Genomic DNA, 72,089 nt, shown 5'->3' on the forward strand with positions numbered 1-72,089 from the left:
ACCAATTACAGTGCTATAAAAGAACAATAAAAGGAAAGGTATTTTTTAAAAGATACTATTTACAATAGCAACAGAGCTTTTGTAATAAAACCAAAAAAAGCTGTGAAAGACCTGTATGAAAAACATTATAAAGTTTATTGAAAGATAAGACCTAAATAAATTGAGAAATATATCATGTTCATTGATAGGAAGACTCATATCATAAAATGGCAATTATCCCTAGACCTATATGTTCTATGACGTTATAAATACAATCTCAGTATGATTTTAATTTTTAATTTTGTTTATTGTATTTTTTGTTTTATTTTAGAGGCAGGAGCTCATTCTGCCACCTAGGCTGGGGTGCAGTGGCATAATCATAGCTCACTGCAGCCTCAAACTCCTGGGCTCAAGTGATCCTCTTGCCTCAGTCTCCTAAGTAGGTAGGACTACAGATATCCACCACCACACTCCGCTAATTTTTTTATTTTTATTTTTTGCAAAGAATGGATCTGATTATGTTGCCCATGCTAGTCTCAAACTTCTGGCCTCAAGGAATCTTCCTGCATCAGCCTCTCAAATTGTTGGAATTACTAGCATGAGCTACCACTATGCCCGGCCTCAATATGCCTATTTTGTGTATGGAATTTAATGAACTGATAAAACTGATAGGAATGCTCAAGGGGCCAAAAATAGCTGATTCTCCCCTAAAAGTATTTTTCAACACATTAACTGATTTTTACTATAGGTAATTATACGAAGAACACTTACAAAGAAATAAAAAAAGGTAATCCAAAGATAAATATGAAACACATGAATACCAGAGAGTAAGGCCCTAGCCTTTCCGTGATAGAAAAAGTAAAATAGAATAGTCAATAAACATACGAAAAAATGCCCAACCTCATTACTAAACAAAAAATCAAAGACATTGCAAAAATACTCCTTTATACCTATGAGATAGGCAAAACCTTTAAATTCTGAAAATACTGTGTAAAAGATCTTGTAGATCAATGAGTCTTATATTCTGATAGTGGGAATATCAATTGGCATGAATTTTAGTGTTTTAAATTAGTGAGAAATTATGGAATCCAAATATTAATGAAGACGAGAACCCAGAGAGGTCATCACAACTGAATATTTGTCAATTTCAAAGAAATATCTGTGAAAGTGAGGTATAGGTTTGGCAACCTGGTCAAGTATGAATATTTTGGGTGTAGATCACAAACATGATTATTTTGTGTGTAGAATTGAATGAACTGATAAAGTTGATATAAAAGCTCAAAGGGCAAGAGATAGCCAATACTTTCCTGAAAATGTACTTTCAACACATTAACTGATTCTGACTGTAGGTTAGTCATTTAACACAAACAAGACACTTTCATCAAGAACCAGTTGAAGCAATGGACAAAATCTAAAATGTGCATAAACTTTGATGCAGATATCCTGGTACTAGTTATTCCTTCTATAGAAATACCTGTATTTGTGTACAAATTCAAACACAATCAGAGATATTTATTGCAACACTGTTTGTGCAAAGGACAGGAAACCATCTCACTCAATGTTCATAGGTAGGAAATTGATTCCATCAATACCACAGGATACCATGTTACCATGAAAAAGAATGAGATCGCTCTAGAAGTATCTTCAATAAATATTAAGTGAAAAAAATAAAGAAATCCAGATTACGTATAGTAAACCATTAATTTTTGTTTTCTATAAGGCCAGACATATACAGAGACAATTTTTGAGTAGATACATAAAGACATTGCTAACAGTGATTGTCTCTGGGGAAAGGAAAGGTAACTTGTGTTGGGAGGGAAACTTATTTTTCATTTTATAGTCTTTAGTATCATTTTAATTTTTTATCGTAAGATTATATTGTTTTCCATAAGAAAAACCCAAAACACAAAACAACATTCTTACATGACTGCAATAAACCATTTTGAAAATAGGAGCTAAAACAACAAAAATATTCACAACAGAGTCAACAACAAAAATAAAACATTGGAGAAAACTAGAAAACATTTATCAGGCGTCAGGTGATAGCTCATGCCTGTAATCCTAGCACTTTGGAAGGCCAAGGCAGTCAGATTGCTTGAGCCCAGGAGTTTGAGACCAGATTGGGCAACATAGTAAAATCCCGTCTCTACTTAAAAAATATTTTAAAACATCTACCCAGGCACGGTGGCACACACTTGTAGTCCCAGCTACTTGGGAAGCTGAGATGAATCACCAGAGCTCAGGAAATTGAAGCTGCAGTGAGCCATGATTGTGCCACTGCACTCCAGCATAGGTGATGAGAGTGAGATACTGTCTCGAAAAAAAAAAAATGTTTATGACATGCTATTATTAATTTTTGAGACTAAGTCTCACTTTGTTGACCAGCCTAGAGTACAATGGCACGATTATAGATCACCACAGCCTCGAACTCCTGGGCTCAAAGAATCCTTGTACCACCATGCCCAGCTAAGTTTTTTCCTTTTTTTTTTTTTTTTTAGAGATGGGGTCTTGCTATGTTGCCCAGGTCTCAAACTCCTAGGTTCAAGACAGCCTTCCATGTTAGCCTCCCAAAGTGCTGGGATTACAGGCGTGAGCCACCACACCCAGCCAACTGTTATTTTAATAAATAAACTAAAAATGTGATTTTCACCTTTGTGCTAGGTGATATTAATATAAACTCCAGTTAGATACAAAGTAGACTGAAAACAATACTGGCAGTTACTAGTCTGATGGTTACTGGAGTTACTGTAGAACAGCACTGTCTGATAGAACAATTGTTATGATGAATATGTTCTGTATCAGAATTTCCCAATACATTGGCCATTAGTAAGTCACATGTGGCTACTGAACACTTAAACTATGACTAGTGAAGCTGAAGTTTAATTTTATTTAAATGTAAATGCCACATATGACTAGTGACTACTATATTGGACTAAGTAGTTCTATAAGAAGTCTTTTTTCTTTTTGTATTTAAACTGATGCTATATTACTATCCATATTCATTTCCTCAGAAATTAAACAATAACTTTGACCAGAAGAGTTGAGTCTGGAACCTCTGCACTCATAAGTAATTAAATAATAAGCTAAGCTTATTTTTCCCTAAAATAAGCAGCTTGGTAATGCCCCCAAGTGGATATAAAATACTAATTATTTATTTTCTTTTCTTAATTTTTAGACACTCACTGCACATCATGTTTCAGCAAAAGTAGCCAAAAATCTCTGCTAAATCTTGCTATTTGCATTAGGCATACAGATAGCGATTTATCTAAACTCCAAAGACAAAATGTCAAATTTTCAGTTTCTCTAAGGTTGTAAACAAATAAACTTTTTCCTCTTTTATGTTAATAGTTTGAATTTAATTTCTTTCTCTGAAACAGATTTGTAGATTACAAGCCAAACCATTTTTTTTTTTTTTTGAAACGGAATCTCGCTCTGTCACCCAGGCTGGAGTGCAGTTGCCAGTTGCATGATCTTGGCTCACTGCAACCTCCGCCTCCAGGTTCAAGAGATTCTCTTACCTCAGCCTCCTGAGTAGCTGGGATTACAAGTGTGCACCACCATGCCTGGCTATATTTTGTATTTGTAGTAGAGACAGGGTTTCACCATGTTGACCAGGCTAGTCTCCAACTCCTGATCTCCCGTGATCCACCCGCCTTGGCCTCTCAAAGTGCTGGGATTGATTACAGGTGTGAGCCACCGTGCCTGGCCAGCCAAAATGTTTAGAGCCAGACAAGTAGGAGCCGTGATCATCAGACCCCACCTGGGAGGGCCCTGTCTGACCTCCTCTAGCTACTGTCTGTGAGACCAGGAATCTACAGGACCAAGGAATGTGCCCACCCGGATGCTCCTACTCCCCTGTCCAGATTGCATTCCAGATTCTTAAGATCTTGAAATGCCTTGTCCAGCCTGTTTCCAGGACCTGCATAACTTTCTTGCCTAGCCAATCATGAAAAAGGTAAAACATGCCCTGGATAGTCTCATCCTTAGGTCCCAGGGATGGCCAAGGGAGGGGCTGTTTCCCTATTTAATTGGTTTGAACTGGTGCTGGCCTGTTTTTTTAAAAGTTCCCCAGGTGAATCAATGTGCAGATAAATGTCTGCTGAACTTCTCCAGGACAAGGAGGGGGTTGCAGCTTTGGAGGCTCTGAGCAGGCAGGACATAGCACTTGAAATACTCTGGATCTCTAACACTATTAAGAAAAATGTATACACAGGTGAAGATGCTGAGTAATTGGTTAAACATCAACATGGATTCTGAGTTACTGGGAAACATTAAGCACTGGTTACTTTTATCTGTACCTCCCGTTACTCAAAGTTTGTAAATCTATAAACACACAGTGATCACCGTTTCATCTCACAGAAATACCTTCTCAGACCAGGCATGCTCTCAAAAAACTCCTTCTGTAGTATAGTTTGATGTCCAGTAGTGTGATGCCTCCCGCTTTGTTCTTTTTGCTTAAAATTGACTTGCCTATGCGGGCTCTCTTTTGGTTCCATATGAAGTTTAAGGTGGTTTTTTCCAGTTCTGTGAAGAAGGTCATTGGTAGCTTGATGGGGATACTACAAGGCTATGGTAATCAGAACAGCATGGTACTGGTACCAAAACAGAGATATAGACCAATGGAACAGAACAGAGGCCTCGGAGGCAACACAACATATCTACAACCATCCGATCTTTGACAAACATGACAAAAACAAGCAATGGGGAAAAGATTCCCTGTTTAATAAATGGTGTTGGGAAAACTGGCTAGCCATGTGCAGAAAGCAGAAACTGGACTCCTTCCTAACACCTTACACTAAAATTAACTCCAGATGGATTAAAGACTTAAACATAAGACCTAACACCATAAGGAGAAAACCTAGGCAAAACCATTCAGGACATAGGCGTAGGCAAGGACTTCATGACCAAAACACCAAAAGCACTGGCAACAAAAGCCAAAATAGACAAATGGGACCTAATCAAACTCCACAGCTTCTGCACGGCAAAAGAAACAGTCAATAGAGTGAATTGGCAACCAACAGAATGGGAAAAAATCTTTGCAGTTTACCCATCTGACAAAGGGCTGACATCCAGAATTTACAAAGAACTAAAACAGATTTACAAGAAAAAAACAAACAAGCCCATTCAAAAGTCGGCGAAGGATATGAACAGACACTTTACAAAAGAAGACATATATGAGACCAACCAACATATGAAAAAATGCTCATCATCACTGGTCATTAGCAAATCAAAACTACATTGAGATACCATCTCATGCCAGTTAGAATGGCGATCATTCTAAAATGATTCTAAAAATCTGGATTCTAGATTCTGGATTTTAGATTATAAAAATCTAAAAATCTGGAGACAGATGCTGGAGAGGATGTGGAGAAATAGGAACACTTTTACACTGTTGGTGGGAGTGTAAATTAGTTCAACCATTGTGGAAGACAGTGTGGCGATTCCTCAAGGACCTAAAAATAGAAATTCCATTTGACCCAGCAATCCCATTACTGGGTATATATCAAAGGATTATAAATCATTCTACTATAAGGACACATGCACACCAATGTTCATTGCAGCACTGTTTACAATAGCAAAGACCTGGAACCAACCCAAATGCCCACCGATGATAAACTGGACAGGGAAAATGTGGCACATATACACCATGGAATATTATGCAGCCACCAAAAACGATGAGTTCGTATCCTTTGTACAAAATCAAACACCACATGTTCTCACTCATAGGCGGGTGTTGAACAATGGGAACACACGGACACAGGGAGGGGACAACTACACGCTGGGGTCTGTTGCAGGGAAATAGGGGAGGGACAGCGGGGGGTGGGGAGTTGGGGAGAGACAGCATGGGGAGAAATGCCAGATATAGGTGAAGGGGAGGAAGGCAGCAAATCACACTGCCACGTGTGTACCTATGCAAGAATTTTGCATGTTCTCCACATGTACCCCAAAACCTAAAATACAATAAATAAATAAGAGTAACATGTATGCCCCCTGCCAAAAAAAAACTCCCTCTGTTCATACATGTCATTTAAGGCTGTTTAAGAAATGCCAAGTCCTGTTACTACCACAAATCCAGAGAAGACAGGCCTGACTGTAAACTGGGAATGGACATATTTTCCTATTTCCCAGGTGTGGAATATGTGTTGCCTTAAATGGGAATATGGCTAATTATTTGGCAATAACATTTTTTCTTAAAAATATTTTAATTTAGCATTAATCAAGCAGAAAGAACCAGGGCAAGAGTAGGTGATGAGTCAGACAAGTTGCAGGAGACCAGATCACACAGGGCTTGGTAGGCCATTCAAAGGACACTGGCCTTTAGTCAGAGTGAAATTGAAAAGAGGAATGACAAAATCTGAGCATAATTTATTTTAAATTGGTCACCTTGGCTGTCATTTGGAGAATAGACTATAATGGTATAAAGCAGAGGCAAGAAGACCAGTCTGGAGGTTGTTACAGTACTCCAGGTGAGACAGGATGCTCACACAGGTTGGCAGCAGGGAGGAGGCAAGAAGGGGTCAGATTGCAGATACATTTTGAAAATAGAGGCAACCCATTTCCTGATGGGCTGGATGTAGGCTGTAAAAAAGAAAAGAGGAACTAAACATGATTTCAAGGTTTTAGAGCTGAGTAACTGGAAGGATGGAATTGCCATCAGCTGAGAAGGAATCTGAGCAGAGCAGCTTCTGTCAGGGTCAATTTTGTTTTGCATATGTTGAATCTGAGATGTTTACCAGACATCCAAGTGGAGATGTCAAGTAGTCAACTCAATTTCTAAGTCTAGAGTCCAAGAGATAAGTCTAGGTTAGAGATATAAATAGGGGAATTATCCATGAACATAAGGTCTTTAAAATCATGAGACAGGATGATAGCCCAACAGAATGAGTATTGGTGGAAATCTCTCTCCCATTAGGCAGAAAGCTCCTAGAAAACATGGACTGAGTTTTCTGTTCACAGTATTCTAAGCACCTGCGTCTGTTTTTGGTAGATGCGGTGCTGGGATTTTTCACTGACAATCTGACAACACTAAAGATGTAAAAACAGAAAACCAAAATTTTTACAACAAAATTAAACTGCCAATCTAGCTCACAGTACATTCTCCTTTAAGGCCCTTTCTCCAATTCTGGCCACAGCTCCATTCAACCAGCACATAGAACAGGTGGGGAAGAGGTCAGAGCACCCAAGCACTCCTACAGTTTTCCTCTTTGGATGTGAAAAACAGTCAATACTGGAATGGTGGGAACTAGACTGGGCCTAAGTACCTAAAGCTGAGAGTAAAAAGGCCCCTTTTCTTTTGTACTTTTCTAGGTTCAAGGAAACTTCAGAACCCCAAATCCAGCTTCCTAGTTTTATATTCATGTAGGAAAGTTGTTACCATAGTTATGAAAATTGGGCTGGGCGCAGTGGCTCATGCCTGTCATCCCAGCACTTTCGGAGGCCAAGGCGGGTGGATTACCTGAGGTTGGGAGTTCAAGACCAGCCTGACCAACATGGAGAAACCCATTTTCTACTAAAAATACAAAATTAGCCAAGCGTGGTGGCGCATGCCTGTAATCCCAGCTACTCAGGAGGCTGAGGCAGGAGAACTGCTTGAACTCAGGAGACGGAGGTTGCGATGAACCGAGATCGCACCATTGCACTCCACCCTGGGCAACAAGAGTGAAACTCCATCTCAAAAAACAAATTGTTTTCCTTTTCTTCCTATATTCAGTAACTATTCTTCGTCTAAATATATTTTTTACAGACTTAAGACTAAGAAGAGACCTAAGAGAGCACTTAGTTCACTCTTCTAATTTTACTAATAAAGGAAACCAAGTTCCAAAGATACTCAGTGACTTGTCAGCCCACAAAGCTTGCTGGAGAGAATGCTTCGTTAGAGCTGAGCCCTTTCCAGTTCTCATTCCACCTGGTCACACCGTATAACTACTAAATACAAAAACTCCAAGCAGGTTCAGAGCAAAACAACAACAAAATAATACTCAGAAAACCCGGTTAAAGAAGACTCCTTTATTTAGCCTAGGCACAGTAGAGGGGAACGTAAAATTGCCAATGAAATTTTTTCTTATCAAAAACTAGGATATGCTAACTCTTGAAATTCGGTGTGTATATGAGATTTGCTATAAAGACTATCAAATTAGTAAAGTACTGATGACATAATTAAATTTTGTACCTTAGCTGGCTTTTATAACTTATACAATGCTAGCATATAGCTGATTCAATCTGGTTAAGAGGGAAAGCAAGCTTCAGGAATACGTGAATCCAGATATGAGTTCTCACATGCTTAATTTCAAAGGAAACAGCTGCCTTTCAATAGTGAGATATACAAAACTGAGTTATTTATTCTAGATCCATAGGTGACAAATGCTTTGCCCATAAGAGAATTTCTAACTCTAAACATGATAGGTATTTTAAAAAATTGTTTATATACACAGTAAATTTCAAGATAATTAAAAAAAAAAAAAAAACAAAACAGTATTCTCAATGAACACATATAGGCAAATGCCTGACTTCCAGGTTGAATTTTTGCCATGTTTTCTCTATGAATGTAGTTTGCAGAATTTCTGTTTAAGCTTTCTACTTATCTATTACACTACATTAATTTAAAACCAATAACCCTGAAAATGAATAACCACAGTTACAAATTTGGGAATGAAGACAATGGGAAGAAATACCACAAATGGGAGAAAATATGTACAAAAGACACATCTGATAAAGAACTGTTATTCAAAATACGCAAAACTCTTAAACCTTAACAATAAGAAAATGAACCAATTTAAGAATGGGCAAAGGAAGATATACGGATAGCAAATGAGCACATAAAAATGAGATGCTCAGTATCATGTCATTAGGGAAATGCAAATTAAAATGAGATACCCCTACCTACCGATCAGAATGCCCCAAATCCGAAACACAGACATCAAATGCTGGAAAGGATATAAAGCCACAGGAACTCTCAAACGTTGGTGGTGAAAATGCAAAACGGTACAGCCACTCTCAAAGACAGTTTGGCATTTTCTTACACAACTAAACACTCTTACATAGAATTTAGCAGTCAAACTCCTTGGTCCCAAAGGAGTATTTAGCCAAAGGAGCTAAAAAATTAGGTCCAGACAAAAACCTGCACATGGATATTTTTAGCAACTTTATTCACAATTCTCCAAATTTGGAAGCAACCATGGTATCTTTCAGTAGATGAGGAGATAAACTGTGGAACATCCAGACAATAGAATATTAACCAGTGCTAAAAAAGAAACAAGCTATCAAGCCATAGGAAGACATGTTACCAAGTGAAAGAAGTCAATCTACTACAGACTGTATGATTTCACTTGAATGACATTCACATTCTAGAAAAGCAAAACTATAGAGATAGTAAAAAGATCGGTAGGTCCCAGGCATTAGGGTAGAGGGAAGGATGAAGAAACAAAGAACAGAGGATTTTCAAGGCAGTGAAACTATTCTGCATGATGTTATAATGGTAGATAAATGTAATTATGTATTTGTCAAAACCCAATGAATACACAATACCAAAAGTGAACCCCAATGTAAACTATGGACTGTGGGTGATAATATGTTACGGTTGGTTTACAGACTGTAATAAATCCACCACTGTGGTGTGGAATTTTGATATGGTGGATGCTGATAGCAAGGGAGGTTATATGTGTGTGGGGGTGGGGTGGGGAGAGGATACATGGGAACTCTGTACTTTCTGCTTGATTTTGCTGAGAACTTAAAACTGCTGTAAAAAATAAAATCTATTAAAATCTTTTTTTAAAAATTGAGAAAAGGATACTGTGTGAAGATACTTTAAGCTATTAGATTCAGTCAAGAGACTCTGGGGTCACATTTATAATTATCCATTACCAAGCAAGTCATATGGTTAGGGCATGCCCTATACAGCTTACATCACAGAATCCAGCCTGATATTCAAAAACCAAAAGCAACACCTGAAAGAGCCAAGTTCGGCCCTAAAATTATAGACTGCTATCAGTGCCAGAAATAATTAGGAAGTCTATTTTAGAATTCAGACCCATTAGGATTTGTTTTTCAAAGTTCATTTACTAAGGTCTAGTCTCACATCTTCCCTAGTGTACTTTTTACTAATTAAGAATTTTGCTGCCATGCCAACAATACATTTGCTTAAAGGAAACAATTTTACAACTTTGAAATTTTAGTGTCATTTTATGCCACAAAACTTTATTTACAAAGTTTTTCAGAATATATTTGTTATACACCCACTATTCCAAGAGTGAAATGATATCAAACAGATTACACAAGCGCACAAAACATAGAAAACCATTCTACAATATATACAGTGCCGTAAGTGGTTGCTATTTTTACAGTTTTCTTTTGAAAATAATCTGCTGAATTTTTTTGCTGATAACACTTCAGAGTGATGTTGTCTTCAATTGTAGATTTCCACAGGGAGTCAAGAGTGTAATAATCCAATATATTTTATAGGTAGTATTTAACAGTTTACCAGTAACTACAAATCATTTTTTTTCCCACTTTTTTTCAAAAGTCTTGGATGATGAAGAATTATGACTTTCACCACCACTATAGTGTTCATATAAAGTCTGAAATTTAAAAACACAAATCTGTTTTGTAATATTTTAGTTTAATGTACTGTCATATTAGTAGACGTATTTGGATATATTCTAAATATAGTAAATGTCTCTCGTTCTTATAATTGGGAAACTATTTTATAAAGCTATTCAAGATAATAAAGAATTTTAAACACCAAGCTTGGCCGTAAGCATTACCTATCATGAGATCTTTCTATGAGAGAAATATAACAGAGCTACTAATTAACATACATATGAGCCTTCAAGGCCTTCTTTCTCTCTCTTACTTTTTCTTAAATAAAGCCAGTCTTAGGTAAATTCCTATACAAAATGTATTTATTAGGAAACTTTATATTATCAGATGATATTTAAACTAACAAATAGAAGATATTACAAACTATTATATAAATATAATAGATATATACTGAAATCTGTATATTTAAAAATTAAGAATCAGCTAATATCTAACTTATGAAGATGGCAGACATCTTTGCCCTCAAGCAACATACAACTTCAGTGATAAAAATAACTAATCTACTTCAATTATACCTATAAGAGGCTTTTAACAATGTATCAGTATAAATTTAAAACATGGAGATACAAAATAGAGAGCAATTACAAAACAAATTGTCAAATTTTAATTACTAAACCTATTGCTTTAGCCATTAGCATTTGAGAAAATTTAAGAAAACAGTTACTTCATATCACATGAATGCAAATACAGTGAACGTATAGTAAAGTTCTTCAGAAAGGCATTCAAGCTCTTGGCAACTCAGATGGACTATATACCTATCCAGAGGGCTACAAGTATTGATAGTTTAAGTTCCCATCATTGATAATGTTGTAACTGAAATATATTATCAGTAACTGCTTGGTAGCTAAACCAGTTGCTCAATAAGCATTTATAGGGTTCTAGAAATGACTAGGTGTTTGGTAACAGTAAGATCTAAAAATCATGGTATAGATATAAATGGACATTGTGAGACTAAAAAGCTTGAGACTTGTGCTTTGAGAACTGTGTTGACTGCTGTGTTCAGCTTCAAAAAGGCTGTTACATGTAATGTCTCTAAGGAAAAAACTGGCTAAAAGGAATAAATTCAAAAGTTGTGTTAATAATGGTGCTGAGTTAAAAGACACATTACGTTCCTACATTAAATTTATTCCAGTTGAGACCTGACAGCAATCTTTTGAATGCACCTTATGTGATGATCTACTTTGAACTGTGCTATAAGCACAAGAATATAAATCAAGTAGATCTGTATTTGTCAAAATGCATGTTAAGTATCTAAATGTAGAAACATGCTTCATAACTGATCTGATGATTGGACCAACTTTTCTTCAGACTACCTGTTTTTTTTTAATGTCTAATTCACTATATAAAACAGTTAAAATTAATGTAAAGAGCAGACATACTTTTTTTTTTTAAAGACGGGGTGTCACCATGTTGGTCAGGCTGGTCTTGAACTCCCAACCTCAGGTGATCCACCCGCCTTGGCCTCCAAAGTGCTTGGATTACAGGCGTGAGCCACTACGCCCGGCCAAGAGCAGACATACTTACTTTAGCAGCTTTCAAAATAGAGTTAGGAGAATTCAGACCAACAAGTTGGCCAAGAACATATTTCATTTCTTCAGTGGTTCCCTTGGCTATTTGTTTACCTGTAAAATAAATCAATGATACACTAGTACCAATAAGAAAATAATGTAAGTCCATTATAAATACACATTTTGATTCACACCATAAGTGACACACTAATTACACCCCTTATCTAGAATAAGTAAAAATGAATACCAGAAGTAAAGAAAAAAGTTTATTTACTTTTTATAATAATGGAACTTCCTTAAGGAAAGAGGTAGGCTGACCAAGAGGAGCCAATTCAGATTCTGTTTCTGTTATATAAATAGGTAACAGACAGTTTATATTAGTAATCTAGTAATCAACAAAGTTTTAAAGAAGTAGTACCTGGATGAGTTTGAATTTGAACATATGGATGAGCCAGGAGCTCAGGAATGGATATCCTCTGTTTAGGGTCCCTTATTAAACAACACTATAAAAACAAAAACATTTTTAAAAGAAAAACAAAGCAGGTTTTCACATATGATACTGATGAAGTATTTTTCCAGATTATATTATAAAAGTTGCTTTTTAGATATCCCATTCAAATAATGACAAGATTATTTCTCCCAAGGCACTTCTGCAAAATCTCCAAATATTTACAAGCTTTAAAACATCTTCAAAGTAAAAAAATTAATTCAGTTAGCAATTCCTTTGAATAGAATAGTTATATCTAGGCCAGGTACATAATTCCAATCATTTCAGCTATTTCTTTTAAGTAAATAATTAGTTATACGAAATTAATATTACCTTTAACACATCTTGAAGATCTATCTCTGGAATATCAGGAAATTCAATTTCATGATTAGGATCAATTATGGCATGCAATTTAGAAATCTGATTAATTATATGCTGAAATGGTGTCTTCCCATAAGTCATATAGTACAAAATACATCCTAAGGACCAAACATCACTTTTGGGGCTTATCTAAGAAAAATACAAACACAAAAAAGTTGCTGTTATTTTAATATAAAATGTAAAAACATATATATGAAATATATATATATTTAAAATCATAATTAAATATCCATGAATGCGTGAGTACTACATTATGTTAATATGACAAAACATCTTTTACTAGTTTTCATTTCAGTTGGTTTTTCCATCAACAGATAGAGCTTCACTTTAAATCCTTCTATAAACTCATAATTAAAATATTTCAATTAAGACAAAATATTAAATTCTTTCCAACCTGGGAAAATATAAAACTAAAAAATATAACTATGAGTTTTAAGGTTACTTGTTTTCCCCAGAATTACTGGAAGTTCAAAATATGCATACAGTTTTAATGGTTTAAATTATGCAACCCTTCAGACTTTTGGAAATAATAAATAAATAATACAACTTTAAATCCAAGTGCATATACTATAGAACTATGCTGAGCTTGTATCCTGGTCTTGTCACTAACTGGTAATACTATGTGTATATTTCCTCACTTCTGATACAGAAATAATAAAAGTACATTGTCATGGGCATTAAATGATAAACCATAAATATGGTTCATCATAGGGAAAAGTTTCTGGTTATCGTAAGTACTCAAGTTGTAAAGCAAATGAAAATAGAATTGATAAATGAAGTCAAGAACTGCGTATTTAAGATGAATAAAACCACAGAAAGTCTAATAAAAACATTAACAAATTTAAGCTTTAGAAGAGGAGTGGAGGCTAAACAAATACAAAAATAATTTTATGGAAACATTTGGCAAAATTTTATGCCAGTTATTTGAAAAATATTTAAAAGCTAGATTTTCTAAAATGGAAAATGTAATTTAGTAAATAAAAACACATTTATCAAGTAGTGATTCTAAGCTGAATAAACACGCTAAGTACCTTATATATTCTTTCCCGTTTTATCCTCAATTTATTTTACAATAGGCACTGTCTATAAACCTAATTTAGAGACAGGCAAACTAGGCAAGTTAAGTCACTTGGCCATAGACAGTTGTTAATGAAGAGGCAGATCTATGACTTGAATGGATGTAGGTCCCTGGGACAATGTGTGCTTGCACCTACTTAAGTTCTATTGATGTAGAGAAAGAAGGGTTAACCTGGGAGCCCAAGGCATCACAGGAGGCAAAAGGAGCCCCTGATAAGGGGCACTCATGAGGCTAACACAAAGCTCATCGAGGTAGTGAAATAAGTAAGTGAAAAATTAGCCAGTGGCAGGCCAGAAAAAAATTACATTCTCCAGGTGTACTTGGAAATGTAGAATTCACAAATGAGTAAGTGGTAAAAAAATAAAATATGAGAATTGGAAACGAAAAAAACCAGCAATGTCTCTGTAATGGCTTAAAAAGTTTTAGAACTTAAAGAAACTGTTATCTGGTAAGTTTATTCAGAAAACAGTGCAGATAAATGGGATGTAAATAATCTTTACAGTACCTTTGACTTAGATTTCCCATTCTCTCTGGAGGAAGACATATCTTTGATTGCTTCTGGTGGCATATAATTAACTGTGCCAACCTATTTGCCAAGTGAGAGAAAGCACAAATCAATGAAAACACTTCATTCTGCTTTAGATTCTTACAAATACAAATGCCAGATCCTTGGAAACTATATCCTTGCAAACTTCAAATAACTGCCGACAATGTTAAGATATATATCAAATTTCTTCACAACTGCAGCAAAATGAGTTGGGTTCCTAATCAGCAAAGTGACTCCTTTCAGAATGCTGTGCTTCTTCTATGATTATGGTGGGCAACTAGTAAAGTCTGCCCTAAAAACTGTCCAGGCTAAAATCCTATTAATGACCATAAACTTTGAGGCCATCAAGGGACTTACCATTCGTTTCTGTGTTGTAAGACACTTAACTTTAAAAAAGTATATTTTTTAAATAAGCCAACCAATATATAAACAAAAAGACCACCTAGCTTTGTCTCTCAGCAGTGCTCCGAGTTTCTACAGTAGGATAGGCCAACCTTAAAATGGACTCATTTTATTCTAAAACAAATGGTTTGCTCTCAAACACAGAATATCTCTACTTTAGGGCCTTGACCTGGAAGATATTGTCAGGCTGACTTACAACTCATTGTTCTGCCATACTTTTGACATAAAGAGACATGACTATCAAATAGAATCGTTTGAAGGACATGTTGTCCATCGAATCCTCCCAACAAAGTCTAGTTTTACTCCTGGGATTTAGGTGGACTCACATCAAAAATCTGTAAACATGGAACATAACATCCTGGCTCCAAGCAAGAATATTTTTTAGATATACTTTGGTGCCATTGCTTTAGTTTTTATGGAACAACTTCCTTAAGTTTGCCGTTGCAATACCTATTATTAAAACGTTGCTTATAATACTTATGGCATTTACAATATGAAGGACCATTTAAGAATTTTTTTTCCTTCTAATTTCAGTGATTGGAAAAGGTCTGCTTCTCAGGAAGAATAAAAATAATCTTACCTCAAAGACAATGAAAAACATATAACTGTAATTCCCTCTTTGTTTCCAACAAGGAAACTGAGCCAAATTTTCAGGTCAATTTTTGATCACAACCAAATGATTTCCAAGGAAGGTATTACTGTTTCTCTACTTCAGCTATAGGAAAACCATTCATAATTGCTAGAGATAGTCATATTTGATCTTAACTTTCTATTCTAAATTATAATGATCATGGTTTATATTTTTAAATCTATTCTTATTAAAAGACTTCAAATCCTTTGATTAAAAATATAACACTCATTTGCAAAATAATACTTTATAGGTGAAAAAAAGAATTGAAGTCTACTATGAGATAACCAACCATTAAAAGTCTTACCTGAGAATCTTTAACAATACTTGTTGTATCTGGTTGCATTTGGTTTGCGATCCCAAAATCAATTAGCTTTAACATTCCATCCACTATCAGAAAGTTAGCTGGTTTAAGATCACTGTGAACAATGCCTTTAAAATAAAAATCCACTATAATATTAAATAGTGTAAAACATTCTAAGGACCAAAAAACTCACAACCTACAGGTCAAGCTGTATTTATTCCTTCAGTTAGTGACTCCGAGTCAATATTCGTTTTTGTATATATTCTGCAAACATTTACATAGCAATTGTTATGTGCCAGGCACTATTCTAAGTTTGTTGTTTATACAGTACTGACTCATTTAATCCTTACAACAGTGTTGAAGTATTATCATCTTCCCCATTGTAAGGAAAGGAAACTAAGGCAATGAGAGTTTAATTAACTTGTACAAGGTCACACAGCCTAAGTGACAGTGCCATGAGTTGAAGCCAGACAGTCTGGCTTCAGAATCTATCCACTTAACCACTGTGATTCACTGCCAACTAGAGAGCATCATAAATTATACTGCCAGACAGTAAGACCCTAATGCTCCTGACATCTCCATCCCTATAGCCATGATCTTGATCACTGAATTATCTTTTAACTTATAGAAAGAGAGATATAAGGAGATAAATTACAATTAACTAGGATAACAGTTATTAAGAAAAAAAAAACAGGATAAGGCAGAGAATAGCTCTAAAAAGAACCAAGGACAAGTAAAAACCAACCCAGAAGTAGGCCTAACAGTAAAAAACGAACAAACAAACAAAAAACCCAGCTCTCACACAGGGCATACAATACAAAACAATTAGGAGAATGAGTAAAATAAATGTCTCATATTTTTAGGATGCCTGAACCCCAAAGTCTCAGTTCTGCTATAATCTAAGTATTTGGAAATAAGGATGATAGACTACATTAATACTGAGAAAAATATATTTTGTATTACAGATGTAAGAATTTGAGTTCACGTCCTATATCCTTGGGTTAACAGTGTTTTAAGAAATGGTTTTGTGCCTTCATCTTTAAATAAACTTCTAATTATTTAGTTCATGTAGTTAAAGATGCCAAGAACCCATGCCTTAAAGTTGTAAGTGTATTTCTCTAAGATGACACTATTAACAAATATTTTAACCTTCACACAAATATAAAAAAACCTTCAAATACCATGTTGATGGATTGTGTGAACTGCCTCTAACATATTTTTCCAGTAACTCTTGCGTTCCCATGGGTCAATGGATTTTTTCTTTTTAAGCCAACTATTAAGATCAATATTTCCACACTCCATTACCATGTAGATGTACTGGTCTGTGATTTCACTGCAATTAAACAAATAAAAGCAGCAAAACAATAAATGGCAAGGTTATATTAAAATTTACTAAATATTTACCTGAAGAATTATGACAAAAGTTTTCTTTTTAAATTTAAAAAGAATTCTTACTAATCATAAAGCCGGATGATCTTATCACTGTGTTGTTGTAGTTTATTCAAATAAGCTATTTCATTCCGGTAACTATCAAGAGTTTGGTTATCTGCTTCTTCTAAGTTCACAAATTTTATAGCATATATCTGTTTCTTTTCATTCAACACCTGAAATACCTATACAGTAGAACAAAGAGAAGTTTAGAATATACTACTTATATACTACTGCAATGATTCTAAATTTATTAGAACTTTAGGTTGGGAGAAAATTCTGAAGGAAATACTGACATGAACAACTAAAAGTTTCTAGGCCTATTTTGAGTTTAGAAGGAAGAAAAGTAATTCTGATTGGAGAGTAATAGTCCATTTCCAATGACCTATGATGATGGGCATTCAATAATTTAAGGTATAAATCTAAGTTTTTATATCAACATGTAAGAAAAATAATTTAAATTTCATATATATAACAATCTGTGGGATGCCCTAACCAGGAAAACAGCATAAAGAAAAAGACATTCCAAAATGTTAAGACAAGCCTGGTCAGTGGTGTGCTCCTTTAATCCCAACTACTCAGAAGGCTGAGGTGGGAGAATCGCTTGAGCCCCAGAGCTTGAGTCCAGCCTTGGCAAAATAGTGAGACACTGTCTCAAGGGAAAAAAAAAAAAGTGAAGGATGACTAAAGGTTATGATAGAGTCAATTCAATTCACAGATGTTGTTTTCTCCATTGCGCCTGGATTTGGCAATTTCATTCATGTGATACAGAATATTAAAAAATATATACTAATCATAAGCTATCAGTATATCCAGTTGTGAAAAGTAGAGTAGGTCCAATTTTCAAAGTCAAGTTGGCAGGAACAAGATGTTCTTGTATGTTGTCAGGATCTCTGAGGTCAAAGTCCAATTGCTCTGGCTATAATGAATGGTCAATTTCTAAGTAACATTTATAGGACAGATAACATTTTTAAAAATAGAAAACACTCCAAATGTAGCTTTCGGCAAATATGCAACAGGAATGGTGCTTTTAAAACTCAATTCAAATACAAAATGCCAGTGTATACAAGAAAAATTATATTCATATATCCCCTTTGACATATTTAAGTAAAAATTCATTTAACCTTGAACATCCAGCAGATACAGGGAAGGAATAAGAAAAGAGCCCAAGTGTTCATGAGGTTGATGTGCTAAAACTGCACTAACAAGGAAAATCTATCAGGCCCCTCAGGTATAGCTTGCTTTTAATTTTTAAGTATAAGGCTCTTAGTATTACTGGTTTTAGTTCGATACACAGCAAATTAGAGGGGGATGGGGCATAAGAGGGAGAAGAAAATAACAATAAAACAGACAGGAATTTAAAAATAGCAGCATAAAGCCATATTGTAAAAGGTAAACAGCCTCATAAACCCATGACCCTGAATCTAATGGCTAATATCTTATTTGTATGTTCTGGTGGTGTATCTGTACAGTGAAATAGCTTTGTATCATAAAAAGATAGAAATTAAAGATAGAAAGACTAAAATTTAAAGATAGAAAGACTAGAGGGAAATACCTGAATTGCAGCTCCAGCTCCAACCTTATCAGCAACCTAACTTTGGACAAGTTCCTTAACCTCTCAAAAATCAAATGCTGTTAGTAGTACCTACTGCACAGGGTTGGAAGGATGACTCAAATGACAGATGTCTGCAGAGTGTTCTGCAATGTGTCTGAAGTGAAGCAAATGTGAGCTACCATCACTAAAGACGTTCAGGACAGAATAAAGTGGACATTTTAAAACACGTTAAAGTTATCAGATATATCAGAAAAAAGCATACAGGGTATTAAAGCTATTTATGTAATATGATCTTTAAGTGAACAAATAAAAACTTTTAAATTAACTTTTTGCACGAATGAGTTTATTATTGCCCCCACTGTCCCTGTTCTGGCAAAACTCTTGCAATCTGGATTAGGTTAGCCTTATTTCAATTTCATAGAGATAGTATCAAGTGATGATTTGTTAGTTTTGTGAGAAGTTACCAGTATCTTGACCATGCTCATTAACCCCATGACTGTTCTAGATACTCTTAATAGCCTCCTTAAAAATTGCTCACTGCCTAAACTCTGAAACGGGCAGAGCACAAATCGTATTAGTTTTATAAAGCACGTTACTATCTTTTTCTCTGAGGTATTTGGTTTTTTTCAAGTCTATCATAATTAACTTAAATAACAATTAAATTGAATTCAGAAAATATGGGTCAGTCATAGCTTTATCACTTGGCCCTTGACTTAATAAGCTTACATCTTCATTATACTCCAAGGAAAATGTTCAAAATGCCATTAAGACTACTCTACATTCTCTGAAAACATATCACTAAATAAATACCTCTATTAAGTGTCAATACTTTGGTACTACTAAAATATAGCCAAATAACAAATAAATAAGATATATTAACCAAGTAATTTCTATGAAAGCAATTAGGTAATTCAAATAGATTGATAAAAGGAAATGTATAATGAAACCAATATTTATTGAAGACTTGATACCCATTGTAATGCACATACCTTATCTTTAATAAGTTAGTAAGACAGCCTTATGCAAGTCTAATTACTGTTAGCTGGATTAGGAAATTACAATAAAACTTAAAATCAGTCAAACAGTGTTTGTTTAATGTATCATCCTTAACAACTTATAATAGCAAAACAGCTGAAGACGGAGAGTTTACTCATTCGACTAATAAATTCAGTCCCTATCTGTTCTAGGTACTGTTCTAGATACTGGGGCTAATATCACTGAGCAAATCAGACAAACATTCGTATCTTCATGGAGCTCACATACATTCAAGTGCAGGGGGACACAAACAGCAAACCAAATAAGTAAATTCCAGAACATGTTAGAAGGTAAGATACAGAGAAAAATAAAACAGGAGAGGAATAGAGAACATCAGTGATCGGAAGGTGGGAGTTGCAGTTTTAGAGTGTGGGCAAGGAAGTCCTAACTCAGAAAACACAGGAGGATATCTGGAGGAAAATAGGATGTAATGTTAAAATAGACCAGGAGGAGGGCTGGGCGAAGTGCCGTAATCCCAGCACTTTGGGAGGTGAGGGGGGAGAATCACAAGGTGAGGAGTTCAAGACCAGCCTGGCCAACATGGTGAAACCCCATCTGTACAAAACATACAAAAAATTAGCTAGGCATACTGGCAGGCGTCTGTAATCGCAGCTACTCAGGAAGCTGAGGCAGGAGAATCGATTGAATCTGGGAGGTGAAGGTTGCAGTGAGCCAAGATTGTGCCACTGCACTCCAGCCCGGGCGACAGAGTGAGACTCCTTCTCAAAAAAAAAAAAAAGACCAGGAGGAATTGAAATAAGGTAAACACAGAAAGACAAATACCTCATGTTCTCACTTATATGTGAAATCTAAAACAATTAAACTCATAGAAGGAGAGCTCATACCACCTTTGACAATGGTGGTTACCAAAGGCTGGAGGTTGAGGGAAATGGGGAGATGTTGGTGAAGGGATACAAAGCCTCAAATAGGAGAAACAAGTTTGACTTCTTTTTTTGTAGATCATTAGCATAGCACGCTAAATATGATAATTGGATATTATACATTTCAATATTGCAAAGAAAGTCAATTTCTAATGTTCTCATCACAAAAGAAATTTGAGACGATAGATGTTAATTAGTTTAATCATTCCACAGTGCATTAAAACATCATAATACCACTTGTACCCCATAAAAATATACAACTATAATTTGTCAATATAAAATTTAAAAAAAAGTAGACGAGGAGGGCAAAGACTGAGTCAATGAAATCCTTTAGGAGGCTATTAAAATAATTTAGGTGAAAATAGAAAAGTTGCCCTGACCAAAGCAATAACGTGGGAGATGATGAGAAATACATTCTGGAGATACTCTGAAGTAGAACCAACAAGATTTGCTGATTGGCTAGATGTGTGTATGAGAATGAGAGGCACCAATTTTTTGGTCAATCAGTTGCAAGAATGAAGTTGCCATTTACTGAAATGGGAAAAGCTATGGAGCAAGAGTTGTGTTTGGACATATTGTTTTAAATGCCTAGCAGACACCAAGAGATGTTAAACAGTCAAGTTGAATATACAAGTCTGGAATTCAAAGGTGAGGTATTAGCTGGAAATAAAAGTTTGGGAATTGTCAGCATATACATAGTATTTGAAACCACAAGATTGAAAGAGAACACCAACGGAGTGAGTTTAAGATGAAAGAGGCTGGGTGCGGTGGCTCAGGCCTGTAATCCCAGCACTTTGTGAGGCTGAAGCGGGTGGATCACAAGGTCAGGAGATGGAGACCATCCTGGCCACCATGGTGAAACCCCGTCTCAACTAAAATTACAAAAATTAGCTGGGCATGGTGGTGTGTGCCTGTAATCCCAACTACTTGGGAGGCTAAGGCAGGAGAATCGCTTGAACCAGGGAGTCGGAGGTTGCAGTGAGCTGAGATCGCGTCACTGCACTCCAGTCTGAGCGACAGTGAGACTCTGTGTCAAAAAAAAAAAAAAAAAAGAAAGAAAGAAAAGAAAAAGAAAAAAATGCATGAGGACTAAGCCCTGGAGCACTGCTTTACTGAGATCAGAAACATGAGGAAGACAGTAGGTATGGCCAGTTTGAGAAGGAAAAAAAACACGAACCAAGTGGGGAAAAAAATTTAAATGAGAAAAAAAAGCAGCTGTCCCAAATGCTACATATTCCAAAATTTAAGCTAAGAATTATATTTGGCAAAAACGTGGGGGTCATTAGTGGTCTTGATTACAGTTATTCTGGTGAGTGATGAAGGTAAAAATCTAACAGAAGTACGTTTAATTGAATGACAAAGATGGTAAGTTTAGGTAATGCCTAAGATGCCCTCTATCCAGAGATGTAGAAACAATAGAAATTTAGAACTCAGGTAAATTTAGAAAATAATTTAATTTCAGAAACTCATTTGTTACTGAATTCTGTTTCTGAAATGAAAAGCTCAAAACAAAACAAATCCATTAGTGAAAATCCTTGCTGAATGAGTCTAAACATATTAGCAATTTATATCACATTCTGACTCAGAAATTTCTGGTTCTTTTGTGGTAATACATAGTGGTCATTTGCTACCCCATGTCAATATTTTTATTATTAAAGAAGAAATTTGGAAGCATAGGACATTGAAAGGAAAGGAACGAGACTGGGAATAAGAGATCTAAAGAGGGTATGTCACATGTGCAGGAGGGTGTGGGAAGAGAAGGGCAGGTGTTAAGATGGCTTTTTGGCTGAAGGGCAACATGGCCCCTAAAAGTTAAGGAAAAGCTGCCCTCACAGGTCAAAAGACCAAAAAAACCCAGAAATTAAAAAATATTTCTATTTATTTTGTAAATATTTAAGATACTTACCTTACTTGAACCTCCACGTCCTATCTGCTTTAATATGGAATAAATTTTTCCTTTAACTGAAATGCATTCATTTGTTGAAGAGGATGCTAAAACCTAAATAAGTAAAATATATAAATAAAAGTTCAAAGAATATGCCTAAGAAACTAGCTTACATTTGGTACAGTCAACTGCTTCCCATTTTGAAATTATCTTAAATCTTAAGTAGAAATGTTATAATATTTTTAAAAGGACTTGTTCTACATACTTTAACCAAAGAGAAAAACCTTAAAAAAAAAATAACAAACTTCCAAGGTCTCCCCCTTTAACTGGTTTTGACTTAAAAAGAAAATTCTTAAGGAGAAAAAAACACTTAATATGCAATCTGCAAACTTACAAGCTTTAAAACACATAAATATATATAATAAAAAATTAATTTTTCATTTTTATTTTCTATCTTTTCCCCTATATCTCTTTACTTTCATATGTGCATATACACACACATAATTATATCTACATATTTTTTTTTCTGAGATAGGGTCTCACTCTGTCTCCCAGACTGATGTGCAGTGGCGTGATCTCACCTCACCACTACCTCTGCCTCCCAGGCTCAAGCGATTCTCCTGCCTCAGCTTCCCAAGTAGGTGAGATTACAGGCGTGCCACTACTGTCAGCTATATCTGTATTCTTCTTTCTCATTTAGTGTTATATTATAAAAGAAGCAATGTGCTAAAGGTATTAAGAGCTCCAGAGTTAATCAAACAAATGCACATTTCGGCAATGTCCTTGATACGGTTTGGATGTGTACCCCTACTCAAATTTCATGTCGAATTGTAATTCCCAATGTTGGAGGTGGGACCTGGTGAGAGGTGACTGAATTCATGGGGGTAAATTTCCCCCTCAGTGCTTCTCTGAGAGTTCTCAAGAGATTTGGTGGTTTAAAAGTATGTGGTACCTCCCCCGACTCTCTTGCTTCCTCCTGCTCCAGCCAATGTGAAGTGCCTAGCTCCCCTTCACCTTCTGCCATGATTGAAAGTTTCCTGAGGCCTCCCCAGAAGCCAAGCAGATTCCCAGCATCATGCCTCCAGGACAGCCTGAGGAACCATTAGCCAGTTCAACCTCTTTTCTTTATAAATTACAGTCTCAGGTATTTTTTTATAGCAGTGTGAGAACTGATTAATATAGCCCCCCACTTTGTGCTGAGTGATGTTCAACAAGTTATTTAATTTTTTAGAACCTCAGCATCTTTCCCAGCAAACTTCTCAGTTGATGTACTACTATACAACTTGCTTCATCATCCCTTCCCTTATACTGGAGGATCTCTCTGTGTACCTATAAATGCTTTGAACAGATGGAGTGCTGAGAGGACTTATTCTGAGCTGATAAAGAAGTTGAAACAAAGAGCTCCCGATTAGCTGATTAACCAAGTTGAAACAAGGTCTGAATAAACCTCAGTTTAACTAAGGCCTGCTTTAGGTTCCAAATGGTAGAATCTCTCATATAATTTTCTATTTAAATAAAAAAGATAAATATTCTAATTTTCTCACCTCCAGGATTGAGATACACTGTTGAGTCAATATATATTTATTTCCTGTAAGAAAGTATTGGGCTTCTAAACGTGTATGTATTGTAATTTCATCAAGATTCCCCCCCTCCTTTTATGCCTCCTCTCTCTCATCTTCATTTCTTATTTCAAACTGTGAACGTTCTGAGGGAAGAAAGCAGTTCAATGTCCTTTCCCCATGGCTGCTGAGTTTTTAGAATAAAATAATTCTATCTTATTTCTGATTCAACACTAATGTGAACTCCAATTTCCTACACAGGACATCCCACATCCCCCTTAGTCTGCCCTTACTGTGGCTAGAGTTTCCAAAATGCAATTTGGGTCATTTCAGTTCTCTGCTTCAGCCTCTTCCAAAGCTTCCCACCCTCTTAGGGTAAATCTTAAGGCTCCAGCAAACCTTGGGCCTCACCCCTTCCCCTTCGTAAGCTGCAGCCACACTGTGGCCTCATTTCAGTTCTCTCCTGACACTGGCCTCTTCTAGAAGGCTCCACCAAGTCCCTCCACTTATTATCTGTGACTTGTCTTCTAGACTGCAAATCAAACAGGGCCTGACACTAGTAACAGCTAAATACATGTGTTTTAAATCAATGCATGAACAAACCTGATCATTTTTCCTTTGTAATTTATTATACTGTTTCAATCCTCAAAACGCTATCACCTCTTTCCAGTTAGCATCTAGTGTCAGTTCACTGTTTGGTCCATTATTCTTTCAAATTATGAAAATTATACATAACACAAATTACCACTTTAACCATTTTTAAGTACAATTCAGTGGCATTAAGTACATTCAGTATGTAATGATGGAAAAGTTCTGGAGATGGATGGTGGCACAAATATCACCACTGAAACTCTATATCCATTAAACAGTAACTCACCATTCCTCCCTCTCTCTTTCCTGATAACTACTGTTCTTATTCTGTCAACTAATTTTATCAGTTGATTTTTATAGGTAATAACTCATGGGTTTTTTGTTTTATTTAAATAACAATTCCTGCTAACATTTCTAATTTACTAAGTGTCATGCTCTGTATTAAGAGTTACATGTATATTAACTAATTTAATCTTTACAACCATCCTTGAGGTAGTTAGCTTTATTAATTTTATAGATGATGAAACAGGCACAGAAAGTTTAGGTAACTTGTAAAAGATTACATAGACCGTAAGCAGTGAGGCCAAAATTCATGTCCAGTGTCTTGAAGGTCCATGTTTTCTACCAGTATTAAGCTGCCTCTAGGACAGTCATTAGAAACTAACTTCTGCCTCATCAGCAAAAAATCTTTCTTCTTACAGTTATTACTATAATACATTCTAGCAGTATCTCATATTGCTATTCTGATATTTTGAAAATGTACATTTCCAAATGAATTGTATACTAACAAATAAAATGAAGCTGCTCACTAGCAGCTGATATAAACACAACAAAAAGTAACCCTGGCTGGGCAGGGTGGCTCATGCCGGCAATCCCAGAACTTTGGGAGTCCGAGGTGGATGGATGGCTCGAGGCCAGGAGTTTGAGACCAGCCTGGGCAATATGATGAAACTCTGTCTCTACTAAAAATACAAAAATTAGCCAGGTGTAGTGATGCGTGCCTGTAATCCTAGCTACTCAGGAGGCTAAGGAACAAGAATCACTTGAACCTGGGAGGTGGAAGTTGTAGTGAGCTGAGATCGCACCATTCCACTCCAGTCTGGTCAACAGAGCGAGACTCCGTCTCAAAAAAAATAAAAATATAAACTAATCTTTGTTATAAAGAAATTTTAACCAGCTATTCAAACTGTATTATTCTTTGGCCTAGTTAAGGAGAGTAGCTTCATTAGCTTCCTCAGTAACAAACCTCTCAAAGCCACAAGGCACACTCTTAATAGGATATCAGAAAAGTTTTGCCTAGTAGATTTAAGAATGGCCAAGTTCTTAAGACCTTTCCTGACAACTAGATGCTATAAAAATAAAATCTGTAAAACTGATTCGAACCTGTAAAGTTTGAAGTGGAGTAGCAGGTATTTGCTGCTGTTGCTGCTGGAAACAGACAGGTTGGCCATAAGGTGCTGACAACTGACAAGCAGGCGGAAAGTCGTTCTGTATAACTGGAGTTCTAAAACTGGGAAAGATTTTTTTTTTAATTTAAAACATTACAATTTAACAAATAAGATTCTCATTCAGTTTTCATTTGTTTTAAAAGGCTAATATAAACTTAAAAGTGTTACATCAAACAGAACCCAACTTAGTTTTCATAATATAGCTGGTATTTATTTCAGATATGCCACCACCAGATATTCAATTTTAGGGAATTCTTTCCGAAAGTAAATATTTGTATACAGACAAGAAAACCTTGTTTGTAAGATAAAGAAGATGGCATTTAAAATACAAAGTAGTTAGGGTTATTTTATATGAATTTAGCAAATGTCAGCTTATGGCCAGTCATAGATTTTATAAGTTTTTTTTTTTTTAAACAATAATGTTCTATATGGCCTGCTAGAAATATCAGAAAGCCAATTACATCAGAGGAGTTTGGCCTTTGAGTTTAAATCTGTTCAGTATACATTTGTGCTTTGTTTGCCTTGTTTGCTGTTAATATATCCTCAACACCTAGAACGCTGCTTGACACGAAAGAGCTCCAAAAATATTTGTTGACAATAACTAACCTAGTATCACAAATCTATTATCACTATTTTAGTTAGCAATAATTCTTTAAAATATTCTACATATAATAAAATGAGGCAATATATGTAAAACTATATTAAGTAGGTAAGAGGCTAAGTTACAAAATCTTTTAAGGCCAGTTCTAATTAAGATCAAGGATTCCATTATGAAAATGAAACGCAAAAGACGACGTGGACTTAAGCTATCCCAAGACATTAAAGATACAGCCACTAGTTGATGGTTGTAATGTATCCAAACCCTTTATTTCCTTTCTCTGAAATGGCATTCATTTTCTTTTGTAGTATCCCTTGTGTTCCCTGTCAATCAGCACACTGATCGTCCAACTTCTTCACTCATCCATCATTCCTATCCTCAAGTACTACACCTTTGAACACCACCAGAACTACGTGAACTGTAACAACCAACCTCTACCAGAAGCTATCACTTTCCAATTAACACTACTTTTGTTAAAAAAAAAATTCATCTACCCTTTATCCACTCTAAGAATGCTCATCTTTAAAATCTCTGAGTAGAGAGATAAATGATTGGCAATACAAGATTATCAAGAAGTTTTGCATCCTTAAGAGTATTTATAGGTTGTAGGTATAGATTTCAACAAGACAGAGACTACATTCACAACAATACTTAAAAATATGCATTATTACACCACTTTTCCCTTCCTATTTTATAGATGAAAACACCGATATTGAGAAAATAATATGAAGTTGGAAAATCTTTAAAGTAAAAGAGCAGCATTTAATCCCAGATTTATTTGGCCCAGAAGCCCATGTTAATTCTATCATACCACCCTGCCAATCAAGCAAGGGGCCAAAAGTAATTACCAGCTCATGTAATCATCCAAGGCATTGCTGCTTGGTGTCTTACAAATAGATTTTGGATCAAACCATTTATAAGCTGACACTGGCGGTGACTGTTTTGAAACTGAAAAGACAGGTTGCTCAAAAGTGGTATGTTTCTGTTAAAACAAAATAAAAGAACACTATGGTTTAGAGTCTTTAAATTGTTGCCTGTTCAACAGTTTTTACAAATATTATAACTTTTAAAATAATAATATATAATGTACAAAGGCACATTAAAACAGGTAGGCACATATATATATATATATTTCAGACTTTCAGTAATTTTTTAGCATAGTTATTTTACTCCAAATTCTTAAGCCTAGTAAATTCTGCTCCAACCGACAACAAGTACAGGGAAGGCACACAAATTGTTTAAAACACAATTTAACATTCTCCTCCATGAGAGCTATTTTAACAAGTATTAAATTCTTATAATCTAATGTAGTAGCCTGTGCTTCTGAAAATTAGCCTTCTTTAATCAATAAAACTATATTCCCTTTTCCTCAAATGTAGCCAAATACTACTTACTTAGCAAAATGTGGAATGACAAATGCCTATCTTCTATCCTCAAGAAGAGACAGAACCTGTAGAAATTCTTTCTCCAAAAGCATTGTTGGAAAAAAAAAAAAGAACCTATAGAATTCATCCTGTACAAACCCCCAAACAATGATGAAGGAACATCCGCTGTGGCAGAGATCAGCAAATTACAAACTCAGGCTCAATCTGGCCTGCTGCCTGCCTATTTTTGTAAACAAAGTTTTATTAGAACATGGCTATGCCAATCTGTTTACATATTGTCTCTGGCTTTTATTTTCATGTTCTAATGGCAGAAGTGAAAAGCTACAAACAGAGCCCATGGCCTGCAAATCCTAATAACCCTTTATAGAAGTTTGCTAATCCCTGCTGTACCACATCTCAATCAAATAGAGAACCATATTTTGCTTGAATACTTTTAGTAACTAAGCACTCACTAGTCTACAGAGGATCACTTCAATTTTGGGACAGCTTTAGTTATCAGAAAATATTCGCAGATAATTTGGATTAAATTGGTTTCACTATTACAATTTCAACACACTGGTCCTCATCATGGTCTTGAGAATTACAACAGCTAAATCTATCCTACTTTCTTCATTTCATTCTTGGCCAAGAAATTTTTATTCCAGGATAAATTCTCCCTCTCATTTAAGACTTCCATGTGTCTGTGCTCGCGTGCAGGCATGCACACATTTTAGGATTAGTGGTAAAGATGTTACTGAGGACTGCTGTAGTAAGATTAATGAGCAAGGAAAATGAAAAAGAGCATGATCATAGACTGGAATGTTTGCATTTGCGATTTAGGAGGTCAGAATTGAGGATATAAGGAGTGGCTAAAGCAAAATTAAGGAAATGGTCATGAGACAGCAAGAAGTTAGAAACACGAAGGCCAACTGTAGGACTGATAATACACAGGGGTGTAGAAGCCAACAAAAACAAAGACAGTTGTTGGGATCTGGTTGATCCAAACCCTAATAGCTTCAAGGAATGATGAGGAATCACTAGGGGATTCAGAGATGAGAATAAGCCAGAAGCCCCAAAAGAGCAGGCTTTTTGCAAGAAAGAGAGGAAGAAATGGTTTGGACATAGAATGATGAGCACACAGCCATAAGGTAAGTGAGATGTGAAACAGAACCAATCCTCCCTTGAAGGGGCTGCTGGTCAAGCAATAACCACAAGAAACTGCCTAGATTCTATACTTTTTCTTTCTATGTGTACTATTCAACGGTTCTTAGTATATTCACAGTTGTGCAACCATCACCACTATCCAATTTTAGAGTATCTTCATCTCCTAAAAAGAAACCTCATACCCACTAGCAATCACTCCCCACTCTCCACTGCTCCCAGCCCCTGGCAACCACTAATCTACTTTCCACCTCTATGGATTTGCCTATTCTGATCATTTTATCTAAATGAGATCGTACAATATACGGTCTTTTATGGTGAGCTTCTTTTACTTAGCATGTCGTGAATGTTCATTTATGTTGTAACGTGTACTAGTACTTCATTACCATTTATTGTTGATTAACATTTCATTGTATGAATGTACCACATTTTGCTTATCCATTCATCGATTGGATATTTTGTTATTTCCACTTTTTGGCAAGTATGAAAATGCTGCTATGAATATTTATGTACAAATATTTGTGTGGCTATATGCTTTCAATTCTCTTGACTACAAACCTAGGAGTGGAAATGCTGGACCATATAACGTGACATTTAACCTTTTGAAGAACTGCCAGATTGCACCATTTCACATCCCCACTAGCAGCATATGAAGGTTCTAAAATTCTCCACATACTTGTCAACATTTGTTATTGTCTCTTTAATTATAGCCATCCTAGTGGGTGTGAAGTAGTATCTTATTATGGTTTTGATTTGTATTTCTTCAATGATCCACATGGTTTTCAGTTCCCTTACAATCCTATTAGTGTACAAGTTTCAAACATAAAAAAAGAGGAGATGCTTGTTTAATACAATCTATGACTCAACCTATCAGGATCCTTATCATCTAGCATTTGTTACCTATATCTACAAGTTAGTGATCTTACTATAATATTTACCTTTCTCACTTTTATTTTCTCACGAGTATATACTGGAGTTTTCCAGAGACTGTATGACATGTAATAATGAAACAGACTGAATGCAAAAGCAGACATAAGAATCCAGTCTTTTGTTAAGTCAACTGTTAAGATGTGCAAAAACTGTAAAACAATGCTACTCTTCTCACTGTATTTTGTTTCAGAAAATACTTATTTTCATAATAGTGTACTTATATTCACGAGTTTATCATAGTTATTTTTAATAAACTGATAAATATTTTTAAAATTTCTTGGCTTTATTTCCTAATACAGTAAATAGAAATAAATAAAATCAACATAAACAAAAACTCTTTATGGGCATTGATAATTAAGAATATAAAAGAACAAAATATTTGAGAACCACTGAATTAGAAAATAAGGCCTCTACTGTCTTTATTGCAAGTCACTGAAAAGAAATGGTAAGGAAACTATGGCCATGAACTGCAGCTATGGCTCTTTAGGTATTCCTTCTGAAAAGGCCACCAGGAATGATCATTCAATATGTTACAAATTCATGTATATTGTCTAGAATATATTTTTCTATTTTTATTAGTGAATATGACCATAAGAAACTGTTAAGTGCTTGGGACAGCACTGCACTAGTTCAGAGATTGGTATACACTTTTCTGCAAAGGACCAGATAGTAAACATTTTAAACTTTGCAGGCCAGATGGTCTCTAATGCAGCTACTCAATTCTGCTCTTATAATGCAAAAGCAGCGATAGACATTAAATGAATGAGTGTGTCAGTGTTCCAATAAATCTTTATTTACACAAGCAGGCTAAGAACTATACTTGGTCCATAGCCTATAGTCTGCCAACCCCTGCACCAGTCTACTGGCAACCTAGAAACACTATTGATCATAGAAAGGAATTTAGACTGACTTTTACGGAACGTATGACTGCTTCTGATCACTATTTTATAAATGATTAAAAAATCCTTTAAATAAACTATTCTACTAAATAAGGTCCACACACATTTAATAAACGAAAACATTTAATATGACCATCAAACTTCAAAAATGCATTATGAACAAAAAAGCAATGTTGTACTTTAGCAGAAAAGTTACCTCTGTATTAATCTTTTGGGCTAACTCTGGAATCTGCCACTGATTTGAAGACGCAGCAGGATTCTGGTTAATACACTCTGACTTTCTCTTAGATTCCCACTGTTTCTGGTTACTCTCTGGAACCTCTGGTTCTTGGTACTCTTTAGTTTCTGAAATTGCATTTGTTGTCATTAAAAAGCAAGAATATTTGATCATAATAAACTAAGCCTAAACAACAGAACATGTTACAAACTGTATCAGTAATCAGTTCTTAAAAACAAACGAGGGAAACAAAAAGCTTTAAACCAGCTACTTAATTTGTTTTTACCAAGTCAATTTCACAAAGTGCACTATAGTCACCTCCCTAAACTGTTACTAAGAACTTTGTTTAGAGGCCCCGGCAGATTTAAATGCTTCTTTACCAATAAACAAATAACTAAAAACTTTTAAAACATATAGGTGGTATAAAGTCTTACTAATAGAGAAGTTAATTTACCACTTTTCATAAACCAAGTATCCAAGCCTCAAAATGCATTTTAGAACGTTTTTTTTCCTTTTTGCTTTCAGCTTCGAAGCATACTTGGGAAACCCTTAGTTTCTCTCTTTCCCACCAGGCACTTCCATGAACACAGTTCACTTATCTAATTAAGTACTTGCTTAGAAATTTCAGGGGCCAGTTTTGAAACAAACCAAGCAGAGACTGAGCTTCAGACTTCTTCACTTAGGGGGAGTTTCAAACAATTAACCTACCACTACCCAGCTGAAGTCAGGATGACACAAACCATACCTCCAGATGGGCGATTACACAATATAACCATCAGAACAAGACATTGAGACTGCCCCACTCCCACGTATCTCCCCTACCTTTTCCTTCTTAAACTCATTCACTCAGCCCAAAAGTTGAAATGGTCTTTTGAGGGCACGAGCCTGGCCAGTCCCCAATTGTTAGCATATAATAAAACTGCTTTCCTTTACCTCACTTCTTGTGTTTTTGGCTTCTATGTGGTGAACAGCCAGACTTGACTCAGTTACAAATGTGGTGTCCCGTGTGAGGAACTGCGTGTTTTGAGGGGGCTTAGCCTGTACGCCTGGTTTCCAACTAGTGGAGCAATTGGCTGTGGGAGGGGGCCACGGCTCACCAGACTACCAGGCCAAAGTAGGGGCCACTTGCAAACGCCAGCTGCTCATGGCTAGCTGACCCTGCAGCTAGGACCTTAATGAATTCCTAGCAGCTAAGGAGACCAAACCTTGTCTCCAGGATTTTTTCTTCCCTCCCCTTTGTGGCATCAGCTGCTGTAACGTTCAGTTGGTGTAAGGAAAGCAGCATCTGGGAAATCAACAGAATTCAAGGGTTGGATAAATCAACCAGAGTGTACTGGGAAATTCTCCATCTTTGTTAACTGTGCTTTCTAATTGTCTGGACCTAGTATAGGTCATCTTTGGTGCCATTTGGACCTCTTTGCTATCTGGACCCAGTGCAGGTCACTCTGTGGTGCTGTCTGGGTTTGAGACAAGATCTCAGGACTTGCCTCCAGTCTCTCCTTCTTGGGGATGGGTTTGGAGTGTTCCATCTGCATTGGATCCGTCTGTATTTGTGTCTCTGTTTAGCATTATCCCTCTGTCCAAGGGTGCTTTGAAACCGTCTCCATCCCACCCACCAAAACTAGAAAGCAGCAAGATAGGCTGCTCCTCTCCTCGCTAGGGGAGAAATGGTTTCCAACAACCTGGCCTCTGATTTTGTCATCCTCTTTTGGACTTCAGAGTATTTCTTGTATCTATATCAAGCTTTGTTAGGGAAGAAAGCATGTGAGCTCTTTCCTAGACTTCTGAGACTCCAGTTGGTTACATATTATGGCCTGTTTTTGTGCACATTTTAAAACAAATGGGCAAATTACAGTAAGAAAAATTCAGAGCTCAAATGGTTAACCTGCAACTATAAAATTAAACAGTTCTCTAAAGCTAGCTCTCTATTTTCTCTTTTCTTTTCTGCCTGCTTTGAACATGCTGTTATTAAGCTACTTGAATTGAGATAAAACTCATTGTTTAAAGATCACTTGGAGAGTTGTTGTTTTTTTTCTTATACAGTTTTCAGCCAGTTATGGCTATAATACAATCATTAGGAACTCATTTGAAACTGAAGAAAAAAGAGAAAAAAAGGATAAAAGAGGTTTTTTGTGTGTTTTTTTTTTAAAGATGGGGTTTCACTATGATGGCCAGGCTGGTCTTGAACTCCTGACCTCAGGCCATCCACCCACCTCAGCCTCCCAAAGTGCTAGGATTACAGGAGTGAGCCACCATGCCCAGCCTAAAAGAGGTTTTTTAAAGCCAAACTGCCAGAGATTGCTTCACCCAAATTTTGGTTCACAGCTTTCCTCAGATTATCTATCAGGGCAAACAAGTTTAGCCATGTAAACAGGTTCCAATTTTATCAGAAAAATAATTTGGATCAGCTCTTTTATACAGTGGTGGGTTTGTAGTGCTATCTTATGGTTAGATTCTGAGGTAAAAGATACTGGATCTTTGTGCCTGTATGTATACATGTTTAGATATACATGTATCATATGTGGTATCTAGCATACTACCAAATTGGCTTGTAAGTAAATGAGTACTCATAAATTAAGTAAGTCCTAATGCTTTTCAAGTTCACATGAATCTTGGTAAATAAAAATGATTTTAGAGTTATTAATAAAAATAAAACGTTTTCAGAGTTATCAGCATACATTTTTGTCTGAGTTTATTGACCAAATGGTTTTATATCTGTCTCTGTCTATATATTAAAATGTCAGGTTTGACATAAAGGTTATAAGACTATAAACCTAGTCAAAAACAGACTAATATTTGTGAGATTATTTTGTTTTGTTTTGTTTTATTTTTACAAATAAGCCTAATTTAATTCAGATTATTGGTTCAATGAAAACAGCTCAATATTCTGAGTTATCGGCAAAATATATTTAATTCTAAGGTTCTTACTTAGCTGTTCACCTGTTATTCAGACTTTAAAAATGGTTAACAGGGAAACAACTTTAAATAATGATCAGCTTTGTACAACAGCTCACTTTTCAGAAGTAATCTAGGTAAACTGTTAAAAATGAAAAAAACTCAGCACATATAAATGAGATAAATGCTTATAAGTGGACTTTCTGTGTAATTTAAAATCTTAAAATTATTTTGAATGAAGTAATTGATCCTCATCAGATGGCTGGGTCGTTTCCAATTAAGAAAAAATTATAATACGGGAAAGCATGTTTCATAAATTACAGAATAGTCTTTTGAAGGTAACAGCCTGGCCATTTCTAAAACTGCTTTCCTTTCATCACACCTCACTTCGTGTCTTTTTCGCCTCTGAGTAGCAAACAGCTGGACTTAAGCCAGTTACAAGACCTCTAGTTTACACAAAAATTTTACCTTATGCTAGTTTGTAATTTACTCTCTCAAAGATCTACAAAAAAAACACCTCAACAATATATTTAACATTCTATAAATATACAATTCCATTCCTTTCACTGTAATAGATAAAAAAGTCCTAAACAAAATATTAGCAATTGATATACAAAAGGGATAACAAATTATATCCAAATTAGACTTATTCCTAAATGCAAACTTTGCTTAACATTTGAAAGTCAATGTAGGCCAGGCATGGTGGCTCACACCTGTAATCCCAGCACTTTGGGAGGCCGAGGTAGGCGGATCACCTGAGGTCAGGAGTTTGAGAACAGGCTGACCAACATGGAGAAACCTGATCTCTATTAAAAATACAAAAAATTAGCCAGGCATGATGACGCATGCCTGTAATCCCAGCTACTTGGGAGGCTGAGGCAGGAGAATCGCTTGAACCCAGGAGGCAGAGGTTGTGGTGAGTTGAGATTGTGCCATTGCACTCCAGCCTGGGTAACAAGAGCGAAAGTCTGTCTAAAAAAAAGAAAAGAAAAGAAGGAAAGTCAATGTAATTTGCCATAATAACAGACTAGAGAAGGAAAATATATAATTAAATAGATGCAGAAAAAAAATTTGATAAAATTCAACACCCAGTCACACAAAAAAACTATTATTAATAACCTCTGTATAAAATGGAACTCGCTTAATCTGACAAAAAGCAGGGACAAAACTCTACAGCAATTATCATACTAAAAGTAAAACAATGACAGCTTTCTCTTAAAATAAGAAATGAGATAAGAATGGCCCCTATCACCCCTTTCTAATCACTGTTATACTGGAGGTCACAGCAATTATAATAAGGCATAGAAAAGAAAGTTAAAAGGATTCAAAATGAAAAAAGCTATACTATTTTCAAACATAACTGTGTACCTGTAAAAATCCAAAAAATGCACAGAAAACTATTAGAATTACTCAGTGAATTTAGCAGTGCCATGGTATCTAAAAAACGGTAAGTAAAACTCAATTATATTTGTTATAAACTAACAAAGATTTTTTTTCTTTAGACAAGGTCTTCTTCTATCACCCAGGCTGGAATGCAGTGGAATAATCAGGTGACCATGGCTCAGTGCAGTCTCGACCTCCTGGGCTCAAGTGATCCTCCCACCTCAGCCTCCTCCGCAGCTGGGACCACAAGTACATCCCACCACACCCAGCTAACTTTTCTGTCGAGATGAGGTTTCCCTATGTTGCCCAGGCTAGAAAAAGGTTTTTAAAAAGATACGATTCATTATCACAGCATCAAAAAATATCAAGAATATGTGATTGGTATCAAAAAATATTCAAGAATAGATTGCTGGCAAGAAGACTGAATAGGAACAGCTTTTGTGTGCAGCTTTCAGTGAGATCAACACAGAAGGCGGGTGATTTCAGCATTTCCAGCTGAAGTACCTGGTTCATCTCATTGAGACTGGTTGGACAGCGGGTGCAGCCCAAGAAGAGCAAGCCAAAGCAAGGTTGGGCATCACCTCACCCGGGAAGTGCAAGGGGTCAGGGAACTCCCTCTCCTTGCCAAGGGAAGCCATTAGGGTCCGTACCCTGCACTCTGGCCCAGATACTGTGCTCTTCCCATGGTCTTCACAACCAACAGACCAGGAGACTCCCTCTGGTACCTACACAATCACCAGGGCCCTGGGCTTCCAGCACAAAACTGGGAAGCCATTTGGGCAGACACTGAGCTAGCCACAGTGGTATTTTTTTTCATACCTCAGTGGTGCCTGGAACACCAGTGAGACAAAAACGTTCACTCCCTGGGAAAGGGGGCTAAAGCCAGGGAGTCAAATGGTTTGGCTCAGGGTTCCCATCCCCACGGAGACCAGCAAACTAAGATCCACTGGCTTGAAATTCTCACAGCCAGCACAGCAGTCTAAGCTTGAACTGGGACGGTGAGCTTGGTGGGGGAACGGGCATCTGCCATTGCTGAGGTGGTTTTTAACCTTTACAGTGTAAACGAAGCTGCTGGGAAGTTCAAACTGGGCAGAGTCCACCACAGCTCAGCAAGGCCGCTTCAGGCAGACTGTCTCACTAGAGTCCCTCATCGCTGGGTAGGGCATCTCTGAAAAAAGGCAGCAGCCCATCAGGGACTTAGAAATAAAGCCCCCAGCTTCCTGGGACAGACAACCTGGGAAAAGAGGAGGTAGTGGGCACAGCTTTAGCAGATTTAAACATTCCTGCCTGGCAGCTCTGAAGAGAGCAGCAGATATTTCAGCACAGCATTCGAGCTCTGATAAGGGACAGACTGCCTCCTTAAATGGATCCCTGACCCCTGTGTATCCTGACTGGGAGGATACACAGTGTATCCCAGTAGGGGCAACAGACACCTCATACAGGAGAGCTCTGGCTGGCATCTGGCAGGTACCCTTCTGGGACGAAGCTACTAGAGGAAGGAACAGGCAGCAATCTTTGCTGTTCAGCAGCCTCTGCCGACGGTACCCTGGCAGCAGAGTCTGGAGTGGACCTCCAGCAAGCTCCAGCAGACTGGCAGCAGAGGGGCCTGACTGTTGGAAGGAAAACTAACAAACAGAAAGGAATAGTTTCAACATCAACAAAAAGGACGTCCACTCAGAGACCCCATCGAAAGGTCACCGACTTCAGAGACTAAAGGTAGATAAATTCACGAAGATGGGGAGAAACCAGCGCAAAAAGGCTGAAAATTCCAAAAACCAGAACGCCTCTTCTCCTCCAAGGTATCATAGCTCCTCACCAGCAAAAGAACAAAACTAGATGGAGAATGAGTTGGACAAATTGACAGAAGTAGGTTTCAGGAAGTAGCTAATGATAAACTCCAGCTAAAGGAGCATGTTCAAAGGCAATGCAAGGAAGCTAAGAACCTTGAAAAAAGGTTAGATGAATTGCTAACTAGAATAGTAAGTTTAGAGAAGAATATAAACTACCTGATGGAGCTGAAAAAAAACCAACACAAGAACTTCGTGAAGCATATACAAGTTTCAATAGCCAAATCAACCAAGTAGAAGAAAGGATATCAGAGATTGAAGATCAACTCAATAAAATAAAGTGAGAAGAGAAGATTAGAGAAAAAAGAATGAAAAGAAATGAACAAAGCCTCCAAGAAATATGGGACTATGTGAAAAGACCAAATCTACATTTGACTGGTGTACCTAAAAGTGACAGGGAGAATAGAACCAAGTTGGAAAACACTCTTCGGGATAATATCCAGGAGAACTTCCCAACCTAGCAAGGCAGGCCAACACTCAAATTCAGGAAATACAGAGAACACCACAGAGATACTCCTTGAGATGAGCAACACCAAGACACACATAATCGTCAGATTCACCTCTTTGTAAGAGATCTACAAAGAGACTTAGACTCCCACACAATAATAATGGGAGACTCTAACACCCCACTGTCAACATAAGACAGACCGAGACAGAAAATTAACAAGGATATCCAGGACTTGAACGCAGATCTGGACAACGCAGACATAATAGACATCTACTGAACTCTCCACCCCAAATCAACAGAATATACATTCTTCTCAGCACCACATCACACTTATTCTAAAACTGACTACATAATTGGAGTTAAAACACTCCTCAGCAAATGCAAAAGAATGGAAATCATAACAGTCTCTCAGACCACAGTGCAACCAAATTAGAACTCAGAATTAAGAAACTTACTCAAAACCGCACAGCTACGTGGAAACCGAACAATCTGCTCCTGAATGACTACTGCATAAATAACAAAATGAAGGCAAAAACAAACATGTCTTTGAAACCACTGAGCATAAAGACACAACGTACCAGAATCGGGGACACATTTAAAGCAGTGTGTAGAGGGAAGTTTACAGAAATAAAGGCCCACATGAGAAAGATATAACACTGACACCTTAATGTCCCAATTAAAAGAAGTAGAGAAGCAAGAGCAAACAAATTCAAAGCTAACAAAAGACAAAAAATAACTAAGATCGGAGCAAAACTGAAGGAGATAGAGACAAAAAAATCCTTCAAAAAAAAAAAATCAATGAATCCAAGAGCTGGTTTTTTTTTTAAAAGATCAACAAAATAGACCAATAGCCAGACTAATAAAGAAGAAACGAGAAAAGAATCAATAGATGCAATAAAAAATAAAGGGGATATCACTGCCGATCCCACAGAAATATAAACTACCATCAGAGAATACTACAAACACCTCTATGAAAATAAACCAGGAAATCTAGAAGAAATTGATAGATTTCTGGACACTTACACCCTCCCAAGACTAAATCAGAAAGAATTCGAATCCTTAAATAGAACAATAACAACTTCTGAAGTTAAGGTAGCAATTAATAGCCTACCAACCAAAAAAAGTCCAGAACCAGATAGATTCACAGCCGAATTCTACCAGAGGTGCACAAAGAGGAGTTGGTACCATTCCTTCTGTAACTATTCCAAACCATCGAAAAAGAGGGAATCCTCTCTAACTCATTTTATGAGGCCAACATCATCCTGATACCAAAACCTGGCAGAGACACAACAAAAAAAGAAAATTTCACATCAACATCCATGATGAACATCAATGTGAAAATCCTCAATAAAATACTGGCAAACCGAATCCAACAGCACATCAAAAAGCTTATCCACCAAGATCAGGTCGGCTTCATCCCTGGGATGCAGGGCTGGTTCAACACATGCAAATCAATAAACATAATCCATCACATAAACAGAACCAAAGACAAAAACCACATGATTATCTCAATAGATGCAGAGGAGGCCTTCAACAAAATTCAACAGCCCTTAATGCTAAAAACTCTCAATAAACTAAGTATTGATGGAACGTATCTCAAAATAATGTGACAAACTCACTGCCAATATCATACTCAATGGGAAAAAAATTGGAAGCGTTCCCTTTGAAAACTGGCACAAAACAAAGATGCCCTTTCTCATCACTCCTATTCAACATAGCATTGGAAGTTCTGGACAGGGTAATCGGACAAGAGGAAGAAATAAAGGGTATTCAATTAGGAAATAGAAAATCAAATTGTCTCTATTTGCAGATGACATGATAATATATTTAGAAAACCCAATCGTCTCAGCCCAAAATATCCTTAAGCTGATAAGCAACTTCAGCAAAGTCTATGGATACAAAATCAACGTGCAAAAATCACAAGCATTCCTACACACCAATAATAGAGAGCCAAACCATGAGTGAACTCCCATTCACAAACGCTACAAAGAGAATTAAAGGAATACAACTTACAAAGTTTGTGAAGGACCTCAAAGAGAACTACAAACCACTGCTGAAGGAAACAAGAGAGGACACAAATAGAAAAACATTCCATGTTCATGGTTAGAAAGAATCAATATTGTGAAAATGGCCATACTGCCCAAAGTAATTTATAGATTCAGTGCTATCCCCGTCAAGCTACCACTGACTTTCTTCACAGAACTGGAAAAAACTACTTTAAATCTCATATGATAAAAAAAGAGCCTACATAGCCAAGACAATCCTAAGCATTAAAAAAAAACAAAACAAAACAAAGCTGGAGGCATCACACTACCAGAGTTCAAACTATACTACAAAGTTACGGTAATCAAAACAGCATGGTACTGGTACCAAAACAGATATATAGGCCAATGGAACAGAACAGAGGCCTCAGAAATAATGCCACATATCTACAATCATCTGACCTTTGGCAAATCTGACAAAAACAAACAATTGGGAAAGGATTCTCTTTTTAAAAAATGGTGTTGGGAAAACTGGCTAGCCATACACAGAAAGCTGAAACTGGATCCCTTCCTTACACCTTATACAAGAATTAACTCAAGATAGATTAAAGATTTAAACATAAGACCTAAAACCATAAAAACACTAGAAGAAAACCTAGGCAATACCATTTAGGACACAGGCATGGGCAAAGACTTCATGACTAAAACACCAAAAGCAATGGCAACAAAAGTCAAAATAGACATATGGGATCTAATTAAACTAAAGAGCTTCTGCACAGCAAAAGAAACTATCATCACAGTGAACAGGCAACCTATAAAATCGGAGAAAATTTTTGCAATCCACCCGTCTGACAAAGGGCTAATATCTAGAATCTACAAAGAACTTAAACAAATTTACAAGAAAAAAACAACCCCATCAAAAAATTGGCAAAGGATATGAACAGACACTTCTCAAAAGGAGACATTTACATGGCCAAAAAACATGAAAAAAAACATCATCACTGGTCATTAGAGAAATGCAAATCAAAACCACAATGAGATACCATCTCACACCAGTTAGAGTGTCGATCATTAAAAAGTCAGGAGACAACAGATGCTGGAGAGGATGTGGAGAAATAGGAACGCTTTTACACTGTTGGTGGGTGTGTAAATTAGTTCAACCATTGTGGAAGATAGTGTGGCAATTCCTCAAGGATCTAGAAATAGAAATATCATTTGACCCAGCAATCCCATTACTGGGTATATACCCAAAGAAATATAAATCATTCAGTTAGAAAGATACATGCACAGGTATCTTTTTGCGGCAATGTTTACAATAGCGAAGACTTGGAACCAACTCAAATGCCCATCCATGACAGACTGGATAAAGCAAATGTGGCACACAGACACTATGGAATACTATGCAGCCATAAAAAAGGATGAGTTCATGTCCTTTGCAGGGACACAGATGAAGCTGGAAACCATCCTTTTCAGCAAACTAATACAAGAACAGAAAAACAAACACTGCTTTTTCTCATTCATAAGTGAAAGTTGAACAATAAGAACAGATGAACACAGGGAGGGAAGCATCACACAGGGGCCTGTCGGGGAGTGGGGGGCTAGGGGAGGAATAAAATTAGAAGAAATACGTAATGTAGATGATGGGTGATGGATGCAGCCAACCGCCATGACACATGTATACCTATGTAACAAACCTGCACATTCTGCACTTGTACCTCAGAACTTAAAGTTTATTTAAAAAAAACAAATTCAAGAATAACTCTAGCAAAAGATACACAAGATGTCTACACAGAAAAGAATTCTCTCATTACTTTAAATGAATGAAAAGATATGCTAGGTTACTGGGCTATAAAACTTAATTGTAAAGATGTCGATTTCTCCCAAATTTCTTTATAGGTTCAATCAAATATCAATCACAATCCCAATTTTTAAAAGTAGTAACCAAAACATAGATGCTAGTATTTACATGGAAATGCAAAGGCCAGGAATAGCCAAAACAGTCTTGAAGAACGAAGTCGAAAAATTTACACTGACAGATATGAAGACTTAGTGCAGTTATTAAGATAGCATTAGGCCTGGTATGGTGGCTTACACTTTTAATCCCAGCACTTTGGGAAGCTAAGGTGGGCAGACTGATTGAGCTCAGGAGTTTGAGACCAGCCTGGGCAACACAGCAAGACTCTGTCTCTACAACAAATTAAAAAATGAGCCAGGCATGGTGGCACATGCCTATAAGTCCCAGGTTACTCAGGAGGCTGAGGTAGAAGGATCACTTGTGCCCAGGAGGCAGAGGTTGCATTAAGCTGTGATCACACTACTGCACTGCAATTTGGATGACAGAGCAAGACCCTGTCTGAAAAAAAAAAGACAAAAATGAATACAGAATGGAAAAGAATTCAAAGCCAGAAACCAAAAATAGAATCTACTAATTTACAAGAAGTCAGTGAGATAAAGAAGGATTTTTTTTTTCTTTTCTTTAGAGACAGTCTTTCTCTGTCACCCAGGCCGGAGTGCAGTGGCATGATCTCGGCTCACTGCAACCTCAGCCTCTCGGGTTCAAGCATTTCTCCTGTCTCAACCTCCCAAGTAGCTGGGACTACAGGTGCACACCACCATGCCCGGCTAATTTTTTGTATTTTTAGTAGAGACGGGGTTTCACCATGTTAGCCAGGATGGTCTCAATCTCCTGACCTTGTGATCCACCCGCCTCGGCCTTCCAAAGTGCTAGGACTGCAGGCATGAGCCACCGCACCTGGCCTAAAGAAGGATATTTTCAATAAATGGTGCCAGGTCAACTGGATATCCATTATGAGAAAAATAATGAAACCTGACACTTGATCTTACACATATGCAAACATTAAACTCAGGAAAAATATAAACTAGAAGGTGAAAGATAAAATGATAAATCTAAAAATATGGAAATATTGGCCAGGCACAGTGGCTCACGCCTGTAATCCCAACACATTGGGAGGCCGAGGCAGGCAGATCACCTGAGGTGAGGAGTTCGAGGCAAGCCGGCCCAACATGGCAAAACCCCATCTCTACTACAAATACAAAAAAACAGCTGGGTGTGGTGGTACATGTCTGTAATCCCAGCTACTCGGGAGGCTGAGGTAGGAGAGTCACTTGAACCAGGGAGGCAGATGTTGCAGTGAGCTGAGATCACACCACTGCACTCCAGCCTAGGTGACAAGAGAGAAACTCTGTCTCAAAAAAAAAAAATATGGAAATATCTGGCCTGATGGCAGGATAGAAATACTTCCTTACTGGAGAAAACACTTGCTTCTTGGGCTAGAAAGCACCAGCAGGCACCAGAAAAATCTGGAAACAAATTTTACTATCTTTCCACGTGTTCCTGCTTTTAAAGATTGGAACTGTTCTCTCCTTTGTCTTGCCAATATTTAAGATTTATGGCTCTTTGTTAAAATACCATTTAAGCGAATCCACTGCTTGGAAAGAAATACTTCTGAGGTGAACCCTCCGAAGTGATGGGTAGAGCACATATTAACAAACTTCTTGTTTTTCTATTGTTAATCAGACTTGTATTTTCAGGAGAGTGTCTCAACTAAGAAGCTAAAAAGAGAAAGAAAAATAATTATGTTTTTTCCCTTACAAACACATATTCCAACTAATGATTTATACCCAGATCATATAAATACCTCTTAAAAATCAATGAAAGTAAGAAAAAAAAAAAAACAATAGAAAAGTCAGCAACACTGCAACCTGGGTGACCGGGTGGCAGTATGTTACAAAGAGTATCCACATGGCCAATAAATACATGAAACAAATGTTCAATAGCAGACATTAAGGAAATATGAAATGCAAATTAAGACCACAATGAGACAGATACCACTAGATAGCATCAGAATGCCTAAAATTAAAAGCCAACAATACAATGACTGCAAAGAACAGGAGCAGGAGCAAAGTAACTGCTGGTCTAAGGTTAGTACAACCACTTTTCAGACCGTTAGGCACTATCTTCCAAAGCTGAATACGTGCATATCCTGTGACCTGACAATTCCACTCTTAGAATACACTCAACAGAAATTCATACATATGTGAATCAAAAGACACCAAAATATTCATAGCAGCATTATTCATTAGACAAAAAATTGTTATCCATGTACATGTGAAAAAACAAATTATAGTATATTTACACTAATTAAATACTATATGGCAAGAAAAATCAACAGACTATACATCATAAAAAATGGATGAGTTCCATAAACCACAGTGAGGGAGCAAACACAAGAATACACACTGTATTATTTCATTCTGTGGTGTCAGAAATCAGAAAAGTGATTACATCTGGAAGAAGAGAAGTACTGATCAGAAGGGGGATCAAGGAGGTTACTGAAGTGCTAGTAATGTTCTACTTTTTGATCTGGGTATTGGTTACAAGTATGTGTTCACTTGTGTTATTTCATTGGGCAGCACTCTTGTGATTTTGGCAGCTTTCTGACTGTATCCTTTACTATATTAATAAAGTATTACTGGTAGACAATAGCATTCATTTAAAAACATTAAATTAGGTATTAAGAGTACTATTAACAACCATATTTGATAAAGATTATTTTCTCAATCATACCCATTATGATAGATGCCAAGAAAACATGGAATGTAAAGACGTTCCACCAAATGCTAGGAATAAGAATCAGTTCCCGACCAGAATAATGTTTTTTTGTGTATGTCCCTGTTTGCCTGGGACTGAGGCATTCTTTGGACAATTGACTTTCAGCAAAGTCCCTGGCAAACATGAGAGCAAGCCTCCCTTTGTCCCAAAGTTCCTCCTCAGTCCTATTAAAACAAATAAAAAATTAATACATCCAATCTGGCAATTTCTATCTGGACAATGATCATCCTATTAATAATCTGTTTAAATATCTTTAATGGTACCCTGAATTCTATTAAAAAAAAAATACAAAATCTAATGACATTCAAAGTTCACCTAGTCTTATTTCCTATTTGCACACTACCCATGTTACAGCTTGCAGCATAACTAGACAGTCTCTTGTTCCTGAAACATTTTATTCTTTGTCTATGTCATCCTCTTGATCTGAAATACTCTATTATTTCCCCCCATTTAAATCCTAATTTGTTTCTTCAAACTTCACCATCACCACAAAATATTTCCTTATTTCTCCTAAACTAAATTAGTTCCTTAATTTCTCCCTCTTCTGAATTCTCATAGCATTTCATTTATGTGGCTCTCATGACAATCTCTACACTCTATTCAGCATTATATTTATGTATCTCTGTGAATCTCCCACACTGAAATGCAACCTCCTTGGGACACTCTTTTATTCACATATCTATCCCTAGAACATTTATCACAGTACCCATTCAATGGAAAACCAAATGCTTGAAAAAAGATGAGAGCTGTCATATAAGAACAGCTTCTATATCCCTTCCAGAAAGTATCTGTCAAGCCCGCTGAGAAAAATAACTCAGTTCCATTGCATTTTCCCTCCACTCTTTCTTTTATGTACCTTTTAGGCAAATAAACTTCCTTTGCTACAGGATTCAATACTTTTCATACACTCTATACAACTGAACCAAAATTCAAGATTAAAGAACATAGACACAGTTTCACATCGTAATTCTTAGGTGGTTGGTCTGCTTTTTCAAGCTATCAAATGGTTTTCTTAACTAAAGAAATAAGTCTACTGATTTAGACGCTCTTACCTTCTAATTTAGCTAGAAGACTTGATTCAGGTTTATTCTTCAGAGTTATTGAATCATTAATAATAAGTTCAGAACTCTTTTCATCTGACATCAAAGGTTCTTTGAAATGAATATTTTGAACAGACTACATGAAAAAAAAAATCAAATAAAGTCCCATAAATGTAGTAGTACTAATTTATTTTACTGTTCAATATAGTAAAGTCTTATCTACATATAGATTGCTTGTAAAATTTTCTGTTGTAATTACATGTAGACTCACAAACTCTCAGCAAAGGTTAATTGCCTGAATTATTAATTAGAGCAATGCGAAGGGTCATAACCATAAATCTGGCCAATTTACTTTCAGTGGATATGTTAATCAATTGCTAAAATGTATTTCACTTAAAAATGTAAAGGGTTGGAAAGTTTGAATTCAACACAGAGTATGCCTGGTGACAAGAAAAAAAAAATTTAAGTATTTTCTTACTGTGATTGCTATTTTATCACCAAAAATAACATGTCAAAATTAGTATCCGTATAACTTAAGACAGTAGTTACTCTAAATCCAGAGAGCAATCTTTTTGACACAATTATGCACTGTTCTCTAGGACAGCCAGGATTAGAAAAAATTAATACTTAAAGCATAGATCGTGAAAAAGAGAGGCATTAACAAAGAATATAAAATCGCAAAGACCGAAATCATGATACTAGCGGTTTAACTCAATTATAGTAATAGCATAGCCACTAAAAATCACAGTGTACCAGGAACTAAAATTATTTCCTTTCTTTGAAGTCCTCACAAAGTTGCTCTGCCATTTCAGGAGGTCAGGATTGATTATTTATGTCCTCACCTCTGCCCCGAAGACAATTTACTCTCTCATTTTTTTCTAAGATATCTTACCAGAATCATATGATTAAACATAACAAAAAACAAAACTTGGGGGCAATAGCTCCCCGAGTCATGTATTCCCAAACCCAGGGCAACTAATCCGCTTAAACACATCCCTAATAAATATTACTTCATGATTCTCTTAAAAGATAGTTGATCCTGGCTCTACCACCTTAACCTTGGAGAAACATACAAACTTCCCACTGGTAGTTCCACACCTCTTGGAACACTACTGCAGACATATGAACTACTTGTAAGTCCTTTCCCCAGAAAAAGCTCCCTGAATCCTGATCCTCCCAGATCAGGAACCCTTACTTCATATAATGATATAGAATTAAAATACCTTTAAATTTCTCAATTCAGAGGAATCATTTCCACTTGGTTTAGATCCAGGCGCAACCAAATCTCGGCATCCTGATCTAGAGGTCTGTCTTTTACCCATGAAACAAAATAATTTTAATATCAAATTTGAAAAAAATTTTTTGATGTATTTTTTCATCTTAAGTTGGCTTTTTAACAATATACATACATTTTATTGAAAAAAAACTCTTAAAAGGACATTTCTTAAAGTGACATAATTCCAATACAAGGGTGACTTAGATAACAAAATTAGTTGCTGGGCAATGACAAAAGTGACAGAGATAGGTGGTTCCCTACTTCTTTATTATCTAATAAGCAACAACTGGAATCAGGGTTAGACCATGGGAAATGCAAAGTATATAGATGAAAATCCATTTCTGGTTACAAATAGGTAAAGGGTAAGGACCAGGGCATAAGTGCTTCTGTGGGCCTCCACAGTACCTAGCACTGTCTATCAATAATAGGAACCAAGAAAATGGCTGGAGTTTTTCTGTTTTTGTTTTTAATTTTTGGAAGTGGGAGAAAGTTTCCTTTATTCTTGAGCTAGGTATCTGAAATAGAGACAAACAAGGTAAAATGACAGTGATAAGACTTTAAAGCTTAACCTTGACGACCAAAATGTTCTTTTAATGTCAATGTTTAGTCAAGTCTAAATATAATAGAAATGTAATTATAAAAGACGCTAATGGAAAAAAGTCTGTTGTGTTTCTAAAGTTAATTTGCAAAATGGTTCTCTGGACTGTAAGGAGCCTTTTCCAACATAAATAGTATTATAAATGCTGATCAGAATTAAGAATAGACCAAAAAAACTCTCCTTTAGCTGAGCTAGATGCCACATGCCCATTTCTTAACAGGGAATAAACACGCAAATTGAGGGAAGAGGAACACACTGGATTTGATAAACAGTATTTCATCTCTACCTAATCTGTCCCACTTCTTGAAGCCTTAGAGTGAAGCGAAAGAATGAATAATCATCTTTCCCACTAACAGTGATTTTTCCCCTGGAAATATTCGTAGCAAATATTTGTTCCCAGACCTCCTTCCACCCGTTACGGAGACTCTCAAACACAACAGGAAGCCATTCTTATTAGAGAGCCTACCCATAAGTGAGAAATCCTCAAATATCAGTCTTTTAAGCTTAATGCTGACTTAATACTTTTTCCTATTTGTTAAAGTTCCTTTAACGAATACTTTTAATGAGTAAAAAAGCAAAGTCATTTTCTCCACTCATTTCTTTGTTCCTGACAGCATTTAGACTCATTATCTTCTAAAGCTGAATAAAAATTTAATCATAATTACTATTACTCAGTAAAAGACTTTAAGACCATTCTGCCATCAGTCTTCACATATGGACAACAAATTTTAAAAATTAAAATTCAACATACCTTTTTATAAAACTTGGTACAACTGAATCATCTCTCTTCACATCATAATCTGGGCTATTCAGAAGGTTAACTCGGACTCTTCCAAATAGGTATGACTAAAAATATTTTGAAAGACTGAATAACCAACTAGGAAACAAAAACTTAACCATCACCACTTTAATCAAGCAGACTGAAAATAACTTACCTGTTTAGTTTTGTTAGTTTGTTTCAACGGATTCCGATAACCTATTTCTGCATCTTGTGGGGGCACGTTCTCTCTAAACAGAAAGAAAATACCCCCAATTTTTGAAAGGATAATATTAATATGTACTTCTACTCTACTGCGAAATAGTATTATCACACATATGCAAACATACACGTAGATACATGTAGTTACATTAAAAAACACAGATGTATTTACACAGAAAACTGCTTCAGTTTCCTTACCCATATAAAAACCTGGCTTTAGTAGCCTGTCCTCTGGAATCACAACTGTTGATCCTATTCTGTAAAGGCCCAAGTGAACTGGAAAATGATTCTTGGGCAGTTAATACCGTAGATGCTGTAAAAATTTTGAAACTATGATTAAGTTTGTAAGAAATAAAAAAGTACAAAAAAGTAATCTTACAAATATTTTAAAAGTCAATTCATAGTAAATACTTGTCCCCAAGTAAGATATGCAGACACAAAGATGTTACCAAGATAATTCTGTAACAACTTCTTCAAATTCTCTTAAATTATATAAATATTCCCCCAGGGTAAAAGCACATTCTCTATTTCTAAAAGCAAAAAAAATCATTCTCTTGCTTAGAGTTGTTTTTCATGTGTTAACAATGAAAGGTCAACAACAACAAAAAAAAGATAAATTTGCACAGGATTGTAAAGACTTTTTTACTTCTCAAAGTCTTACCTCCTTTACAATTTAATCTTAGATTTTGACCATTCTACAATAAATAACATTTTTCTACAAAATACTATCCTGAATCTTTATTTGAAGTACTATCACAGAAAAGTATTAGTATACATTAACATTTACATGTTAAAGTCTTCTTTTCCTCCTCTGAAAGCAGCTGCTTTTTTTGGAGGTTTAAATTCCGGAGGGCAATTTCTAGCATTTCTAGTGGTACTGCTCCACGTTCTACAGCTTTTTGAAGAAGTTGTTTACTTTTGTTGAAATTACCTAACAAAGAAAAAAATCACTGTCATTTTAAGCCAGTAATTTTCACCCACCACCCAGATACTTATTCATCAGGACCTAGGAAAATAAAAAGACTTAAGCAAAAATATTTATTCCAAGGCGCATGTACTTTATTTCATAGGCAAATAAACAATCTCTCACTTCTTCCGCAAATAATCAACTCTCTTCTGATAACCATATATACCAAATAGTTTCCTTGAACTACGTAGCTGACATAATTGTGGATTAGTTTATCACTACTGTCCGCTTTCTGAAGTAACAGAAGTGTTAACAAAGCAGTTATCAAGAGGGGACAGCAAAGCCCAATCACAACAGTTAGAAATAAGAGTGTATTCTAGATGTTACAAAACTGCCCAGAGCATCAGTCTGTTACAACAAGCTGTAATAAGTATCATTCATAATGACATTTAGTTAAGGGAAGAATGATATCTTTTGTTAAAGAGCATCTTCCATCAAAAGGACTTTTGGGGAAAAAACATAATAAATACAGATTAATCTTTAGCTATCGCACTCAGCTATACCAACCTGCAAAAGAATGCAGAATAACTGAGAAACTACCATAATTTCCTTGCTGAGTATGGTCAAATTACCAAAACAATTGGTAAACTTACACCTAGTATCCGACTTATAAATATTAAATGTATACATCACATATCTTACAGAATATTATTAACACTTATGGGAGCCACTGAGCTATGCTATGCACTTGGCACTTAGGGTATAAAAATGCTTAAGAAATGACCTCTAGCTTCAGTAGTTTATAAATTTTTTAAAATATATTTGATAGTGATTAAGCCTACATTTATTGAGTAGTGGTAGAATTTCATGTATTGTGTATTTTAGCACAAGAAAAGAAAGAAAGGCTTAGATTAGAATGAAGAAGCTTAATTAATGACAGCTTAGTATTGAGATCAGAGATTTAAAAATCTGGTAAAAACTGAAATGTCCTCCATCCCTATAAAAATACATACACATCAGACTGTACGTAGGATTTCAGGGACGTTGCATTATTTCCAGACGGCCAAGCCATCAACTGTGCTCAAAATAATCATAATCTGACCACACTGCATCACTGTGCATTACTATCGCATTACAGATAAAGTGGTACAGATAAAGTTCGTCTTTTTTACAGATAACTCAATTTAAGAATTTCAATATTTATGTGTGTAAAATTTATGGTTGTTATTGAGAGGCTACAATAAGTAGAACGGAGAGAAACACATCTTGCCAAATTTTCTCTAACAAGCAAGAAGGCATCAATTTTTCTAAGCAAGAAAGGGATAACAGTTTTAAAAAGTAACCTGATAGTGCAAAGAACATACTGGAGAAGATGATGACCTATTCAGAAGTCATCTGAATAGGTAAAAATTCAGGGTTCTCAAATCATTTCTGAGCTATATAATTCTTTTCTCCAGCCTCAATCCTGGAGAATACTCTCCAGTGACTAATCCCTGCTACGGAAACCATCATGAGGATTCTGCTAGGGTGAATATGTTTATCACTGGCAGTAAATTGGATCACAGTTGCAGAGGAAACAAGACAGAGGGAGAATAGAAATACCTGGCCAGAGGGCAGACTGCATATTCAAAGGCCCCAGAAAATGAGAAAAGACTAAGGAAAGGCCAGGTTAAAAATGTCTGAGGAAGAGATTACCTTGGTCCTACCCAAAAAAATCCAGACTATGAAGAACCAAGTGAGCAAGAAAGAGTTTATGCAGCAGTTTACTTTTTTATTTTAAAGAACTATCAATTAATGCTACACACACTCTCACTCACTCTCACTCTCTCTCTCTCTCTCTCTCATCTCCCTCTCTCTATATATAGTTTACTTGACCACCAAGTTATAAGTTATACAGCTATATTTTAATGTACATTTTGGTGCTATGAAACCATAGCATAAGAAAAGTTTATGTAAGCTCTAGCTTAAATATCTTTTTTTTTTTTTTTTTTTGAGACAGAGTCTTACTCTGTTGCCCAGGCTGGAGTGCAGTGGTAAGATCCTGGCTCACTACAACTTCCGCCTCCTGGGTTCAAGCGATTCTCTTGCTTAGCCTTCCGAGTAGCTGAAGGCTGAAGCACCACACCCACATATTGTTTTGTATTTTTAGTAGAAACGGGGTTTCACCATGTTGGTCAGGTTGGTCTCGAACTCCCGATCTCGTGATCTGCCACCTTATATCCTTCTTCTTACAAATACTCAGTGAAGAAGATACTTTCCTTTAGATGTTTCCTGAATCTAACTAGTAGCACATACACAATGTTCACGCTCGTTTCCCTGGATTATTCTTTATACACGGAAAGGCCAGGGTTACAGATATTCTCTGCATTTACGTTTAGGTGGCATTTCCCTCCCCCCACTGTCCCATATTCTCATCTGATCAACTTTAATGTCTTTTGCCTTAATTTCCACTTCACATATATGATTTAATATTAGGATGTAAGTTGTAATGTTATCCTTTACTTAAAATTTGAATTTGACATTTTCAGATTACCTTGTGACAGTTCAAATTGTGCAAAAGATATATGAACAAAAGCAAATTTCTTGCAGTTTGCTCTGGCCATTTGAAAGTAGTCACGTGCATCATCTGGTTCTTGAATACTGTAATAAAAGATTGTGTCAAAATTTAAGAAAAATAATGTAGCTACTTAAATTTGATAATGCTTCATTCAGTTTTCCAAAAGACATGGGGTATTGCTTTTTTCTGTGGATAAAATTAAATACTAATAAGTTATTTTTTCAAAATCTTTTTAGGCAGTTTAAAATATAAGTAAACTTTTGTGGAAACGTACATACTAAAGAGTTTACATCAGTCTCTTGTTAATTATAAGCGAAAGTATTTGGTTAAAAAAAATTAATTTTCTCACAAGTAATACTGACATGCTTTTATTTTCTCTCTTTGCAATGCAGTTACATATTATACAGTTAAACATAGTTAAAATGCTAATACTTACGCTTTTAATTCAGCAAATCTGACTTGAATTCTAGCAAAACTCTCATTTTGGCCATATTTATCTGGAGGAAGCGCTTCAATTGCCTGACTGTAACGACCAATCAATTTATTTAAAAGAACATCACTTAGAGGAACACTGTTTTTCTCTAGTTTGAGCAACAAATTCAACCAGTCCTCTGGGTTGTTTGCCATCATCATAATTTGGTTAACAGTTCCAGAGTTATCTAAATAAGAGGAACAAAATATATCACAACAGAAGACATAAAACAAATGCCAAATTGCATTTTTCCTTCAAAATATAGCCAAGCATTTGTACTCTTACTATCAATGTACATAAAGTCCTTGTAATACTTTTTAAAATTGTAAATACTCATAAGTAACTTATTTACTATATATTTATCTTTTATGAAGGCATATTTTATCCAAAAGCTACATATTTTGATGGGAAGAAAAAAAAATTGAAAGTGTTTTTTAAGTAGCCTTTAAAAATTGTATATAGTTTAAGAAAATCTTATGTTGTTGCAGGATAATTATAATTTTACCATCCTATCTATCCAAAGAAAACTAAGTTTCTCCCACCACCACCTGTACTAACTTTCCTAGAAAATTCTCCCATCAATGACTTATTCATTAAACTTACTGCTCCAGTCCTAACATAACTTTCTTTACAACCTTACCCATCGAACATCATCTCTGTATACCTCCTACTTACTTGTAAAACAACCAAATCAGCTTTACAAAAAATAAACAACTGTTATGATCATTTCCTTCTCTGCAAGTAACCTATATTTCTCCTAGAGGCCCTGATAATTTCTTGGTCCAACAAACTCATAGCTACCACGGTCTAGAGCATTGGAATTTATTGGACCTCTTGTGACTGTCAGGTTTCTCTCTGTGGAACCCCCACCTACAGAAACAGCAAGGATAACCTTCAGACATAATTTTCACACTGTAATATGCTTTTTACTCTCTTCAGTATTTGCTTCCTAAAAACACAACTTGAATGTCAGTCTTCTATTTAGGATATTTCGATTATTACTAAGCATTATTAAATTCACATTTCCAGAGAAGCTATCATTCCTTCTATCAACTTCAGTCACCATCAGCAAAGCCTACAACTTTACTTTTATAAATAAAATTTGTTTCTGCTTTCTACTAAAATATAGTGCTTGCACAACTTTGCTTTATCGTCTTAAATTTAATTTGGTATGATCTTAACTTAATTTTCTAGTTTTATCTCCTATTGCTTTCCTAAGAAATTAGTCTGTGAAATGTCTAAAGAAATACACATTGCCATCTGTAGCTTTGCAGATGCATTCCTCATGCCTGAATACCCTATTCTTCCTCTAATCAACAAATATAACATTTGTGTTTTATCATGCTAGTATTCCTATGATGCCCGGCATGCATTACAATGTAGCATAGTGAAAATATAAATTCTCATCTAGAAAGAAACTATGGTTTTAAGCATCTCTGAATCTTCCTCAATACTTAAAATACTCAATCGTCTTGATGTACAATCTTTGTTAGTGTGACATAATTAAGTACAATTATACTCTATTAACACTCTGCTTAACACCGAAACTATCATTGTCTAGGTTTTTTCAAAGTGAACATAGTCTGCCACTATAACTAGATCACAGTTTCTTCCATTTATTTTCAATTCCTCATCTATTTAATGGTTAGCATATATGTAACAAAATTATCCAAAGGTCACCATTTAAATGACTGCAACCATTTGAACTACAGTAAAGAATCTGGCTTCAGAGCTAATACTTTTAGCAGAGCTAGAGTATTATACTCCGGACACTTTCACCCATTAATCATTGTTCAATAAATGTTTATGTACCTACCATGTGCCAGAGACCATTCAAAGTTCTGTGGATTTAATAGATAAAACCCTGCCCTCATGTAGCCTACATTCTAGTGGAGGAGAAAGACAAGAAACACATGGGTAAATTGAAAATGAAGTGATTAGTACTATTTCTTTACCTTACAGGATACTCAACAGTTACTAACTTAAAGGAAAAGAAAAACTCACCTGTAGTATCAGCAGAAATTTTATTCAAGCTTAGCTCATCAGTAAGGTCTTCATTTTTAAACTTATTTTTAATGTCTCTCACTTTGTTCATTATGGAATCAATTGTCAATTCTCTGCCACTTAAATCCTCAGACTCCATTTCTAAGAAAAAAACTGAACTAGTCATAATTCCTATTTTAACTAGCATCAAAGCATAAAAAATGCACTTTTCAGAACCCAGAAGACTAAAGCATTAGTTTTGTGAACATACGTAAACACAGCTATTATTAGGCTAGTATTAATGGAGCTAAATGCACAACAAGGTACACATCTATGTAATTTGTTCAGCAAGGTTTCATAGGCCAAGTACACTTTTTTCTCCAATATAACATCAGTGACACCAAACTCTAGAAATCACTCTAGAAATCTGTAAACTTAAGTCATTTTTAAAAATATGATGGAGTGTATGCTTGGATTCTGGTAGTGACATATACATAAAGATTGCCTGGATTCTGGCAGTGACACAGACAAAGAATTCGTTTGGCAATGGAAGTAAGAATTCCTTTATTCGTCTGCTTCACTTGAGTAAATCTTCACAGTGAGAGTGCTTTCAAAGCAGACTATGAACATTATGGGACTTTACTGATAATTAGGATATCCGCAGGTTTATTCTTGTGCATATCTGGCAGAATCATGATTTGCTGCCTTAATCCAATACCAAGAAATTACGGTACTCGTACTGAGCACTTGCTTATCTGTATGGTGGTGGTGTTTGTGCAATAAAGTGTATGCAACCTTTCTGTTAATCTATCTTTGTGACTCTCAAAGACAGATTGAGAGTGACTGCCCCGTCTTCAGGTTTAACAATTTAAAAAAGCCGTAATGTTTCAGCAAGCGATATCACTCCACCTCTGAAGTCAAGTTTGAAAGGTAACTGTCAGATCACGGCCACCCTCTCCTTTCCCAGTTTTAACCCGCAAACAAAAGAGACTGTCTTTTGAAAACGATATTGTACGCAAGTACCCACCACCCCTCCTTTTCAGCTCGGACCACACCCACTTCTTCCTCAAGAAAACCTCCAGCACCGCCCCACCCGCCAGACCCGCGGAGGCAGCGAGACCTCCCCTCCTCCTCCAGCTCATTTAGCCGCGTCGCGTACCTGGCTCCGAGCTGCTCCCGCCTCGCCCCACACCTCACCGACCAGCGCTGATAATGATCCCATACACCGGCTGCGGCAGTTCCTCCGTGCGCCGCTGACACAGAACTTACCTACAGGAAGCGGAGCTGGGGATATGAAGAGATGGAACCCAAACTCCTTTCCGCAAACGTTTGAATTTCCCCGTCGCTATCACTACGGCCTCCTATTGGTCAATGCGAGTCACGTGGAAGCGTCTGTAGTGATTGGTTCGTACCCGCCGGGCCGTCCCTCCTCCTGCGTCTGGCAAGGCTCGCCCTGGAAGAGCCCGCGGCCCTCACCCCACCCGTGCGGCGCTTGGGAGGGTGCTGGTACCCTGCAGGCGTTCCCCGGACGCCAGTCGGCGGGCTTTCCTGCACGTTCCAGTTTAACCAGGCTAAATTTTTGCCTGGGAGGTAGTCACTCCCGGGCAAACGTCGCCGGTGAGAGGAATACAGGGGCGCGGGAGGCTGCTTCCAGCAACAGAACCTAAAAGATGCACCTTGGGCCTGCCCCTTACTGACCCCACCGCCACCATTCTCCTTCGTTCCCCGCGATCTTCACAGCCTGGCTTAGAGAGGATGTGGCAAGAAAGGATCTTTCACAGAGCTAGGTTCGGCCCTGCCGCCAGCTCAAGAATTTCAGTGCTTTTTATCCGAGCTTCCGCTTATGCCCTTCCACTATCCTTAAATGACTCCTTGCTCTGTCTTCAAGCCAAGACCCTCCCTTTTGTCGAAATTCTGAGCAGAACTCACACGCCCATCATGATTGCCCTGCCTGAACTCGCCTTATCAGCCCCCCTCCCTCCAAGCCTGCCCCACTTAAGGGCTCAGGTGTCCTCAGGGGTAAAAACAACTCCCTAGTAATCTTCGCGGGTGTGAGGCGCTGCCGCTAAGTGGCTTTGTGGTCCAGGGCAACGGTTGCTCCTCTGCAAAACGAAAGGGGATGTGTCTGTTGTGCCAGCATAATAACATATGTTCTGCGGTAGGACGGGTTGGTTTTGTGTATGTATAGGAATCCAACTGCAGCTGTCACTTGTTAACTCTAAAGCTGTCCTTGGAACCCTCACATTCCCAGCTCTGTATGGCCACCCAGCCAGCATGAGAGCCCTTCTCAATCACTTAATGCGTCTGTCTTTGTCAGCTAGCTAGTATTTTTGCTTCAGCAGGGCAAAATGACTTGCTATACCGTGGTTGGCTAATCACTTACCTTCGCACCATTGCATTTAATGCTGCTTTTGCCTGGAGAGAGTTTATTATTCCTCCAATTCTCTTTGATCTGTTTGCGGCCTGATCTCAAAGCTTGCATTTTCCTGAAAATACTGTTGCTGGATGACCTCACCCTAACACTTCTTTCTGTACACTCATTTGTGATCTCCTTCAGTCTTGTATCTTTAAATACCATCTATATGTTGATGACTCCCAAATGTGTATCACCAGCTGAGCTCTCCTCAACTCCATACTCAAATATCCACTGCCTACTTACTAACATCTTCACTTACATGTCTCATATGCATCTTGAACTCAAAATGTCCAAAACCAAGCCCCTGATCTTCCTCCCCAAACCTGTTTTTTACAAAACCTATAAAAGACAAACTCATTGTCCCAAGTTTTTTAGCCCCAAAACCTTTGTGTCATCCCTGACTCCTTATCAAATTCATAAGCAGATTCAGGGCTAGCACAAGAAATTCCTGGACTCCTACCAGTTCTCCCCACCTCTACTGCTACCATTAGTCCAAGGCATCTTCATCACTTACCTGATGCTACCTGCAGTAGTTTACCGGCTGGTCTCCCTGCTTCCGCCCTTGCTTCACCTAAATTTATTCTCTGACATAGCAAAGTAATCTTAAATCAGATTATGTTACTACTTTGCTCAAAACCCATCAGTGCTCCCTTTCTAGCTTGGAATAAAACCAAAAGTCCTTATGATGGTATGTGACTATTGAGTACTTGAATATGTCTAGTGCAACTGAGAACTGAATTTTTAAATCAATTAACCCTAATCAAATTAAATTTAGATTTCAATTTGAAAACTGATACCTAATGGGATTATTTTTAAACTTTTTAAAACTTTTTTTTTTTTGGCTTTCTTTTTTCTAAACTGGCATTAGTCATGAATTTATTAGAAGATGTTTATACTTGGAAGAACCTAAGTATATGAACTTACTTTTTCAACTGTAAATTTTGTGAGATCCAAATGCAGATGAAGTACTTCCAGTTAAAGTGTCTGAGTATGAAATATGATGTACTAAGTATAAAATACACTCTGGCTTTTGAAGACTGAATATGAAAAAGTAATAAACATCATTTAAAAAATATTAAAATGATATTTTTGCTATATTGAGTTAAATAAAATACATTATTAAAATTAATACCACCCCATCACAGACCAGATGAGACTAAGGAGACATGACAGCTAAATGAACTGTGATATCATAAACTGGGTCCTGAAACAGGAGGATGCCATTAATGGAAAAATTAGTAAAATTCAAATAAAGTCTGAGGTTTAGTTAATGATAAGGTACCAATTTAGTTTCTTAGTTTTAAAAATGTATCACAGTAATGCAAGATCTTAACAACAGAAAAACTGAAGGAACGATATACAGCAATCTCTGTACTACTTAATATCCTTGGAATTTTTTGTAAATTAAAATTTATTCAAAAATTAAAAGTGTATGAAAATTTAATTTCGCATGTTTCTTTTTACACTTTTATATGGCTAATGGGAAGTTGAAAATTACATACATGGCTTACATTGTATTTCCATTGGACAGCAGTGATCTGTAAAATCCTATAGTTTTAACCTATTTGATGTATTTATTTATCTTATTTTCTGACTCTCCAAACCTTACCCCCACTAGAATACAAACTTCATAATGCAGAAATGTTTGTCTACTTTGTTCATTACTGCATCCTTATTGCTTAGAACGGTGCCTGGTACACTTGTAGGTACTTGATAAATGTTAGCTAAATATCAACATTTACAACCATTAGAGTATTTAAGAATCCTATTGTATTTAACACATTTGTATACTTCTTGCAATACAACTGCTCATTTGGCTTAAAATCAACTGCATCTGACAGTGAATAAACTTGTTCATATTCAGAGTGAAGCCTTTCACAAAGCAATAAAATTAGCCATAAGATTATGACTTATTTTAAGATTATAAGTTTCCCATTTTTATCATATAAATGAATGTTTGGACCATTTAACTTTGTCATTATCATCATGTCACATTTTTGCTAATCTCTGACTTTTCTGTCATCACAGCTGCCTTATTTATTTATGTATGTATTTATATATTTATTTTAATCCCCTCCAAGGAATTTCTTATTCAATTATTGAGGCCATTGTTATACAAGCTCACTAAGGCCCAAACTTTGATTTTAGATATTATACATGGATTTACTTTGTATATAAGCAAAAATTAAATTTCTGATCAATAATAAACCCAGTTCTTACAGCATGCAATCAGTTGTGTGCTGTTTTATGGTGATTTATTCTGGATAAAACATTACTAGTGTATGCTGATTTTAGTGCATTTAGGAGTGATGTGAGCCCATAAGAATGTTGAGACTTGTATGAATACTGTTAGGAAAGCTCACTATGACGGAATGAACCAAGACATGCCCAAAAGAAAAGAAAATAATGCCACAGAGAGCTAACGACATACCTCATAGACAAAGGAAAAACAGCAATATCAGCTTAGATTATGTTCTACGAAGGAAGGCAGCAGTGACAAGTTCGAAACATTACTTGGACATCAAGTATTATTTAATTATGTAGGCAACAAACTATGCTAACAAATAACAGAAGAAAATTAGGATTCTCGTTCCTTTTTCCTTTTTTTCTCCAATATGAAGAATAGTAGTAAGACTGACAATCTTAAAAATAAATATGGGCCGGGCGCGGTGGCTCAAGCCTGTAATCCCAGCACTTTGGGAGGCCGAGGAGGGTGGATCACGAGGTCAAGAGATCGAGACCATCCTGGTCAACATGGTGAAACCCCGTCTCTACTAATACAAAAAATTAGCTGGGCACGGTGGCGCGTGCCTGTAATCCCAGCTACTCAGGAGGCTGAGGCAGGAGAATTGCCTGAACCCAGGAGGCAGAGGTTGCGGTGAGCCGAGATCGCGCCATTGCACTCCAGCCTGGGTAACGAGCGAAACTCCGTCTCAAAAAAAAATAAAAATAAAAAATAAATAAATAAATAAATATGACAGATTATATAAGAAAAACATTTAAATTCCATCCAAATTCTCTGACACAAATGAATTTTTTTTTTCTTTTTTTGAGATAGGATCTGGCTCTGTCACCCAGGCTGCAGTACAGTGGTGTAATCTTGGCTCACTACAACTTCTACCTCCTGAACTCAAGCCAAACTTCTACCTGACACTCCCAAGTAACTGGTACCACAGGTGCATGCCACCACACTGGACTAATTATTGTATTTTTTGTAGAGACAGGGGTTAACCATCTTGCCAAGGCTGGTCTCAAACTCCTGAGCTCAAGCAATACACCGCCTTGGTGTCCCAAAATGTGGGGAGGACTTATAATGGTCTGTGACTACCATCACACCTGGCCATAATTTTTTAAAAATTTATCCATATGTTTTCATTCTATGGAATACAGAAAGAGCCTCACATAATTGGTTAATATACCAAAATATCCTGAAGAAAATAAGCAGGATATTGAAAAATGTACAATATAATCCCTGAAACATTGTTGGCAATCTCTGAAAAGTCATAATAAGTAGAACCAAGATAGCCAGAAATGGACAAGTGTTACCTTTTTCGAAAAGGTAGAATTTGGAAGCTATTAATTTCTATACTTTCAATGCAAATTTTAGACCAATTCTGGAATCAATTACTGAACTGTTTGGAAGCAAAGATCTCTAGACACCAACATGAATTCATTAAGAGCAAGCCATATAGAACATACTAAGTCTGATTTTGATTGTTTCTATATTTAGAAAAGGGAAGGCCATAAATACAGAATATCTTAACTTTGGCAAAAAAAATGATAAAGACTCTCTTATTGCTTTTGTGGAAGAAAGGAGCAAGTAATTCCCATACTGTTAATATGAAGTAGTTCTACAACTCTGGATCACTTTTCTCAAAAGATCATTTGTTAATGGTTTGAGAAGAACTTCAGGCTGATCCCTAGTAGAAGGCCTCAGAACTCTGTCTCTGGTTTTATTCTAAACTACATATCTTATCTGTATGACAAACATATAAAAATAATGCTTAACTTTTCATATTAATTAAAACAAGACAAAATTAGAGATACTTTAAAAGAACAAAATTGATAATATGCAATTTATAGAGATAAATGTAAGTCTGTACATTTAGATTTATGAAACTAATAAAATTCTCAAATACTGAGTGAGATTCTAGTCAAGCTAAAAAAAAAAAAAGCATGGTCCAGATTTATTCTCTAGGAACAACAGTAACAACAAAAACTATAAAAAATAAATGAAATAATGGTTTTCAAGCATCAGACATCAGGCAATACAGTACAGTGATCCTTAAGAATAGTGAAACAAACAAGTGAGTCATAATGTTGTCCCCAGATTACTTACTGGTGAGAGTTTCCAAGCTTCAGTGTACAAAGGGAGAATGCAGGCATTGCCTGGCATTCTAAAGTTAAAATGGAACTTATAGTCTAGAATGGCCAAGTTCACAGGACAAAGTACCAGAGAAAAAGAGCAGAACAGAGAGAGTATTCTGGAAATCTGCAGAGGATCTCCTTGAGTCTTCAGCTCTGTTCTGGTAAGTGCAAGTGTGTACAGAAACTATCCCAAGACCAGGGGAAAATAACAGACAGGGGAAAGAATAAAAGGGAATAATCCCAAGAGCTCATGAAGGGCAAGAAATAGTTATTGCTCACAAAGCAACAAGTAGAAGACTCATGATATTGCCTTACAACTGGGGCAAAATTAGCCCTGAAGCCTGCAGTGGTCCAGTCTATAAAAGCTTAAGAGCAAACCTTAAAAGGATCAGACAAAGCTCAAGAATATTTATAGCAATACAAGAAAATCCAACTGGGTCAAATTTACAATATCTGGCATCTAATTTAAAAAATTGCTAGCCATTTAAATCACAAAAATGTAACTCTGAGGAAGTGGGGGTGGAAAGCAGTCAATTAAAACAGATGCAGAAATGGCACAGATTACCCAATTAATAGACAAACAGTAATTATACCTATATTCCATATGTTCCAGAAATTAGAGGAAACTATATAAACATATTAAAAAGAAATATAGACTATATGAGAAGACCAAAAACAAATGTATAGAGATGAAAAATGCAATACCTGCAATAAAAATTATACTGGATAGGATTAATAGCAGATTACAGTCTGGAAAACAAAATATCCTAAACTTGAAAACATATCAATAACAAACTATGCAAAATAAGGCACAGAGAAGCAAATAAACAAAAATACAAAAGAAAACCAGTGAGTTGTGAAACAACTTAACGTGGCCTAACGTACATGTGATTGGAGTTTTCAAAAGAAATAAGGGAAAATAAAAGAATGTATTTGACGAAAAAATGGCCAAAATTTGTTTAAATATGTTGAAAACTATAAATGAACAAACTGAAGAAGTTCAGCAGATTCTAAACACAATAAACTATGAAAACAACACCTGTGTACATTATTCAATTGGTCAAAACTAATGATAAAGAGAAATATTAAAAGCAACCAGAGGAAAAAATATGTATTACACATAGATGAACAATCATAAGAGTAACAGTAGACTTCTTGAGAGAAACAATGTAAGCTGGGCAACAATGGAGTGACATCTTTAACCCTTTTCCCATTTAGAAAAAAAAGTACAATTGCCTACCAGCACTCATTTAATTTTACGTAAACATGCTTTTTGAGGCTAAAGCAAATCTGACGGATTTTCAATGTGAAAATAAAATTTAGAAACTGCTTTTGGAGTTATTTCTAAACATAACTAACATCAAAATCATCTGAATCATCAGAATTGTCTATTTTGGAAAAATCGCATTCATCAAATGAATCTTCAGCCAACAACTGTTTGCAAATGATGGTAACATCACACATAGAAATGCTATGTTTTCTAGGATTTGACATTTCAGCAGTTGAGAATTACTATATTTTGTAAATGGAAATACTAAACACCACCACTAAGCAGAATGTTGTAAATATTTTATTTTATATATTTTTTATTTTTTTTGAGATAGGGTCTTGCTCTGTTGCTCAAGCTGGAGTGCAGTGGTGCAATCTTGATTAATTTCAACCTCTGCCTCCCAGGTTCAAACGATTCCCTGCCTCAGCCTCCTGAGTAGTTGAGATTACAGGTATCTGCCACCACACCTGGCTGATTTTGTATTTTTAGTAGAGTTGAGGTTTCACCATGTTGGCCAGGCTGTTCTTGAAATCCTGACCTCAAGTGATCTGCACACTTCAACCTCCCAAAGTGTTGGGATTATAGGTGTGAGCAACCCCACCCAGCCTAGAATGTTGTAAATAGAATGATGTCTTTTGTTTCCAAAGTTAATACATTGGAGCAGTGCAAAAATAATAAAAGTGAGATATTTTGTCACAAAGTTTTCTTAAGGTAAACACAGCAGCTGCAGGCATGTATTCTTGGAGCAAATAGAAAAGGGTTAAAATACTGAAAGGAAAAGAAAAAAAAATCTATAAACCTAGAATTATTATTTCCAGCAAAAATATTGTTCATTATGAAGGGAAAATAAAGATTTTTTTTTGACATACAAAAGCTGAATTAATTCATCACCAATAGAATAGCAATACAAAAATTATTAAAGGAAGTCCTTCAGGCAGAAAAATTCTGAATCTACATAAAAGAATGAAGAACAGTGGAAATGGTAAATATGTGGATATGTAAAAAGATATTTTTCTTATTTTTGAAATCTCTTTAAGAGATAACTAAAGTAAAGAATAGTAACAATGTACTGTCAGGTTTATAACATACAGAGAATTAAAACATGACAACTCTCACACCAGTGCTGGGAGGAGGAAAATGAAAGAATATTATTTAAGGTTTCTTTCTACTCCACATAAATTTGGTATCATATTACTTGTGATAAGTTAAAGGTGAACTCTATAAACCTCTATTGTCCATCATGGTAACCACTAGCCACATGTAGTTCTTGAACCCTTGAAATGTAACTAGCCCAAAATGAATGTGCTGTAAGTATAGAATACACACCAGATCTCAAAGACATAGTGTAAAAAGTATAACATTTACCATTAATATTTATATACTGTTACAAATTATTAATATTTATTATTATTAATTGAAATTAAAATAATTTGGGTATGTTAGTTTAAACAAAAATAGTATTAAAATTAATTTTGCCTTTTCCTTTTAACTTTTAAAAAATATGGCTACTAGAAAAAATGTAAATTACATATGTGGCTCACATAATATATCTATTGGACAGTGTACTAGAAACCCTAAAGTAGCCACTAAAATCAAACAAACACACACACCAGTAAAAACCAACAAACAAAAAAACACAGCTACTAAGTGAACAAAAGGCAAAAATAAAAAATATTCATTTAATACTCATGATGCAGAGAAAGAGGAAAAGAATAAAAAAGAACAGACAAACAAATGGAAAAAAGATAGCAAAACAGTAGATTTAAATCCAACTATAGCAACAATCACATTAATGTATATGATCAAAACACTCTCTGAAAATGGTAGAGATTTTCAAATCTATACAAAAGCAAAGTTCAACTATCCACTGCCTTCACCAAACCCATCTTAAATATGAAGGCACAAATAGGATAGAAATGAAATAAGGAAAAAGATACACCACACTATCATTACTAAAACACTAAAATCAGAAAAACCTAACATGGCACAGGTCTCCGAAAACAGACTTAAGAGTATTTGGTTATCTGGATAAATGGCCTTTGATCGCTGATCTTGGGTATATTTTGAAAGTATCCTCAGACATGGATCTAGAGTGGAAACTCATCAGAAGTGAGCATGTCTGCTGGAAGTCTAGATAAAATGCTTTAAGGTTAATCCTAGATTTTATATCACAGTTCTTTAGAGAGCTCTGAAAATAATATTATTTCTTCATGATTAACCATCAGAGATAAATAGTTTTTGACACATTTCTTGGCAATGGGCTCAACATACGAGCTATCAAGGCAGGACTAGATAGTTCAGAGTAGCTAAAAACCAAAACATCTCTGCCAAAAACTACACAATGAAGAAATGAGATGTCATTGAAATAATTTGCCTCATCATTAGAGTAAGGCCTCTAACTGCACAGCACTACCACAGTATTCTACATTCTTCATGCCCCCAGGTCACAGATCTGGATAAGAGGACCGAAAGTAAAACAAGAAAGAGCAACAGAAAATAAACATGTAACATAAAGTGCTCTCCTGTGATGCACTCCTTTAAGAGGTAAGTTGATATCCCTTATTGTTCGCCCAGTTTTGCATTGCTATAAAGGAATACCTGAGGCTGGGTAACTTATAAAGAAAAGAGTTTTAATTGGCTGATGGTTCCACAAGCTGTATGAGAAGCATGGTGCCAACATCTGTTAAGCTTCTAGTGAGGGCCTAAGGAAGCTTAGAATCATGGTGGAAGATAATGAGAAGCCAGAAAGGCACAGGGAGGGAGTGGAAGCAAGACAGAGAAAGGACGCATCCCAGACTCTTTTAAACAACTAGATTTCATGTGAACTGAGTAGGAACTCACACATCACCAAGGGTATGGCACCGAGCCATTTACAAGAGATCTGTCCCCATGATCCCCAGCATCGGGGATCACGTTTCAACATGAGATTTGAAGAAGACAGACATCCAAACTATATCATTCTGCCCCTAGTTACAAGTCTCTTGTCCTTCTTATATTAGAAAATACAAGTATCCACTTCTCAATAGTCCCCCAAAGTCTTAATTCCAGCACTACCTTCAATCAAAAGTCCAACATCCAAAGTCTCACCTGAGATTCAAGGACAAGCTCCTTCCAACTATGAGCCTGTAAAATCAAAACAAGTTATTTACTTTCAATACACAAGAGTGGTACAGACATTGTGTGGACATTCTCATTCCAAATGAGAGAAATCAGCCAAAAGAAAGCAGCAGCTGGCCCCACACAAATCTAAAATGCCATAGGGCACACACCCCATCTTAAAGCTCTAAAAATAATCTCCTTTGACTCCATGTCTCACATCCAGGGCACACTGGTGCAAGGAATGGGCTCCCAAGGCTCTGGGCAGCTCTGACCCTATGGTTTTGCAGAGTGCAGCCACCCACAGCTATTCTGATGGCGTTGAGACCTGCAAGTTTTCCAGGCTCTGGATGCAAGCTGCCAGTAGCTCCACCATTCAGAGGTCTGGTGTATGGCAGCCCCCTTCCCACAGCTCCACTAGGCAGTTCCCTAGTGAGGACCCTTAGCATTGCCCTAGTAGAGTTTCTCTGTGGAGATTCTGCCCCTGTGGCAGGCTTCTGTCTGGGCACTCAGGCTTTCTGATACATTCCCTGGAGTCTAGGTGGTAGTTACCAAGCCTTCTGCACTCTTCCATTCTGCATACCTGTACAGATAAGACCCTGTGGAAACTGAAAAGGCTTACAGCTTGTGCCCTACAGAGTAGTGGGCTGAGCTATACCTGGGTTCCTTTGAGCTGAGGCTGAAGACAGAATGGCTGGGATGTGGGGAGCGGTATCCTGAAGCTGAGCAGGGCAGTGGTGCCCTGGCCCTGGCCCCGGACCCTGAAACATTCTTTCTTCTAGGCCTCTGTGTTAGGCCATTCTTGCATTGCTATAAAGAAATACCTGAGACTGAGCAATTTATAAGAGCATAGGTTTAATTGGCTCACAGTTCAGCAGGCTGTACAGGAAACATAGTGCCAGTATCTGTTACTGGGCAGGCCTCATTTGTGGTGAAAGGTGAAGCAGGGGCAGATTCTTCACATGGAAAAAGCAGGAGCAAAAGAGAGAGAGTGGGGAGGGAGGTGCCATATATTTTTAAATTACAAGATCTTGCCAGAACTCACTATTGCAAACACAGCACCAAGCCATGAGGGATCCATCCCTATGACCCAAACGCCTCCCACCAGCCCCCACCTCCAGCATTGGAGATTACAATTCTACATGAGATTTGGGCAGGGATAGATACCCAAATGATATCAGCCTCTGAGCCTGTGATGGGAGAGACTGTTCTGAAGATTTCTGAAAAGACTTTGAAGCCCTTTTCTTCTTGTATTGGATAGTAGCACTTGACTCCTTTTTAGTCCTGCTAATTTCTCTAGCAAGTGGTTGCCCCATAGCTTGCTTGGATTCCTCACCTGAAAATGCTTTTTCTTTCTCTGCCACATGACCGGGCTGCAAATTTTCCAAACTTTTATGCTCTGCTTCCCTTTTGTCTATTTTTAAATATTCATCACATTTTATTTTATTTTTGAGATAGGGTCTTGCTATATCACCTAGGCTGGAGTGCAGTGGTACAGCCTTGGCTCCCTGCAACCTCTTCCTCCTGGGCTCAAGCAATCCTCCTGCCTAAGCCTCCCAAGTAGCTGGGAACACAGGCATGCCACCATGCCAAGCTATTTTTTTGTATTTTTGTAGAGATGGGGTTTCACTGTGTTGCCCAGGCTAGTCTTGAACTACTGAGCTCAAGCAATCTGCCCCTGAGCCTCCTAAAGTTCTGGGATTACAGGTGTGAGCCACCATGCCTGGCCTCTGTTTCCCTTTTAACTGTATGTTCCAACTTTAAGTCATTTGTTTTTTTGGTCCTGTATCTGATCATAAATTGCTAGAAGCAGCCAGCTTTTTTAATATTTTGGTGCTTTTAAATTTCTTCTGCCAGATATTCTATTAAGTTCAAACTTCCACAGATCCCTAGGACATGAACACAATGCAGCCAAGTTTTGTTAGGGCATAACATGGGTGACCTTTACTCCAGTTTTCAATAACTTCCTCATTTCCATCCGAGACCTCCTCAGCGTGGCCTCCACTGTCCCTATCTCTATCAGCATTTTGATCCCAATCATTTAACCAGTCTCTAAGAATTCAAAATTGTCCCTCATCTTTGTGTCTTCTTCTGAGCCCTGCAAACTCTTCTAACCTCTCTGCTCTTTGTCCTGTCCCAAAGCCACTTCCACATTTTCAGGTGTCTTCATAGCAACACTCCAGTCCTGGTACCAATTTTCTGTGTTAGGCTATTTTTGCATTTCTAAAAAGGAATATTAGAGGCTGTGTAATTTGTAAATAAAAGAGGGCTGGGCGTGGTGGCTCACACCTGTAATCGTAGCACTTTAGGAGGCCCAGGCAGGCCAATTGCCTGAGGTCAGAAATTTGAGGCCAGCCTGGCTAACATGGTGACACCCCATATCTACTAAAAATACAAAAAATAGCTGGGCTTGGTGGCACACACCTGTAGTCCCGGCTCCTTGGGAGGGTAAGGCAGGTGAATTGCTTGAATCCAGGAGGCAGAGGTTGCAGTGAGCTGAGATTGTGCCACTGCACTCCATTCTGTGCAACAGAGCAAGACTCCATCTAAAAAAATAAGAGAGAGAGAGAGAGAAAGAAAAGAAAGAAAGAAAAGAGAAAAAAGAAAGAGGTTTAATTGGCTCATGGTTCTGCAGGCTGTATGAAAAGCATGGTGCCAACATCTGCTTGGTTTCCAGTGAGGACCTCAGGAAACTTCCAATCATGGTGGATGGTGATGGGGAGCCAGCATGTCACATGGCAAGACCATGAGCTAGAGAGAGAAGGGGGAGGTTCTGGTCTCTTTTAAACAGTTGATCTCACATGAACTGACAGAGCAAGAACTCACTTATCACCAGGGGTATGGCATTAAGCCATTTACATGGGATTTGGCCCCATGATCCAATATTTCCCACTAAGCCTCACCTTCAACATTGGGAATAACATTTCAGCATGATGTTTGGAGAAAACAAACATTCAAAACATATAACCCTTTTTGGTTTACCTAGAGTAATCAAAATTTCAGATGAACCACATAGACATGGAAAGAAATGTGTCTTTGGGGTAAAGATATATATTAGTTAGCTCAAGCTACCATAACAAAATATTACAGACTGGGTGACTTAAAAAAGATAAATTTCTTTTCTCATAGTTCTGGAAGCTGGAAACCCAAGGTCAAGGTGCCAGCAGGGCTAGTTTTTGGTAAGGCCTTTCTACTTGGCTTGCAGATGGCAATTTCTTTCCATGTCCTCATGTGTCCTTCTTTTCCTGTCACAGTGGAAAGTGAGAGATGTGTCTGGTGCCTCTTTCTCTTTTTACAAGATCACTAGTCCTTTTGGACTAGGGCCCCACTTTTATGACCTCATTTAATCTTAATTTCCTCCTTATAGGTCTTAACTTGAAATACAGGCGTATTGGGGTTAGGGCTTCAACATATGAATTTTGGGGAGACACACTCAGTCTATAAACAAGATATGTCTAGGGAGAATAATAGAGTAAGTCTAGTGTCTGAGTGCTGACTGTTCCTAAATAACATTTATTAGCTAATGATAAGTGCTATTCAGATGTTGTGCATGGCCCAAGAATGTACCAGAAATCTAACAAACCTGAAAAGGAAACAACTCAAATGTACCCCTCTGGTCCTGATTTTAATACTATCCTCAAAGCTTCTCTCTTTTTGGTCCTAAATTAATACTGAGTTCTTTTAATCCATTTTCCTGTGTTCCTTGACTCCACATACATTTCTCCTTTTCTCTGTAATTACTCTGATGACACCATCATAATCTCTTCCTTACAAGAATGATAGCAATGCTTCTCCAATTTGTCTTTTCACATTTACTCTTATGTGCCTTCAAATTATCTTTTAAAAGTATAAATCAGACGAAGTCTTTGGTGGTTTCCTATTGTTTAAGCCTGATATTCTTAATTCAGGCTATGAGGCTGTACATGATCCAGTTCTTACCTCCTTCTTGAGCCATACTTTACAGCAGTCTTCCACCTCTATTCACTATTCACTATGCTTTAGCACTTAGTAGCTACACTGAACTTGTGGTTCCTCCAACAGGCATCTTTTCTACATGCAGTTCTTTCTGCCTGGGATAATCTTCCTCATTCTCCAGTGCCCTCTAGTTCCTTTGTTCTTCAACAAGTCTTTGTTTCAGGTCTTTTCCTCAGAGAACATGCACCAGGTTAGGTTCCCTCATTACACTGTCTTTGCACATTTGACTCTGGATCTTAGAAAAAGATCCAAGGCCTAGAGGTCAGATACTTAAGTTCTCACCATAATTCTTGGCCAAGTCACTACTTTTCTGGGCTTCCTTGTGCCATCAAGTGCATGAAGGACCAAATATCAAGTGTACGAAGGACCAAAACTATTTGTAGAGTCAAAGATATTTTGGAGAGTAAACTCTCTCAGATCCTCAGTGCTGACACACCAAAACCTATAGCTGGAGATTCAATGGGGGACAGAGTCACCAATGGGGTCACTCAGAGTTTTACAGTCTTCTTCCAGCATGTTAGGGTTAAAACAAAGAAGTACCTAATTCTGCTTAGTTGCACGTGGTAGGGTAGGGAGAACAGAAGGGCAGCGTGTAAAAGACTGACTAGGCTAGTTATTGTGGTTGAAGTAATAAGCCATACGTTTTAGGTTATATGCTGTTTGTTCCTTAATAATGTATGTCAATTTAATAGTATCTTTTTGGAAGAAGAAAATGCATATATATATTATGCACAATTCGAAAAATAGTTTTATTCAGGCATTGTACACAACAAACTATATGTATTTAAACTGCATGATTTGATAAGTTTTGACATGTATACAGCCATAAAACTAAAACCACAATCATGATAGTGAACATATCCATCCCCTCAAACATTTCTTTGTGCCCCTTTGTTATCTCTCCCTCCCAAGTGATCTTCTCCCTTGTGCCTCCAGGAAGCCACTAGGCTGCTGTTAAAATACGTTAGCTTATGTTTGCTATAATTTCATATAAATGGAATCACACAGTATGTATTCTTTTTTGTATGGCTCTTTCACTCAGCATAATTACTTTGAGATTCACTGATGGTATTGCACATTTATATAGTTCATTCCATTGTATTGCTAAGTAGTATTCCACTTTATGGTTATATCATAATCTGTTCATCTATGTACTCTTTATCTGTTGATGCACACTTGGGTTGTTTTCAGTTTGGTGTGATTACAAGTAAAGCTGCTAAGAACATTCATATAAATTATTTTAAGGACTATGTTTTCTCTTCTCTTGAGTAAATACCTACAAGTGGAACAGCTGTATCTTCTGCTAGATGTATATGTAACTTTTGAAGAAACTGACAAATTGATCAATTCTTTTATTCTTCAATCCAATCAAGTTGATATGCAGTATTAACCATCACAGTTATAATCGGTCTACATTCCATCAACTGGCAGTGCATGAGTTATAGTTCTTCCACATCTTCTCTAACCCTTCGTGTGGTAAATCTTTTTAAATTTTAGCTACTTTGTGTGTAGTAGTTCATTTTGGTTTTAATTTATTCTGATTTATTTATTTTTAATTAATCCTATTATTAACGATGTTGAGTATCTTTTCAACAGTTTATTTGTCATGGCATTTTTTGGGGAGGGCAAAGTGTCTATTCAAAACTTTTGCACATTAAAAAAATTGAGTGTCCTTATTGTAGAGTTTTGAGAGTTCTTTGCGGATACAAAATCTGGATACAAGTCACTATTAGTTATGTGATTTGAAAATATTTTTTTCAGTCTGTGGCTTGTCTTTATGTCTTTTCAGTCTCTTAATAGGGTCATTTGAAGAGCATTTTTTTTTGAAGTCCAAATTTTTCTTTTATAGATCTTAGAAATATTTGCTTAATTCAAGCTTACAAAGATTTTCTTCTATAAATACCATAGTTTCAAATTTTACAATTAGTTTAATGGTCCATTCTAAGTGAATTTTTATAAAGGATATAAAGTAATGACCCAAATTTATTTTTGCATATGGATATAAAATTCTTCCAATCTCATTTGTTGAAAATTCTTTTCTCTGTTGCATTGCTTTTATAGCTTTGTTAAAAATAATTTTTCCAAATATATATGTGGGTTTATTTCTGTGCTTTCTATTTTGTTCTTCTGATATATTTGTCTATCTTTGCAATAAATTTAGCTGTTTTGATTACTGTGACTTAAAAAAAATCAGTTAATGTTAGCTCTCCAACTTTTCTCCATTCAAAAGAACTGGAGTGGCTGTACTGATATCACAGTAAACTTCAGACCAAAGAAAATTACCATAGTCTAGAAAAGTATAATATATGTATTATAGATTGTGTGACTCCATTCAGGCTACTATAACAAAATGCCATCAACTGAGTAGCTTATAAATAACATAAATTTATTTCTTACAGTTTTGGAGGCTGGGAAGTCAAAAATCAAAGTACCAACAGATTAGACATCTTGTGAGGGCCTGTTTCCTAGTTCATAGATGATGCCTTCTCTCTGAGTCCTCACA

The 72,089-nt window shown here is 36.6% G+C and overlaps 1 protein-coding gene across 3 annotated transcripts; it reads right to left on the reverse strand.

Moving 5' to 3' along the window:
• Positions 1-9,363: 9,363 nt before the first annotated feature.
• TTK (TTK protein kinase) lies at positions 9,364-55,800 on the reverse strand. Of its 3 annotated transcripts, none has more exons than XM_021670311.2 (22): positions 55,731-55,800; positions 54,483-54,623; positions 52,443-52,665; positions 51,983-52,089; positions 49,330-49,473; positions 48,741-48,855; positions 48,499-48,571; positions 48,315-48,409; positions 46,913-47,000; positions 45,702-45,825; positions 31,441-31,589; positions 27,739-27,872; positions 26,228-26,354; positions 22,716-22,808; positions 17,366-17,523; positions 17,092-17,243; positions 15,914-16,038; positions 14,535-14,615; positions 12,904-13,080; positions 12,502-12,586; positions 12,100-12,197; positions 9,364-10,553 (listed from the first exon to the last, which is right to left on the reverse strand). In XM_021670311.2, the coding sequence occupies exons 2-22, from the start codon at positions 54,619-54,621 to the stop codon at positions 10,470-10,472; spliced, it is 2,571 nt and encodes an 856-aa protein (XP_021525986.2). In that variant the 5' UTR covers positions 54,622-54,623; positions 55,731-55,800; the 3' UTR covers positions 9,364-10,469. The 3 variants fall into 3 exon arrangements, with proteins under 3 accessions (XP_021525986.2, XP_021525987.2, XP_021525985.2); XM_021670312.2 differs by having other exon boundaries at positions 55,621-55,786; XM_021670310.2 differs by lacking the exon at positions 55,731-55,800 and having other exon boundaries at positions 54,483-55,518.
• Positions 55,801-72,089: the final 16,289 nt, after the last annotated feature.

The sequence above is a fragment of the Aotus nancymaae genome, unplaced genomic scaffold, assembly GCF_030222135.1.
Source record: "Aotus nancymaae isolate 86718 unplaced genomic scaffold, 86718_ANA_hifiasm-v0.15.2.pri h1tg000040l, whole genome shotgun sequence".
In the NCBI taxonomy this organism is placed as follows: domain Eukaryota; kingdom Metazoa; phylum Chordata; class Mammalia; order Primates; family Aotidae; genus Aotus; species Aotus nancymaae.

Excerpts from the sequence above, each read along its gene's own strand:
- TTK (XM_021670310.2), bottom strand. The coding sequence starts at position 54,669 with ATGCTAGTTAAAATAGGAATTATGACTAGTTCAGTTTTTTTCTTAGAA. Across the intron at positions 16,039-17,091 it reads TCACACAATCCATCAACATG|GCATTGTTCACAGTGATCTT; the intron begins GTATTTGAAGGT and ends TTTATTTTAAAG. Across the intron at positions 10,554-12,099 it reads CTATTTTGAAAGCTGCTAAA|ACTTTATATGAACACTATAG; the intron begins GTAAGTATGTCT and ends TTTAAATTTCAG.